The sequence below is a fragment of the Erinaceus europaeus genome, chromosome 3 (assembly GCF_950295315.1).
Source record: "Erinaceus europaeus chromosome 3, mEriEur2.1, whole genome shotgun sequence".
Classification (NCBI taxonomy): Eukaryota; Metazoa; Chordata; class Mammalia; order Eulipotyphla; family Erinaceidae; genus Erinaceus; species Erinaceus europaeus.
In genome coordinates this window covers 144350505-144421926 of record NC_080164.1, presented here as the reverse complement: position 1 = coordinate 144421926, position 71422 = coordinate 144350505, and the positions used below count along the sequence as shown (strand labels likewise).

The window sequence follows — 71422 nt, the reverse complement described above, 5'->3', positions numbered from 1 at the left end:
CGATTGTGATAGAATGATGAATCATTTGTGACACAGCTTTAGAATGAGAACTCCAACAGTCACATGAGGATAGTGCCTTTTAGTCAGCCATCTTGGAAAGTCACAGTGTTCAAGAGACTATCAGATTAACTCTGTCATCCAGGTTGGGGGGTGGGGCACAAGACTCTTGAGAGGTCAGTCCCACTTTCTCAGGTTTATTGATGGCTTGAGAGAAAACAAACATCACTCAGACGGATAAGATAGAGGTATCTGAAGTGTGACCCTATGGGTTTTGTCTTTCGTTTGGAAATACATTCTCATCTGAATGCTCGAACCCAACTAAAATATTCAAGCACATAGTTACAGATTATTTATTTATAAAACAGGCAAAAGGAAAACATGATGTGATTTTCTTTTTCTTCTTCTTACCAGAGTACTGTTCGACTTTGGTTTATAGTGGGTGCCAAGGATTAAATCTGGGACCTCAAGCTTCAGAAATGTCTCCATAGCTATGATGTGAATTCCTATCTACAATAACAGATTAGTGTAATAAGCTGGGTTTTAGACTAAACTAAGAATTGATGGTATTCAACTGTCTATGACCTACAGAAATAGTAGTTACGTGGTCTGGGAGGTGGCACAATGGATAAAGCATTGGATTCTCAAGCATGAAGTCCTTAGTTCAATCCCTGGCATGTCTGGTTCTTTCTCTCTACTCCTCTCTTTCTCATTAACAAATAAATAAATTCTTTACAAAGGAAAAAAAAGAAAGAGCAGTTACATCTTCCAGAGCTGTCAGATCTAATTCATATTCTGTCACTGGAAAATTCAGGTGACCAGCAGAATTTATAGTAGTGGTAATTCCTTGCTTTTTGCTTGTGTGGTATAGACAGTTTGATGTACTTTTAAAAAAAATATTTATTCCCTTTTGTTGCCCTTGTTGTTGTAGTTATTATTATTGTTGTTGTTGGATAGAATAGAGAGAAGGGGAAGACAGAGAGGGAGAGAGAAAGATAGATACCTGCAGACCTGCTTCACGGCCTGTGAAGTGACTCCCTTGCAGGTGGGGAGCCGGGGGCTTGAACCGGGATCCTTACGCCGGCCTATCCTTGTGCTCTGCACCACCTGCGCTTAACTGGCTGTGCTACCGTTCGGCTCCCAGTTTGATGTACTTTTAATTACCCTCAAATAGCATTGAAACATATCTTACATTTACTCTTTTTTAAATATTTATTTATTCCCTTTTGTTGCCATGTTGTTTTATTGTTGTAACTATTATTGTTATTGTTATTATTGATGTTGTTGTTGGATAGAACAGAGAGAAATAGAGAGAGGAGGGGAAGACAGAGAGGGGGATAGAAAGATACATACCTGCAGACCTGCTTCACCGCCTGTGAAGTGACTCCTCTGCAGGTGGAGAGCTTGGGGACTCAAACCGGGATCCTTACACCAGTCCTTATGCTTTGCACCAATGTGCTTAACCTGCTGCGCTACCGCCCGACTCCCTCTTAAATTTACTTTTAAGAATTTTATTTTACTTCATTTTTTTTTTACAAGTAAAAGCATGCCACTACACCTTATTTAGTAGAAGATGGGTTAGTGGTAAAGAACTAAATGTAAAGATTCAAAGTCATCACAGTCACACCTGTTAGATCAGAATGGAAAAAGACTTTAGGTAGGCATCATCAAGCTCCTTTTTAAAGACTTATGGTGTGTCTGTAGTAAGGTGACTTAATCACACTCTTGAGTCCTTTTAGTTGGCTAACTCTTGAATTGAACTGGCCTCAATGCTTCCAAGTGTACACAACGGTGTTAACCCCACAGTAAAGTTTTCCACTTGGCTAGTACGGATAGTTATTTGGTAAGAAATCTCTCTCACAATGTCTGCTAACTTTAGAGTGTTCTTGCCATGGGAGAACCACAGAAAATGGAATGATATAACCTCACAATGCAGGGCAGTAAACAAACAAACCATTTTTGCAGTAATAATACAGACCTCCTATGACATTCCTTAGCAGCAGCTGGGGCTTTAATTTTCCCTTTGGAGAATTCTAGCAATTGTTGCAAACAACACGATGAAGCACTGATATTTGTAACAGCCACTTTTGGACACTTTAATTGGATTGGAACATAAGTTCAGGTCCTGAGTTATCTTCCTCAAGTCCCTGAGGGTCTATTGGACTTCAAGTCTCCTCTGGAGTTGCCTCTGAAGGAGTGTGACCACTCCTCTCCCCACTCCTGCTCCCAGGACTTTGTCCAATCCCTTCTCTCTACAAGAAACAGGGTTCATTACTCTTTTTCCACAGATTATTTCTACTGATCTTTAAGTGTCTACAGAGCACCCCAAGAAAGTCCACCCTAACTTCTGAGTTGAGTAAAGCACCTCCCCCATACTGTGCTTTCATGACTTTTTATTTGCACCTTTCCGTTTTAAATGACTAATATTTAAATCAACCGATTTAACTAGCACAAACAAGATGCTCAGTGGTGGTTGTAGTAGGAAATGCCTCCCAGGCTCTTTTCCCAGGCCCCACCTCCTAACACACAGACGGGCTGACGGTAATTCCCATCATGATCAACTCTTCAGACGCAATCTCGGGCTTTTTGAGAGTTGGTTTGGAATTGACCCAGTTTGTAGGAGTGACTGCGGAGTCTGAGGGAGGGGAGAGAGCCTGACCTGGGAACACTGGGCTCAGCTTTCAGGCACTAGTCATGAACTCCGCCACAGCAGATTTCGACTCTGAGCTGGCCTCTCCCGCCCTCTAGTGGTTCAACATCACAGCTCTGCAGAGCCTGCACTCGACTGTCTCCAAGGAGGCATTCCAGGCATTAACCCTTTGTCTACTGAGTAAAGTCACTGCATAAAAAACAGAGCAAACAGATCATAAAGTGCACACACAATAAGACGCATTCAACACCTTAGGGAATCCTTGAAGGATCCCAGATTCTTTATTGTGTACTGCAGATTCACAAGCTGTATGTACCTGGGGGACACTTGAAAATGCCTTAATCAAGGTCTATCACTCTGCCATTGTCAGCCTGTGAAACATTAGCTCCTGGCGCTGCAGAGCCGCACGCGCTTTTCTGACCTCGCCACCCCCAAAGACAGAGGAGCCTGATTTGGAGGTGAGTCGCATGCAAATTCCAGGAGAGATGGGGGGGCGGGGAATCCAGTTGTCTCTTCAGCACTAGGAAAGGTCTGGAGTTGAGTGTGTGTGATCCTTTCTGTGATTGATATTGGAAAATTACAGGGTGTTTTTTTAGGGGGGGCACTAAAAACTATGACTTTGCGCTCGCTCTCTGCCATCTTTGTCACTGCCCACGTGGAACCTAATTTTTTTAAATAACTTAAAGGTAATAGCTGAATATCCTGGGTAGAACTACAGAGGTTAGAAGAATGAAATTGCAAGTATGAGGTCCTAAATTTAGTTCCTGGGACTGTGTGTGCCAGAGTGATATTCTTTCTCGCTTTCTAACTCTATCTTTCTTCCTCCCATCTGTTAATAAATAATAAGAAAATAATCAATGACTGTATCAACTTTTCTCAGAGTTGTTTTCCGCCTGTATCTCTCACCAGAAGTTGAGGGCAGACACCTTGCTTATTTCACACAGTGGAGCACATGTGAGAGTCTAAGCTTGATCTCTGGCACCTTATTAAAGAAAATGTGATATTAGGGAAGGTGTCTCAGTGTGTAAAGTGAGTAGGTCTGCAAATGGGAGGCCCAAGGTCTGATCCCCAGTACTTCATATTCCAGAGTAGTGCACTGACCTCTATCTCTTGCTCATAAATATAAACAGACATTTAAAAAAAATGGACTTATCTTCCTGAAGGCTTTTTTATATATATATAAAGTAGTTACAGTCAAGTAAGGTTGGTGGTGAGATAGGGTCAGTAATAACACCAGATTTAAAAAAATTAAAAATATTTTTATTTATATTTCCCTTTTGTTGCCCTTGTTTTTTATTGTTGTTGTTGTTATTGATGTCATCATTGTTAGGACAGAGAGAAATGGAGAGAGGAGGGGAAGACAGATAGGGGGAGAGAAAGATAGACACTTGCAGACCTGCTTCACCACTTGTGAAGTGACTCCCCTGCAGGTGGGGAGCCGGGGGCTCGAATCAGGATCCTTACACGGTCCTTGGGCTTTGTGCCCCCTGTGCTTAACTGGCTGCACTATCACCCAGCTCCCAGCACCAGATTCTTAAGCCTGAAACTCCAGAGGTTCCAGATCCAATCTCCGACACTCCACAAGCCAGAGCTAAGCAGGGCTCTGGTCTCTATCTTTCTCTCTTTCTCTCATGAAAACAAATAAATAAACTTTAAATCTAATGAAAACATACCTACATTGAAGCCCTGGAAGCAACAAAAAGACAAGTATGTAGACTGTCAGAATATAATAACAAAGGGTAAGTATAAGAAAATAACACAGAATGGTGGGAGGGGGAAGAAAAGAAAAAAGCAAAACAAAGAATGAAAATGAAATCAGGAGTATAGATGCAAAGGAGAACTCTGGATTCTCTCTCTCTAAAATGAATAAAAATGATTTTATTTATACAATTATAAGTTAATGGGAGTGAATATTAACACAGTTCCCAGCTCCAAAGGTCTGTGTCCCCACCCCAACCCCCCTATACTGAAGCTAAAAATCTACCCTCTCCCGCCACCCAAAGTTTTTTACTTTGGTGAGATAATCCAAACTAAGTCAAATTCTACTTTGTTTTTCCCTGTCTGATCTTCTTTCTCAATTTCTGTTTATGAGTGGTTTTTTTTTTTTCCATCTGAGCCCTATTCAACTCTGGCATGTGTTGGTGCTTGGGACTGAACCTGGGAGCTTGGAGCCTCAGACATGACAGTTATTTGCATGACTATTTTGCTGTCTCCATAGCCCTAAAAATGAAATCTTAAAAAGCACTCCCATAGGAATATTATTGATGTCAACATACCCAGGATTAAGGGTGATGCCAAGTGTGTGTGTATGTGAGAGTTTTTAAGCCCAGATGGGTTTTATCTATGAACAAGGGCACAAGGGTAGTTTTGTTTGTAATAGAATGGCCAACCCCATTCTGATAAATTGACTGCACATAAAGAAAAGTTAAAAATAGGTGGCTGTGGCCCAGGAGGTGGCACAGTAGATCAAGCGTTGGATTCTCAAGCATGAGGCCCTGAGTTCTATCCCCAGCAGCACATGAACCAGAGTGATGTCTAGTTCTTTCTCTCTCTCCTCCTGTCTTTCTTATTAATAAGTAAATAAAACTTTTAGAAAAAAAATAGGTGGCTTATCAGTAAGAGAATTTGAGTTCTCTTACACTTTCTAGAAGACAGGAAACAGTTTATCAGGGTGTTTGGAGCCACACAGGTCAGTGACCTTTCACCTTTTAGGGCCTTTTAGGGCATGGCCCCTCTGCCCCCAAGGTTGCCTCTTAGTCTCAAATAGCTGCTGAAGCTCCAGTTATCTATCTGCTTGCCAGCTTTCCAGCCAACAGAAAGACAGCATTGAAGAGACTGTGCCCTTTACTGTTATGGGTCTTTCTTGGTAGTTACACTTATGACTTCTGCTTAGATCCCATTTGTTGGACTTTTCTTCTTGACCACATTTTAATGGGAGTATGACAGCATAATGGGGGTAGACAGCATAATGGCTATAGAAAGAGACTGTCATGTCTGAGGCTTCAAAGTCTCAGGTTCAATCCCCTGCACCACCATAAGCTGGAGCTGAGTCATGCGCTGGTTTAAAAAAGAAATACCATCATAGGCCTCCAGTGTCTAAAGAGGTTATACTATGACATTGCAAAAGGGACCATATAGGGAAGATTTCGTAGCAGAAAGCCAAAAATCAGAGGTTCATTACTGAGAAGGTAGGAGACTGATCGCTGGAGGATAGTGCATGGATCTTTGTCACAGGAACCATATGTGTATTTTTTTTGTCTCTGAAAATGAACTCCAGGGTAGGACTGAATGGGTGGGGGCAGAAAGTGGAGCAGCTCCTTAGGACAAGGGGTGCTTGGGTGATCAGAAATTGAATTATGAATTAAAATATATATTTATCACCACAAAATGGAAACTTAATGCTATCTTTTTAAATTAAACTTTAATTAAGAAAATTAAGACTTATTAACAAGACAGAGGAAAGAGAGAACCAGAGCATCACTTTGTCACATGAGATGCTGGGGACTAAACTCAGAACCTCATGCTTCAGAGCCCACTTCTTTATCCATCGTGCCACAGCCCTCTTTTGTGTCTTGTGTTATTAGTGATCTTATAGTTTTAATAATTGATGGACTTGTCTTCTGAAAAGCATATAGTTGCAAAAATATTTTTATTCTGTGCTTATTAACCTTTACCTGATTAAAACATTTTAAAAAATTTCTTTATTGGGGAATTAATGTATGATTAAAACATTTTTATAGTCAAGAATGTATATTTAAGAGTCTGAACATGGGAGAAGAGTCAGGGAGGTGACCAAGCCAAGCACTGTCACACCAGCTTTTGGAAAAAAAAAGTTCATTTTATTTTCATTTTTTATTTTTAATATTTTTATTGGGGGAATTAATGGTTTACAGTAAATATAGTTGTTGACACATTTATCAGTTCTCTGCAAAACACTCTCACCCCCAGCCTAGGTCCTTCTCCACCATCATGCACCAGGACCTGAAAGCCCCCAGCCCCACCCCCAACCCCCAGAGTCCTTTCCTTTGATGCAATACACAAAAATGTTCATTTATTGTCATGCAGACCCACAGTAGAGGCTGGAAGAACACTGACACAACTGTGTCTTGAAAATATTTATACAGGAACATGCAGGGGTTGGAAACTTCTATCTTGTCTATTTCTTGAAAGATAGGACTTGAGCTTGGAGGATGAATAGATCTGTGCCTTGAGGCCATTGAGTAAACTGGCCTCCCATGGTCATGACAGTTTTTCCTGCCTTTGTAGCAGGTCTTAAGTTCTTCTGTTTGCTTGAAGGCAATGGGCAAGGCTTGTTTTGAGGCTTTCATATTCTCTGGCTTCCTGGGTCATCTTGTGTTTTTTTTTTTTTTTTTCCTACCTTCTGAAAAACAATTTCAGAAAATAAATAACCACCAGGAATGGTGAAGTCTTGCAGGCATTGAGCCCCACTGATAACCCTGGTGACAACAAAACAAAACAACTAAGATTTCTACCAAATATTGAAGTCAAGTCTAAACTTGATGACTTGAAAAAGCAATGTTTTTGTTTTGTAGATTTAAGAAGTTTTTCCTTTTTTTAAGACTAATTTTTCAAAAAATCTGTAGCAATCTGATAAAAAAGCCATGTGAGATGATTCAGATCTTTTTGTGAATAAAACTGAAGTGTTTATTTTCTCTCTCTCTCTAACCACAGAATATGAAAAGTAAGCATTCCTATACCAATGTGTGCTTGTATCAGTCCAGTAAGAAATATTTTCTCTTGATAGTAAGCATAGTTTTAAAAAAAATTTATTTATTTATTTCCCCTTTTGTTGCGCTTGCTGTTTTATTGTTGTAGTTATTATTATTGTTGTTATTCATGCCATCCCATCGTTGTTGGATAGGACAGAGAGAAATGGAGAGAGGAGGGGAAGACAGAGAGGGGGAAAGAAAGACAGAGACTTGCAGACCTGTTTCACCACCTGTGAAGTGACTCCCCTGCAGGTGAGGAGCCAGGGCCTCAAACCAGGATTCTTAACCTGCTGTGCTACTACCCAACTGCCAATAGTAAGCAGGAGGGCTGGGGGAAGGAAGCATCAGAGATTCTTTTTTTTTTTTTTTTTTTTAAAGGAAATCCTGACAAAACCATAGGATAAGAGGGGTACAACTCCACACAGTTCCCACCACCAGAACTCTGTATCCCACCCCCTCCCTTGATAGCTTTCCTAGTCTTTAACCCTCTGGGAGTATGAACCCAAGATCATTGTGGGATGCAGAAAGTGGAAGGTCTGGCTTCTGTAATTGCTTCCCCGCTGAACATGGGTATTGACAGATTGATCCATACTCCCAGCCTTCCTTTCTCTTTCCCGCATCAGAGATTCTACTGCTTCTATTATTAAGCCTGGTTTCATAAAGCCAGCAGAGAAAACAGTAGTCTGAGAGCTTGTTTGTAGGGTTCCCATCTACTGAGAGGGCAACGAAGACGGTTCCTTGGCAGAACTTGGCGCTCAGGACACTGGGGGTCAGGTAAGAGAAGTCAACCCCCAAATAAGGTGTTAAGGCAGTGTCTGTTGGGAACACCTGAGAAAGAATGACAAGGTCCTGATGGTTGAGTGCCTGAGTCTGAGAGTACTTTCCAAGGTTCTGGCAAAGAAAATGGAACAATCTATATGGTCCTCTCTGTTCTTACAGTGCTTGATCAAAATAACCGGCCATATTTATTAGAACTACCCTTTGTCTTCATGGAAACCTATTTTATTGTGGCCTGGAAGGTGGTGCAGTGGAATAAACGTTAGACTCTCGAGCATGAGGTTCAGAGTTTGATTCCTTTGATGCCAAAGATTCTTTTCTCCTTTTCCCTCCTCTTTCTCATAAATAAATAAATAAATCTTAAAAAGAAAGAAAGAACAAGGGGAAGACAGAAAGGGAGAGAGAGAAAGAAAAAAAAATGTTTATCTTATTAACCATAAAATGACTTACTAACTTTGGACTTGCTTATGCAACTACATCAATGATGCACATACAGTTGTTTGACTGGGCTGGTGTCTTCTCAAAACGAAGGTACCATACCCTAAAAACAACTTCTCTCATGCACTACTCATTTCTTGAACCATGGACTCTGTACCTCTTCAGCAGTCAAGGATCATAGATGTTAATTAAGTTCTTAAATAGGGGTCTGCTTGGAGAATTATTGCAGTTTCCAATGGAGAGAATGGGGTCACAAAACTCTGGTGATGGGAATGATGTGAAATTATACCCTTGCTATCTCATCATTTTGTAAATCAATACTAAATCACTAATAAGAAAAAGAAGGAGAAGGAGAAGGAGGAAGAGGAGGTCTGGTAAAAAGAAGACAGGGTGAGGACTGAAATGGTGGTGCCAAAGGCTACCTTATGTAACTTTAAAGAGGTAAGGTAACCCTGGAACCCCACCTCCCCAGAGATCTACCCCAGGAGGGAAAGGTAGAGACAGGCTGGGGGTATGGATCAACCTGTCAGCACTCATGTCCATCGGAGAAGCAATTACAGAAGCCAGGCCTCCCACCTTCTGCACCCCATAAAGATCTTTGGTTCATACTCCCAGAGGTATAAAGAATAGGGGAGATCTGTGGTCCAGGAGGTGGCGCAGTGGATAAAGCATTGGACTCTCAAGCATGAGGTCCTGAGTTCAATCCCTGGCAGCACATGTATCAGAGTGATGTCTGGTTCTTTCTCTCTCTGTCCTCCTTTCTCATTAATAAATAAAATATTAAAAAAAAAAAAGAATAGGGAAGCTTCCAATGGTTGGGGATGGGATATGAAACTCTGGTAGTAGGAATTGTGTAGAATTGTATCCCTCTTATCCCACAATCTTGTTGATCATTATTAAATCACTAATAATAATAAGTTGAAAAATAAGAAAACACAAAGCAGAATTTGGACTGGAGTTGGTATATTGCACCAAAGTAAATAAAGGGGGGAGGTTCTGGAACATGATGGCCAAGGAGGACCTAGAGGGAATTGAATTGTTATGTGGAAAACTGAGAAATGCTACACATGTAAAAACTACTGTATTTTACTGTTTACTATAAACCATTAATCCCCCAATAAAGAAAAAAAATAATGATAAAAGTAAATAAATAAAGAAAAAGTGAGGTGACATGATATTACTGAACTGAGGTAGTAATAACTCTCTTGAACTCTGCTTATAGGGATTGTTTTTTAGGGTGAGCAGAAGAGATAGCTTACTGGGTAGAGCACACATAAGGCACAGATTTGAGAACCAACATTATGGCAATGCCAAGGCACTGGAGGAACCCCTGGTGCCATGCTCCCCCAGTGTGTGTATGTGTGTGTGTGTGTGTGTGTGTGTGTGTGTGTGTGTACATGTGTGCATGCTTATCTATGTCAAAATGAAAAAAATTGAGATGGGGTGATGAAATCCTGTATGCACAAGACTGTGACTGAAGGGTGGGAGAGGGGAAGGAAGGAAGGGAGGGAGGGAGGAAGGGAGGAAGAAAGAAAAAAGAAAACATTATAAAAAATGTTGTTCAGAAATTAAACCAAAAAAAAAAAAAAATCAAGCAAACAGACAAAAAACCCTATGGCTCAGAAGGTCTGATTCCCGGAAGACTCAAGACTCACCCTGCCTTGCATCCACTTGTCTTTTGCCTTCAGGGCAAACAACAGATCTTAAAGCCTATAACAATGGACACTGACAAGCCATCTTGACCCAGAAGGCTAGATAAATTGATGGATTCAAGGACTGGTCCTTTTTAATCACAAATCCATGAAAGAGACAAGATAGGAGTTTCTAACCCCTCCTTCACCCTGTATAACTACCCCCTCAAACAAACTTGAGAGGGTGATTTCAGCATTGTTCCAGCCTTCATTATGGGTCTGGATGGCAATGAAGGAGCAATTTTCCCTTTTCATAAAAGTTGGCGTGATGATGTTTCACTTTCTATTCTTTTTAGTCCTTTTGTTGGGGATAATGAATGATTTGAAGTACAGTAGCTGGTACGTGAGCATAATTTCTCCTTTTCCCTTAATAGGTGTTTGGCTTTCTGTGGCAGTGAGCCCTCACAGGACTTCACTGTGGTCCCAACTCAGGAAGACTTTGCTTGACCTGCCACACCCTAGCTATCTTCTTCATCATAGTCTCAGAAGGAAGTGAGATTTCTCCTCCCTGGCTCTGTCAGCACCCAAGGGTGACAATGACTTGGAGGAAATCTTGGAAGTAGAGTAAAGTTTAGATCCCAGCAAGTTCCCTGAAGGCAAGAAGCATATCCACTCTGCTCTCAACTTTATCCCAATGACCTAGTAGAGAGCCAGACACATGGTGATACTCACGGACTACTTGAATCAATGAATCCATACCCTAAAGGAGAGAAGAAACTCTGGCCCACATCAGTGCTTATGAAGAATTAAGATATAGAAATGGCAGGGTCAGGCAGTGGCACACCTGGTTAAGCGCACACATTACAGTGCACAAGGACCCAGGTTTAAGCCCCTGGTCCCCACCTTCAGGAGGAAAGAAAGTTTCACGAGTGGTGAAGAAGGGCTGCAGGCATCTCTCTTTCCCTCTCTACCTTCCCCCTCCCCTATTAATCTCTCTCTGTCTCTATCCAATAATAAATAAACAAATCTATTTCTCTTATATAATGATTTCTCTTATATAATGACTAGGATTGTTGCTCATTGGGTAGATCATAGGAGGTTGGTAGATCATAGTGAGGTTGGTGTTTGATTCCTGGTGCCACATATGCCAGAATAGTTCTCCAGTTTCACTCCCATAAAAATAAATAAATCTGTGGTCTAAGAGGTGGCGCAGTGGATAAGGCATCAACTCTCAAGCCTGAGATCATGAGTTCAATTCCTGGCAGCACATGTACCAGCGTAGTGATGTTTGGCTCTTTCTCTCTCCTATTTTTCTCATTAATAAATAAATAAAATTTTTGTAAAAACATAAATAAATCTAAAAAACAAAACAAAAACAAAAAAGAAAACAAAAAACAAAACAAAAAAAGACCTGGGAGTTGTCATCGTGGATAAGGTGATGAATTCTCAAGCATGAGGTCATGAGTTTGACCCCTGGCTTGTATGTGCCAGAACGCTGCTCTGGTGTTCTCTCTCTCTCTCCCTTGCCCTCTCCCTCTTCCTATCCTTTTTATTTTCCATCTCTCTCTCCCCCTTATTAATTAAAAACCATTTTTTTCTAAAGTAGATGAGTAGCCTGAGAGATGGTGCAGTAGGTGGTGTTGGACTCTCAAGTATGAGGTCCAGAGTTTAATGCCCAGTATTGCACAAGCCAGAGTGATGTTCTGGTTTCCTCCTTCTCTCTTACATTAATGAATTAAATAAATAAATAAATAAATATTTAAAAAAGATTGCCATCTGTGTTATCGCTGGGATTTGGTGCCTGCACTATGAATCTCCTGTTCCCAGAAGTCATACACACACACACTCTCTCTTCTGCTTTCTTTCATTTTTCACTTCATACGATAGTGAGAAATAGAGAGGGGAGACAGAGACATTTGCAGCCCTGTTTCACCACTTGTGAACCTTCCCTGATGCAGGCAGGAACTGGGGTTTTAAACTTGAGTCCTTACACATGTGTGTACTTAACTGGGTGTGCCACCTCCCTGCCTCAATAAATAAATATTGAGGGGAGAAGGAGGAGAAAAGAAAAAGAAGAAACTCCTCCTAAATCTAGGGGAAGGTTTGGTGGATGGAAGAGGGAGGTTGTATGAGATACAGGTAACATCCTTACTACCAAGTGCATCCTCTCAAAACTGGGGCATCCTTTCCAAAATGGAAACCCCAAATATTCATCTGCACTATTCCAACCTTTAGGCTCATGATTTATCAATAATTGGTATGGCTTTATATGTTAATTCTTTTTCAGCCACCAGGTTCCAGATGCTACCATGATGCTAACCAGACTTCCCTGGGCAGATGACCTCACCAATGTGTCTTGGAGCCCCGCTTCCCCAGATCCTTGCTCCACTAGGGAAAGAGAGAGACAGGCTGGGAGTATGGATCACTCATGTTCAGTAGGGAAGCAATTACAGAAGCCAGATCTTCCATCTTCTGCACCCCATAATGACCTTGGGTCCATACTCCCAGAGGGTTAAAGAATACGAAAGCTATCAGGGGAGGGGATGGGATACAGAGTTCTGGTGGTGGGAATTGTACTCCTCTTATCCTATAGTCTTGTTAGTGTTTCCATTTTATAAAAAGAAAAGAAAAGAAAAGAAAAGAAGAGAAGAGAAAGAACTGGGGCATCCTGAGCACTCCTGACTAGAGACTGAAGGCATTCCTATATCCTATACTGACTCTCACTCCAAGTTCTCTGGCTTTAGCTTTCTTTCTTTCTTACGGGTTGGTTATGTCAACCTGCCTTTTTTTCATTTGCAGTTGTTCCTCTGTTCCTTTTTTGCTCTTTCTCTTCCCACCTTGCTTCCTTTGACCCCTATCATGACATACTGGGGAGGAAGAAATGGCTGAGATCCAATATACCTAGCTAGACCTCCTGTCCCCACACACATCTATACTGGAGATTATAAAATATCAAGTCAACTTTAATGTCTGAGGCAGCACAAGTCTCAGGTTCAATCCCCAGCACCACCACAAACCAGAGCCGTAGTTAAAGATAAATTGATGCATACAAGCAGTGCTCTGGTAAAATAAATATCCAGACAAGCCTTCACAAGCTCTTGAGGACAAGGGAAGCAGGGTGTTGAAGAGGAGTGTGGCAGTGAGCATCTTCCTCCAGGCCTTCTATAACCTTTGCTATAATCTAAGGACATACTCCAGGCATCATGTCCATTCCCAGTGATGAGCTGAGGCTCAGGGACTTGAGATCACAGAATACAGCTGGGCACATCCTGGCATTTCTACATGCAAATTTCTGACTTGAACATCTATTAAGTACGGGTAGTCTTGCACAATCTCTGCAGGCTTAAATAAAATACTATCCCAATGACCTCATTTAAACCTATGCACTATCATTAATGTAATTGCTAGGTATTGGAACTGGAATCCAGGTTCTACTGGCATCACAAGACCTCTCTGCTGGAAGCTCCTTCCCTTCTTCTTCTCCCCCCCCCCCCCCCTTAAGCATCACAGGGGCCTGCTGTAGTCCTGAAAGTTCCCAAGGACAAGGCCCTTTTTTCAGGGAGGCTGCTGCATCCAGGTCCTTCCCCCTTCTAGGCCACAGCTGTGCTGGAAAGCTGGCCGGCCTGGGCCCCCTAATAAAGAGCAGACCTCCCAACCTCCCTCCTCCCCCTCCCCTTAGCAGGGTTTTCAAATTAAAAGTAACTCAAAACACAGGCTGAATGAGGAACGGGAGTAGAGGCATAAGAACAGTCCTAGATTGAGGAAACACGAATCTCCTCCCAAAAAGGGGGGAACGACCAGTCCAGACCCAGAAGATTCAGCAGCTCTGAGAAGTGCTCCCCCACCCCCTACCCCAGGCCTGGCAGTCTCATCCTGGGGTCCGTAAGCAGACTGAGATGTTAAGGACCCCAGACCGAGGTGCAGCTGATCTTCAGCCCAGGGAACATTTTTCTCTTTCTTCTAGGAATACCCATCTCTGGAAAACACCCCCCAGCCCCCTTCCAAGGAACCCACAAAAGATGCTCGACTCAGATCCCCCAAACAACCTCAGAAGAGGCTCCTGAGAGGAGTCCTGCAGAGAAGAATCACCTCAAGTCACACACGCCAGTGTGGGCCCTTTGGGACAACTTTTTCCAAGCCTTGGTCATCTCTGAATTCTGAGTTTTCTGGGCCAAGGTCCAAGTCTCAGTTGGGAGCAATGAGTCCGGCTTCCCGCAGGGACCCCAAGTCTGCGTGCATGCCACTTCCACAGGCGCCCCTCAGTAGCCTTCCAGAAGAAGGACCCAGGGCCGGGGTGGGGGGGGTCCAGGGGGGCGGCTGTTACAGATACCGTTGGGAATAGGGGGAAGGGTTGCAGGGCGGTGAGCACACTGCAAATCTCCGAAAGACTTTCCTTTTCACACCAAGGAGCCAGAAATTTGTTCTTCTTCACTTTATGGGGGGGGGGGTGGCGAGGGGGCAAACAAACTCACAGGTCTGATTGTACGTGATCCCCACAACTTGCGGCATTCAGAATTACTACACTAATGCAAAAGGACTGAGTTCTCCGAGGAAAGTTTAAAAAGGGGTGGGGTGGGGGATGGGCTGGGGGATGGGGGTAGAGGGAGGTGTGAAGTGGAGGAGAGGCAGAAGGAGGAACCAGAAGCCAACGCGGCAGGGCACGCCCACAAGAGCTGAAGGTGCGACGCCCCAGTGGCTTGGCGGTGACCCAGAATTTGAGGCAGAAAGAGCAAGCCTGGGAAGAGGGGGGGCTGGAGGCAGTGGTGATGGTGTTGGCGAGAGGAGGGTTGGGGGCGGTGCTGGACGGGTTTGATTAGGTCGTCAGCAGTGTGCTGGACCCTTTTTTGAACAGTGAATTCTAAGGTACTTCTTTAGACGTCTGCACCCACTTTCGAGTCATCTGCGGCCCCAGAACCGCCGCGCCCCCACAGCTCTCCTCAAACCTCCCGGCGGGGCAGCCTCATTCTCAAGCTGGGCCTCCTTCCCAGACTCCAGGCTTAGGGTTAACCCCAGGGGGGGCCCTTAAGGGGGAAACCGCGAGAGGTTTAGGGTTCCAGAATTTAGCAAAACTGCCCGGGCCGGCGGAGGGCACTTCCGGGGGCACACAGGGCTGCCTAGTCCCCCTACCCCCAGAGGTGTCCGGCCATCCAGCTCGCCCACTGCCTTTCGCTCCAGGACCACCCAGGACCCCGCTCGTCCTGGGAACAATCTGGATGCATCTTAGCACAACCCGGCCAGAGCGAGGCTGGGCTTGCTCCACCTCCCCGCAGCCGCGACCTCTCCTCCAGCCCCGGACTGCAGCCCGGGATTTAAACCCACCTATGAGCCGCGGGAGGAGCGGGCGGGCAGGGGCTGCGGGGCTGGACTCGCTTTAAGAAAAGAAACGCCTCTTTCCAGAGCCTGCAGCCCAGAGGTTGCTCTGGGTTTATTTTCCTTTTTTTTTTTTTTCTTTGCAAGGGAGGCAGATGTTAAGCCCTCTTCCATCTTCTCTGTGGGGCCCAGACCCGGGTAAACCTTCCTTACCCCAACCATTTGCTTTCCTACTCCACCCCCCACCGACGTGCTATCCCAGGAGTCAACTCCGCAGCCTTTAAACCTTCTGGAATGTCACACATGGAAACCTTTAGCATATGTTTGTTAGTGATCATAACAAAGGCATCATTCAAATTAGGCAGGTAATTACTACCAGAAGGACAACTGGGTGCTCACCGGCTCATCCATTCCCTCTACTTTTACACTCCCGAGAAGCCACTGTCTGAAGACACCCCCGCCCAGCCGGCTTCTCAGCCCCCTTTAAGCCTCACTGAAATGAGCTGTGAAGTTACCATTTGTCGGCCGGGAGCCCTGAGGCCCTGTATTCGGGAGACTCAGGAGCGACTGGACTGGAGGATTTTCCACTCAAAAGCAAGCTCCCTGCCTCACTTTGTACCCTCCTCTCCCTTGGGTGCTTAGTATAAAAATCATGGTATATATATAAATATAATCAGCTCTTCTTTATTAATACCCTGAAAGCCAGCACCCACTTTCCCCTATTATTCTGCACTCTTGCTTGATTTGGGGGCAGGGGATGTCGCTAGACGCGGTTCATTCTTTCCAAACATTACGGTATCCTGTTAGCATTCCGAACAAGGGGCTGTTCATATATTTGCCTCCAATGATTTCCTGAAGGAACATGTGTTAGTAATAGTGAGCAGCGCAGTCAGCCGAAGTCAGGGTGTGTGTGGGGGGGGGGGGTGGGGGGGCGTGCGCCCAGAGGGCCACAGGATGGAGCCCCTGGCCCAGCCTCCTCTCCGAGCTTGGCATCCCAGAGCACGGCCCGGTGGAGCACAGCACCTTGGCACCCCTGTGATCACGTCTTCGTTACTCTCCCTTGCCCACTGTCCCTTGTCCTCCTTTCTCATGAAGCAGAAGGTGGTGGCCGATACACGTTCCTGTCGCACCCTGGCTGTCCTGGCCATTGTGAGTGCGCCTGTGTGTGCGTGGCCTGGGTAGGGGGTGGGGGCTGTCGCGAGGAGACACAGGAGGACCCCCTCCACCCCGCAGGATTTTAAAACCAGAGGAGGCCGGGAACCCGGACCCGCTCCCCTCCCCCGCCCTCGCTGCGAAGCCCACTCGATCAGCGTTTGGTTCCTGGAGCGTCAGCGCCCCCTATCTTCCACTGGCAAGACAGCCTCGCTCTGCAGGGTCTCCAGCCTGGAGCTCAGGGTCCGGGGTTGGGGGCTCCGCTTTGCACCTCTGGGCAATCTTAGGGTTTGGCTCAGGCTCCCGGAGGGAGAGTGATCTGGGTCCAGATGCACCCTGTCCCGGAAAGCGGAGGTGGCGGGCTCGATGCAACAGCTTCTCCAATCACCCCAGCCCGAGCCGTTTTGTGTGCGTGACGGAAACCCGGGCAACCTCGCCCCAGATTACCCCGAAAAACAAAGGCACGACCAAGATAAGGGCTCCAGGGGAGTAAAGGTCGCGGTTTCGGACGGCGTTCCAAGCCCACACAGACTCTTGATGCTTTGTCGTCCCCCACCCCATCAACAACAACAAAAAGGAACAAAGCCCCATCATCTTCACACTGGACTCAACAGTTTGCCTGCTCTTGTTAGAGGCTCAGCCAATTCTATGGTACTTCCACTCTATGGGGCTATCCCCCAAGCCACCGGTTCTAGGCGGGCTGGGAACTTCTAGTAGAGGGACAGTCCTTCAGTGGAGATGCCCATTCTCGCGGGCCGTGTGCTGCAGTTTTGCAAGTTCTTTGCTCCTCGCTTCGAAGAGCGCACGGAACGCTGGAGCCTCGTAGGCAAACATCCCCAAAGTCAGGAGACGTTCATTCTGCAAGCGGTGGGCGGTTAGGAGTTTCATCAACCCCTTTCCCGGCAAAGCATCAACAACCACCCCTCCCACTACCCCCACCCCATCTGGTCGGCTTCACCCCGCCTCCCCCCATCCCAGTTGTTGTAGCTGTCTAGGGGTTGGGGCTGGACCCCCTGATTGTATAAGAGCACTAAGCCAAGGCGCAACCGGTAGGCTAGGAGCTTCAGGGCTCACAGAGTTGAAGGCAACTTTTATTTTGAAGAGGCCAAGGTGGGGGGGGGGGAGGGTGTGTGGGGGAGACTTCATTTCCTGACAGCTATTTACTTAGAGCAAATGATTAGTTTTAGAAGGATGGACTCTAACATTGAATCAATTACAAAACGCGGTTTTTGAGCCCATTACAGCTGGAGCTCGAGAGAGAGAAACAGTGGCGGGGACTGCAGGAGGGGACAAGGCCGCGGACACGCTTCTCCATATGTAGGAGCCCCACCGCGAGCTGACACCCGAGGGCGAGGTAAGGGAGCAGAGAAATGCTATTTCTTCCTAGTCCTTGGTCGGGGCCAGAAGGAGGGAAATACATTCACCCAAACTTTGGTCGATGACAGGGAAAAAAAAAAAAAGGAGTTGAATTCCAGCTGAGCATCCAGAGGTGAATTTATTTATTTATGTATTTTTCAGTGACTTAAAAAAATAAATTTCACTATGGAGGATAGTCACAGAGTTCGAAAATCTAGGGGTTGAAAAATGAAACACACATCTTCGACCTTTTTTTTTTTTTTAACGAGTGGTGTTTGTCTACCAACTCCAAGGCCTCCTCAAGAAATGGTTTAGGCTAGCACTTTTGAGATTGTTTGGGGGCTGGGGTGGGGTGCGTGCATACTGGGTAGGGCACTAAGCAATGCTGGGAATGGGGGCAGAGGTGTCTGTCCTAGCTTGGCAGCGGGTCTCGAAGGGCGACAGGTTTTTAATGAGTATTTTCATGATCCTTACTAGTGGTTTGGCGGGACAGCGCGGCTGGAGGGCGGCGGGGGAGAGGAGCGCCGAGCCGGACGTGGGGGTGCGCAGGGCTCGGCTGGAGGCGCGGAGCTGGGTGTCCGCGGGTGCGCAACCCGCGGACACAGGGTGTGCGGTTACTGGACGGCGCTGCCCCGGGTGCGAGCCCCGGCCTGACTCAGCACAACCTCGGCGTCGACGCAATGGGCGGAGGGGACTCCTACGTGGGCGAGGGTTTGGGGGAGATCCCCTGCGTGTGCGGGGGTCAGTGGGGTGTGACGCGGCGGGCGCCTGCTCTGCAGTGCGCTCGGGTGGTGGCCCCAGCGCGGGCGGGAGGGCAGGCAGCCTGAAGTAATGACAAACACATTGGGTGAGGACGCCGCCGCAGCCTGGCATTCCTGTAACTGGGATTTGAGGAATTTGGAACCGCGCTCCGAGGGGCGCCCATTGTGCGTGCGCCCACCCCCCTCCCCCGCGGCAACTCAGTCTCTCTGTGCCTTCTTTGCTTGCTGGAGTTGCTTCTGCAAAAATCCCGGGCTTACCGGCTGCCCAGCCCCGGCCACGGGAAGGAAGAGGCAAAAACAGTTTCCAGAAAAGTACCGAGCTCCCGGCGCAGAAAAAAGTACCGAGCTCCCGGCGCAGAGCTAACTTAACGACTCTGTGCCCAGAGACTTGGTTTCAGGTAAGAAAGAGATGGGGGCCCAGGTATCCTCACAACCTCTCCGGGGGCCGGCGTCCCAGCCTCAGCGCCCTGGCCGTGTGGGGACGCGTGGCAGTGGCCCTGAGCAGTGTCGCCTTCTCCCTAACCCTTGGTCCCTCCTCCCGCTCCGGAGCCTCCCGCCGTTTGTCCCCATGGAGATCGGCGTTTAGTCGTGAGCTCAGCCTCTCCCGGGCGGCGTCCACTTGGCTCTGAAGCAGCTGGGACCGGTGACTGTTGAGTTTCGAACTGGGGAGAGAGTGTGGCCCGCACCCGCGTGGCCGCCCGGCCCGCCTGGAGTCTTGTCTGTCCGCCTCGTAGCCAGAAGAGAGCAGGCACCACACCGAAGAACCCAGATGTTCAGAGCGAGATCCTAGAAGAAGTTTCAGCCCGTGCCATCGTGGAGGGCTAGGCCGAGCCGGATGGGGTAGGGGCAGGGGGCTGCGTCCGTGGCCCTCGTGGGGTCCTGGGGTCCCCGCGCTGGGCCGAGCCGCAGGGAGAATCACCGACCTGGTCCGTGTGGGAAATGGCTTTTTGGCTTCGCGGTGGAATTGCTCAACGTTTTGGACTCGCCTTGTGGCGTTCCCTCCTTGCTGCGGTCCAGAACCAGGCAGCTTCTCGGGGGAGGGGGAGCCATCAGGGATAGAAAGGGGGCAGAAGCAGCCACACCTCAGACGGGACTAACATCCTAGAGACCTCGAACCCGGGTCCGTGGAGGGGGCAAGCATACCCCATCTGCTGCCTTGCGGGCTCTGGCTTTTACAGCCCTCATCTGGTTCTCGCGGCCGCTGCTCGTGCTGCACCGCGCCCCCCGCCCCCAACACACACACTTTGCAGGACTCTCACTACAGAGGGACACCGTCCAGCGCTCCCCGACAGGCGAGAGCAGGCTAGCCTCGCCCAGACACCCTGTCACTCCCTGCAGGGGTCTCTTCGAACAGTCTCTCTTTGGGTTTGTTCCAAGTGTCGCTGGTCTCCAGGACTTGAGTCCGGGGCAGGGGAGAGGTGGGGGATCTGGGCGCGCGGGGGGTGGGGGGGTGGGGGAGGGCATGTGCAGATGAAAGCGGTGGGGGAGAACTCGGTAGTCGTCCCTGGGACCAGCCCTGTAGTAGAATGAGAGGGGCCCTCTGCAAAGCCCCAGGCCAGGGCTTCTAGTCCCTCTACAGAGCCGGGCGCGGGCTGAGGGGGAGGGGGAGGGGCGTCGGGCCTTCCAGCTGCAGAGGCGTCTGGCGCCGGGGCGGCCGGCTGGATGCCTCCTGGGGGCCAGCCGTGGGCGGTGCGCTAGGCCGGGGCGCATCCTCGGGAGTGGGGGACCTTCCTGCGGGTCCAGCGGGCGGAGCACCCGCCTCTGGACTCGGGGGGCGGTGTCCAGGCTCTATGTTGCGGATAGAAAGTGGCGGCTCTGGGGAGAGGGGCGAGATGCCTCGGGAACCCAGAGGTGCGGTGCCAGCCTCTCTCCTGGAGCCCGCATACTGCCGTCGGGGGGTGCGGGGAGCGGTCTCGAGGGGCCGCCATCCGCGCGGGAGGTAGAGTGGGGATGCGTTGTTCCCCTTTCCCCATCGGGCTCTGCCGATGCTGGTCTTTTGCAGAGGTGGGTCGGCAATTTCTCCTTTGTTTTATTCGGAGTCAGCTAGAGAAGCGGACGGCAGGGGCGTAGGAGAACCTCGAACTTTGGGGGCACTGACTTCCCTGCGGGCTGCAGGTATCCCTAGCTTTCTCTTATGGAAGAAGCCAGAGGCGCTGGGGGGCGCGTTTGTGCCGGACCGGGGCATCCCGGAGGGCGACCGTGGGGCGCGGGGTGGGGGATGCAGGGTCCTGCAAAGCCGAGAGGACACAGTCTCGCCTCGCCCCGTCTTTGCGAGCAGCTGCCGGCCGCCGTGTCGTCTTTGGGCCCACAGGAGGCGCTGGCGCCCTGCTGTAACCCTAAACCCCCTCTTGCTCTCCACTCCACCCCTCCAACCGGCCCGGCCCCCTCTCAGGTCTCAGCCGAAAACAATGCTGACGCCCAGCGCAGAGTTTGGGGCGCAGCGGCGGCCGAGGCTCTGAGACGGGGTGCAGCCACCGGGGGCGCAGCTTCGGGACGGGCGGGCGCCGCCACCGCCACAACCCGGGGAGACCGAGCCCCGAGCGCGCAGAGGCGCCACGCCGGGCGGCTGCAGCGGGGTAGAGGGCAGCGGGTCGGGCGCGGAGCCCCGGGGACTGAGTCGCAGTCCCGGCTGCGCTGTCGGGTCTCTGGAGGTTGAACGACCGCGGGCGAGCGGGAGCCGGGTAAGATTCGCGGGGCCGCAGCGCCCTCTAGCGGGCGACCGGAGCGCTACCCCTTCTCTCCTGCCTCAGGGCGGTCTGTGCTGCCTCCGCGTCGGGGCTCAAGCCTTTGGGGCTCCCGAAATGCCAGCCCGGGTCCCTCGTTGCCAGTTCGGGGGGCGGGGGGCGGACAGGGGCTCCGGGACAGATGCCTGACAGGCCGCGTGTAAGCACAGGGCGAGGGCGCTGGGTGGGAGAAAGGAGGGTCTCTATGTTTGGGGAAAAGGGAGGTCGCGTTTTCGTGATTAAATGTGGGAGAAACTGAGGAAGGCGAAGGACGGAGCCCTCTTAACCCCCTCCCCCAGGACTTGGGGATGCAATCGCCGATGGTTGTTTTCTAGCCTCTTGAAAGCGCCCCCGCCCGGCAGGCGTCCTGTGGTTGTTTGTTTGTTTTACAACCCCGTGTTATTGTGCAAGGAGGACAGTCGTTTCCAGTCAACCCGCAGTCGCCGCCGGGCGAGTTTGCTCGCGATGGGGGTTGAGTGCGGGAGGCGGGTTTCGAACTCAGCATATAGTCGCCTCCGCCCTGCGCGGCCGGCTGCTCCCTCCCCAAGGGAGTGTTGACTGCAGTCAGTCCTGAAAGTCGCACCCTCCTCCCGGGCAGCTTCTACTGCTGGATTGCAAAGGCCGCGTTTTTTTTTCTGGGGTGGGGTGGGGTGGGGTGGGGTGGGTGGGTGTGGGGGGATAGGGAGTTTCCCCGGGGCTCGCAGGGACGAAGTGAATGGACCTTTGCCGAATTCTGCAGGGGCCCCGTACAGCGTTAGGCAATTTGGGAAGCAGTTTTCTGTTAAACTGAAGACATCGCGAACCCTAACAGTCCAGTTCAAGCAAAAGAGAGATTGGAAGTTAAGATTAAAATAAGAGAATTTAGGTGGGGGTAGATAGCATAATAGTTATGCAAAGAGACTCTCATGCCTGAAGCTCCAAAGTCTCAGGTTCAGTCCTCGGCACCACTATAAACCAGAGCTGATCAGTGCTCTGGTTAAAAAAAAAAAAAAAAAAAAAAAAGTAAATAAATAAATAAATAAACCCTTCGGGAGCCCGGGGATGCAAGTCCTTAGACCAACACTGTCATCTTCTGGCAACACTGCAGAACTGCAATAACCCTCTACTGATCTCTGCGGAGATTCTGAACTAGCAGGACAATCTACCTAACAGGCCATTTTCGCTCAGTTGATCAAGTTGAAGATCCTTTTCTTTCCCTGCTTTTTATTTCCTGCTTTTCTTTCCCTGCTTTCTTTCCCTGCACGACTGCGAGACTCATTGTGTAGACAGTTTTATTTTGTTTATTTTGTGGACTTTTCTCAGTTTCCCCGCTTAATTTACTTCGTTGCCTCTGTGTAATAAGCAAAGTGCGTCATTACTGAATCCGATTACAGGGATGGATTTAACTTGGAAGGTGTGGAGATATTTGCATTTCCCTTTGCGAGTGAAACTCTAGCATATGTGTGATGGCCCGGGGTGATCTCAAGTTCAAATGCATTAAAAGTTTCCATGCCTAAGATGGCCCCCTTAGGCAATCAAAAACAAGTGTCATTTTAGTATCCGTGGCTGAATCTCTGATGCAGCTGGAATAGAAAGGTTAATGAATTCTGGGTCCCCCAGTTCAATCTCCTGCACCACCTTAAGCCAGAACTCAGCAGTGAGCTCAACACAAAACAGAACAACAAAATGGACAGGACAAGCAGATGTCTTGTGAGCTCAGACTGTCCCATAAAGTACACTCCTGTAAAAAATGCTCCAGCCCTCACCCCTCACTGGAATGTTTAATGGAGCTCAGGGAAACCAAAACAACAACATGGGCTGGGGTGGGTGTTCGGAGCCTGGAAACACACCCTGAGTGACGTTGCCAACCGTATAGACCTGCTTGGGCTGAAGTTAAGAGACCAAGTAGGGGAGAAGCAGGACATGTCATTTTCACAGTTAGAATTAACTTTGGAGGGCCAAGATTAACTGAACCTCAGTGATCTAAGCCCTGAAGTCCTCAGTGGCTTGGAGGACTGTAAGAGAGTCTCCAGTGGCCTTTAATCAGGCCAGGGTGGGGTGAAACCCTATACCCACAGCTCTGCCTGCCAGTCGGGGGTGAGGAAGCTGGCTCTCTGGCTCTGAAATGCAGAGCTCTGACTTGTGGAGTCAGGCCCTGGCCTGGCTTGCTGCTTTTCCTCTAGCTGAGTGGATCACCTCACACCCACTGGCTCTGCACTTTTGTTTGCAGAGATGAGGGGACGAGAAAGAAGAATTGCAGCACACAGATCTGTGGTTCTGTTTCTGTGACTGTATGAACTCTCTTCTCTTAATGGGAATCTTAGTAACTACAGTGGGTTCAGACTGAGTCGGAACTCAGATCCACTTCTGATTCCACTCTGTAGGTGATGTTGGGGCCAGTCACCTGGCCGATGAGGCTGGGAGAAGTGAAATGGCCACTCCAATGTTTTCCTCATATGAAACATTTATGGAGTCTACAGAAAGAGATTGGATATGAAAAATCAGAAGCTGCCCTTTTCAAAGCTCTGGATCTATAGGTTAGTCGGTGCAGGAATGTAGTCCGGCAATGAAAGTCAGGTGTTGTTAGTCTTTTGGTCCCTGTTTTTAGAAGAGACTAAGGTTCAGAGAGGTGCCTCCGGTCTTAGATATGGAATCTGAGTAGAGCCCAGTGCGATTTCTTTCCAACCCATCTTCTGGAGGAGAGGATGAGGGTGGGCAGGGAGGCCTGGAGTCCCTTGCCTGAGAATGGCTGATTCTGACTTGTGGCTGTTGAGAATTTAAAACCCAAGTCCAGCATTACAGTAGTTGGTGTGGGGGAAATGCTTCCATATAGAAAGGACTGGAGTGAAATCTGCTGTTCCTCCTTTCAAGGTCACTTATTCTCATTTACCTGTAATGCGCTGTTTCTGAGTTTGTGGCTTAAATGTGTAATCTGACTGCAGTACCAGGGTTGCTGAGACAGGATGAGTGCTTCTTCCTGCGTACAAAGTACCAGAAACAGGAAGATGAACTCCTGGAGAGTCTCGCTCCAGGGCTAATCACTGGGGGAGTCCATTCTCTCCTAAGGTTTTCTATCATTTCCCTGGAGGGCAGACATGCTACCATCACTCACCAGAGAATTGTCTGCGTTACAGATGAGATGGGGGCATGGCACTTTCACGAATCCGCCTGGGTTTCCAGCCAGGGAACGCCTCTTATCAGAGCAGGGAGGTGGAACTCTTGAACAAACACATGTTGAGCTTTAGCATTCGCATCATTATCGCTCACTTAGCGGGGTGGTGGGGAGGACCCTGCTTTCACTACCCACTTTGTAAGTCAGTAAATAATGTCCCTCTGGCAGCAGGCCTGGGTCCACCCTATCTGGCTGGGCAGAAGGAAATCTGTTGGGGCCTGGCTGGGTCAGAGTGTCCGCTGCCCTGTGAAGCCCCAGAGCAAGGCTTAAGATGGCGTGGCTGGCAAACTCCGCTGAAGAAATACAGGGTATAATGTGATACAACCCCAGGCTTCAAGCTGGCTGCAGAGGGTTCCTTTGAAGTGCGCTAAGTGGATTAGCAGTGGGAGGCTGATATTTATATGTACAAGCACACAGGCCTTTGCTGCTAATTGTGGCAAATGGGCTGGCGAGCCTGGCTCTGGGGCCTGCTGTGCCCTTGCCCCGCAGTGGTGGAAGTCCAGACTCCCAGTGTTCCAGCCAGCACTGTGCAAATTGCATTTGGGTTCGCAGCTCTGCAACTGTGCTTCTGTCCCTGGGGTGAGCCTAGCAGGCGAACTGGGGACAATTTGCATGAGGAAATCAATGGGGGCAGGGAAGAGGGGCTTACACAGAGCTGAAACTCTGACCTTCCCTTGAGAGAGACCATCTGGTGAATGCAGAGAGTGTGAAGTGTGATTTTTGCATTACACAGACACTGCGTTAGAACTGTTACACTGCCACCAGCTGTGTAGCTTCTGATCCTTTGCTAAACTTCTCTGAGTCTCCACTGCCACATCTAAAATCACAGGTACACACGACAAACTCTGACTGGGTAGACATGACTTCCTCTCACATCTTCCTTGGAAACAATTTGCAGTCGTCTGTCTGTCTGACTGTCTCTCTCTCACAGAGCTTCACACGTGTGCTTTCACCACTCTGAATGGCTCTTTCTTCCCGATAGAGTCATCTGACAGTAGAGAGAGGAAGAGACACTGCAGCACTGGAGATTCTTGCAGTGCTGTAGCACCTTCCATGTGGTGCCAGGGTTGTGTCTTTGCTTCTTGTCAACAGGTTCTTGAGTGTTTAGTGACCCTGGCCCCTGGAAACTCATTGACAGTTCCTTCTTATAGAAGTTAGTGAGACTCCTTTATCCATGACTTAAGGTGGGACGTGGAGGGGGAGGGAGAAATGCAGTGCATGGGGCACTTCGTGGAGCAGGAGCAAGGCTAGCAAAAGGGGCCTTTTCAGAGAGCTGAGCACCAGAACTGTTCCGTGATTTCATCCCAGGACCACAGGGCCCCTCTTTTGTTTTTCCTCCCTTAATTTTCTTTCCCATTTCCTTGCTTCTCACCCACAGACACCCCTAACAGGAAGTCAGAGAGCTGAGAGCTTGGTTCCTACAGGTACTGTCACCTTAATGGGAAAATAAGCTCTAACCCTGCAAACACAGGGCTGTGATTGCTCTTTGCTCTGCCATTTTCTCTCTTTGCTGTCTCTGCTGCTGCTCCTCCTGGTCTGCAGGTTCTCCACACCTCCATGGGCTCAACTGTGACTGCAGCAGTAGGTCCTTGAGGAAAGCAGGCAGGGGGCCCGGCCTCACCCTCTGTGTCACAGGGAGACAATACTTCTGAGAGGTCGTGGCTAGAGGGACTTTCCAAAACTCTATAGAGCAGGGCCCGGAGAGAGAACTCACCAGGAAGGTCCATGCACCATATGCACTCAGTTTGGAGCCAGGCACCACCGGAGATCAGGTGCTGTGATGAGAGCTTTTTCCTGTCTCTTCACCTGAAGGAAAAGTGACCTGCATTATGCATGTACGAGGTCTTGGCTCCACAGAAATGAACAGACCACACCCCTCAATCAGAACAGTTAATCAAGAGATACAGGCCACTTCCCAAAGAGTCTTTTCCAAGAGTTTTCAGAAATGTGACCTTCATATATTTTTCTGTTGTGAACCACAGAGTACTTGTGACACACAAAGTGACAGCTCACTTGGAGTGAAAACAGCTGGTCTTTGGGAGTAGAGCAAATCCATATGTTTGTTGGTGTTTCACATTCTCAATTGCAATGGCTCAAAAGGAACAGTTCTCCTGGATTTATGCCAAGAGCATACCGTGAGACTTGTCAGACTGGGAGAGCGGAGTGCCAGCAAGGACGGCTTCCTCTGCCTCAGGTGGCCCTGTCTCTCAGCCAGTTCTTCCCTCTCTGCCCTGAAGTGATGCCATAGACATTTCCCTTCCTGCGGCATATGTGGGTTATTTGTGGTTTATGGGTCATTGGTGCTGACTCACATGACTTCTGTTTGACTTTTCAGTTTTCTGCAATGATGGGGACATCCCACTGGGCACTCCTGGTCCTCAGCTGCCTCCTCACAGGTATGGACCCCAAGTCTGAGCTCTTTGGAGGGAGGCCTTGCCTTTCTGTTCTGTGCTCCTATGGCTAACACCTGTGCTCTGCACAAGTTTAAAAGAGTGACGAGAAGTAGAAAATTTTGGGTCTGGGGTCTGGGTGGTGGTGCACCTGGCTGAGCACACACCTTAGCATACACAAGGACCCAGGGTTCAAGCCTCTGGTCCCCACCAGCAGGGGGGAGCTCTTCACAAGTAGTGAAGCAGTGCTGCAGGTATCTCTCTTTTTCTCTCACTCTCTTTCCCTCCCCTCTCCATTTCCCTCTGTTCTATCAAATGAAAGAAAGGAAAAAATATTAAAAATTAAGAAGGAAATTATGGTGCTAGATGGTGGTGAACCCAGTAGAGTGAACATATTACCACTAGGGGGGACCCAGGCTCAGGCACCCAATCCCCATCTGTGTGGGAAAGCTTCACGAGTAGCAGAGCAGTGCTGGTGTCTCTACAGCCTCTTTCTCTCTCGCCTCTCTGTTTGCTTCTCACCATATATAAAAAATAGCCACTGAGAAGTGGAGTAATGTAGGTAGTGGGCCTCAGTGATAACCCTGAAAGAAAAGAAAGAAAAGAAAGAAAGAAGGAAAGAAAGGAAGGAAGGAAGGAAGGAAGAAAGAAAATTATAGGCTGCATTGCCTTGCTTCTAGTTGAGCAAGAGGGCTTCCCAGAGCGTTTGAGTCGATGCACAATCCTGACATTAAAGTGTTAAGAATAATAACCTAAGTTCCTCTACCATTTCTTTTTTTATTTTATTTTTTAAAATATTTATTTATTCTCTTTTGTTGCCCTTGTTGTTTTATTGTTGTAGTCGTCACTGTTGGATAGGACAGAGAGAAATGGAGAGAGGAGGGGAGACAGAGGGGGAGAAAAATACAGACACCCGCAGACCTGCTTCACTGCCTGTGAAGCGACTCCCCTGCAGGTGGGGAGCCGGGGGCTTGAACTGGGATCCTTATACCAGTTTGCGCCACCTGCGCTTAACCCTCTGTGCTACCTCCCAACGCCCCCTCTACCATTTCTTTTTCTGCACTATAGATTTCCAGGGAAGGCAGATTAAAACAATTCAAGAACTTTCAAAGGAAACAAATCAGAGAGAATTCTTGCCTGGAAAATCACACCTGTCCTTAAAAAAAATCACACCTGGTCTAAGTGGGTGGTGCTTAAGTGGCTGGAAAGTTTTGAGCCTCTTTTTCTCCTTGGAGTCTGATTGTTACACTCTTTGACTCTTGGGAAGTTTTACCAAGAGGTTGCCACTGGGCCATTTGTTGAAAAATAAATATATTGGACTTTGTCCGTTTCCTTACAGATATTTATGCATTGCAGATGTTCACCATGAAAACAATGTTTTTCTAGCATGAGGTATTAACTTAAGCCTGTTGGTGTCATAGGTCTTACCCTTGTGGAGATGATAGAATTGAGCAAGACTAGTGATTTCATAGTCATAAAGCCTTCACGGTGTATGCCATCCACAGGGTGAGAAGTGAGTCAGATATGTGTATAACTTCCACCCTTACAGACTACAGGAATGCCTTTGCAAAAGATTTTCATGTCTGAGTCCTCCCAGGTCCCATGCCCAATCCCCAGCATCACCAGAAGCCACTGTTGAGGAGTGCTCTGGCTTTTAAAACAACAAGCCACAGTAACTGTGGATGAGTATTAAAGTGGGGACAGGATTCCCCCACTGAATTCGGAGGGAGATTAAAGATCACTGGCTAATGGTTCATTAAGTCATAATATCTTCTCTGTCAGTTTTATAGACAGGGGAAGCTAGATTGAGAATTCAGGTGGTAAGAAGAGCTTTTCTTCTTTGAGTCTCTCTCTTGGGCTTCTGCTTCTTCTTCTTGAATGAAAACCCTCCCTGTCTGGCTGTGGCTTCTGGAAGCCATTAGAGGGAAGGCCTGCCAGCATGGTGTAAGAGATGGAAGCTGTGTAATTCTCAGGCACAGATGCGCTTTGTGCTTTGTTCAGCCCTAGCCCCTGTCCTCTTCCGATTCTGACAGAGGGAAACCTCTGCAGGGAAAGTGGACAATAGAGATCCCATATGTGCTGGAGCCTATGCCATCTTGGGATATTTTATGGTTCCACATAAGAGTCTAAAATATGGAATTGGCATCCGACATCCTCTGTCCAGTTGAGTGTTTGGAGGGGCGAGTCCAGGGGGGGTCTGTTGGAGCTATTGAGGGCTCTGGAGCATTTGCTTCTCTCAGCAGATGTGGTGGCTCTTATAATGGGGGGCCTGTCACAGGCATCCAGGCTAACGGCTTTCTGTGTAGAAATGACCATTGTTCATATAAGCTGCCACTGTTGCTGCTCTCAGTCCTCCGGGGTGGGGGGTGGAGTGAGGGGGAGCCCATCCTTTCTGGTTGCCTCCTATTCAGAGTGCGTTTCCTTTGACAGGGCTGAGCCTCATCCTCTGCCAGCATTCATTACCCACCATCTTTCCCAGAGAAGATGAAAAGGTGGTGCAGCTGAATTCATCCTTTTCGCTGAAATGCCAAGGGGAGAGTGAAGTGAGTTGGCAGTACCCCGAAGAAGAGGACCCCAAAGTGGAGATCAGAAATGAGGAGAACAACAGTGGCCTTTTTGTGACGGTGCTGGAAGTGGCCCACGCCTCGGCAGCCCACACAGGACTGTACACTTGCTATTACAACAACACTGTGACCGAAGACGGTGAGGTAGAAGGCAGCCATGTGTACATCTATGTGCCAGGTGAGCTGGACTCCTCCTCTGACCGTGCTCTCTGTCCACCTCTTGGTTCACTGTGTTAAAAGTTTGTGCAATATATAAAAATTATAACTATTGGGGAAAATGCAAGAGGATATATAGGATTCAATAGCAATCATTTGAATGTTATTATCAATAAAAAAGAATTATTAGGGAGGCCTGGCAGTGGTGCATCTGGTTAAGCACACATATCACCATGTGGAAGGACCCAGGTTCGAGCCCCGGCTCACTACCTGTGGGGAGGATGCTTCACTAGTCTTTCTCTCTCCCTCTCTATCTTCCCCTTCCCTCTCAATTTCTCTTTGCCCTGTCAAATAAAATAGAAAAAAATTATCAGAGCTGAGGGATAAGACATTTAAAATGTTCCCATAGTCACCTGCGATGGTGACTTTGCATAGTAAAAATCACATCCTGTTTACATTTATAGTTGTTGCTGGGGCTCAATGCCTACACAACCACTCCTGGCAGCCATTTTTTCCTGTCTTCCTTCATTCTTTCCTTCCTTCCTAATTCCTTTATTGATATTTGATAGGGCAGAGAGATATTGAGAGGGGAGGATAGGGAAGGAGAGAGGACAGAGGGGCAGTGAGAGGGAGGGAGGGAGGGAGGGAGGGAGAGAGAGAGAGAGAGAGAGACCTCTGCAGCACTGTTTCATTGCTAATGAAGCTTCCCCCCATAGGTGGGGACCGAGGCTTTGAACCTGGGTCCTTTGCACATGGTAATGTGTGATCTGCTGAATATAACAAAGCCCAGACCCTACATCTACTGCTCAGGATCAAGGAGCTGCAAAAGGTCATTTGGGCCTTGGTGGAAATACATATTACTAGTAGATTCTCTCATCTAAGATGATTATTTCAGTGTTGAAACAGTCACAAGTCCAGAGTGAATTGCAATGCAATTAAATTATATATATATATATATATATATATATATATATATATATATATATATATATGGCATTAATTATACTGTTGTATGTTAGATGAGTGGCCACCAAAATAAAGACCTCCATTTAAAAAATATGATTTTATGAGCTGGAGAGAGAGAGAGAGATAGAGTGAGCGAGCACAAGAGTGAGAGAACCAGAACACCACTCAGCTCTGCTATGTTCATTGCTGTGGCCCTAAGCATGCAAGTCCTGTGCTTTCCCTGTGCCTGTCTATGCTGGTTTCATCTGTACCTGTGTCTCCACTTACAGTGTGTGCCCACCTGCACCTGTCTGAGTCGACAGCCATAACTATATAGCTATACCTCCACACACCTCTTTTTGTTTGTATTTTTTTAAAAAAGATTTTATTTATTTATGAGAAAGATAGGAGGAGAGAGAAAGTACCAGACATCACTCTGGCACATGTGCTGCCGGGGATCAAACTCGGGACCTCATGCTTGAGAGTCCAAAGCTTTACCACTGCGCCACCTCCCGGGCCACTGTATGTATTTTTTTTTTCCTCCAAGAACTGTGGTTAAAAGGAGTACCATGCTATTGGTGTTGTTCATATACTGCACAGTTATAAGGAAGACTTTCACTTCATCACAGTTATAAGGAAGACTTTCACTTCATTTTGGTGAATTAGTATTGCTTGATAACGTGATTCAGGTGTGCACCACTGAAAACCAATTCGTGTGTAAATTATTTAACATTAAAAACCTAAGTCTGTTTTTACAATACAAAGAATTACATTGTAAAGGAATCCATGGCTGATGTGTTATGGATAGCAGAATTTTCTTTCCCTTTTTATTATTATTATTATTATTTTGCCTGCAGGGTTATTGCTGGGGCTCAGTGCCTGCGCCATGAATCCACTGCTCCTGGAGGCCATTTTTTCCCCCTTTTGTTGCCCTTGTTGTTGTAGCCTTGTTATGGTTATTACTGTTATTGTTGATGTCATTCATTGTTGGATAGGACAGAGAGAAATGGAGAGAGGAGGGGAAGACAGAGATGGGAAGATAAAGATAGACACCTGCAGCCCTGCTTCACCATCTGTGAAGTGACTCCCCTGCAGGTGGGGAGCTGGGGGCTTGAACTGGGATCCTTACACTGGTCCTTGTGCTTTGTGCGCTTAACCTGCTGCACTACCGCCCGACCCCCGTCCCTTTTATTTTTAATGATTTACTATTTATTTATTTATTTATTTATTTACATGATTCTGGGGGTGAAACTCAGCATCTCATGCACACAACTCCACCACTCTACACACTGTGTCATGTGGAGGACACTTTTTCTCTCTTTTTTCCTTTTATTTGATTAGACAGAAATTGAGAGGGTAGGGAGCGACAGAGAAATAGACATCTGCAATATTGCCTCACCACTCATGAAACTCCCCACCTAGAGGTGGGGGCTGGGGGCTTTATCCTAGGTCATTGCAGATGATAATGTGTGTATTCAACCTGAGACTCACTGCCCAGCCTCCAGATTTTTTTTCTTTTTTTTTTTTTTTACTAGAACACTGCTCACATCTGGCTTGTTTGTGGTGGTGCTGGGGATTGAATCTGGGACCTTTGGTGCCTCAGGCATGAAAAGCTTTTTGCATAACCATTACGCTATATCCCCAACCCTCATTATTTTTAACAGATAAATATCTGTATTGATTTTTAATTTTACTGTCTTGAAGTGATAGAAATTTCTAAAGGCATCTGATTTTAAACTGATGAATTTACTTTACTGCTTTGAGCACTTATTTTTCTCTTCTTATTTTCACTTACTTTTTTTTAGTAGGTGTTAAAGTCTTTTAAAAATATATTTATTTATTTATTTATTTATTTATTTTCCCTTTTGTTGCCCTTGTTGTTTTTTTATTGTTGTTGTAGTTATTATTGTTGTGGTTACTGATGTCCTTGTTGTTAGATAGGACAGAGAGAAATGGAGAGAGGAGGGGAAGACAGAGAAGAGGAGAGAAAGATAGACACCTGCAAACTTGCTTCACCACCTGTGAAGCGACTCCCCTGCAGGTAGGGAGCTGGGGGCTCGAACTGGGATCCTTTAGCCTGTCCTTGCACTTAACCCACTGCGCTACCGCCCAACTCCCCTCCCAGGTGTTAAAGCCTTTATCTCACCCCCTGACTAGTGTTCATCAGTAATTTTTATTAGGGGATAGGCAGTTTGGCTTCATTCATATTCTAAAATTATTGGTGACTGTTCAGATGGCTAGTGTTAGGAGGACACATTTAGAATAATGTGGCCTCCTTGTAGATCTGAGCTCACATTCTGTGGTTATGAATAGGAACGACCTTGGGTCCATACTCCCAGAGGGTCAAAGAATAGGAATGCTATCAAGGGAGGGGAGGGGATACGGAGTTCTGGTGGTGGGAATTGTGTGGAGTTGTACCCCTCTTATCCTATGGTTTCGTCAGTGTTTCCTTTTTTTGTAAAAAAAAAAAAATGGTGATATTATATCCTTTGAGACAAAATAGATGGAACTTGAAATGATTATGCTTAGCTTGGTAAGTAAGGAGAGGAAAAGCAACCACTGAATTGTTTTGTTCATATGTGGATTATATAGAATTGACACACATGAACTTGCCAGAAAAGACAAAAGGTAGCCAAACTATCCCTAAGAAGAGTTTAGGACAATGGTGGTTATTGTTGAAGTAGGGGGAAAGCAGAATTTTGCTGGTGGGTGTGGCCTTGAAATGTTCTCTTGTAATCTTATAATTCTGCTAATCATAATTAAATCACTAATAATGCCTGCAAAAAAAAAAAAAAAAAGGAATAATGTGGGAGGTAAAACCATACCTAGTAAGGTGAATGCCAGAGGTGGGATGGGGAACCATCATAGTGGTTTTTCAAAAAACTTTTATGCCTGACACTCTTAGGTCCCATGTTCAATCCCCAGCACCACCATAACCAAAGCTGGGCAGTGTTCTGGTCTTTTTCTTTTTCTATAGCTCTCTCATTAAAAAAAATAAGTAAAATATTTGAGTCATTTCTTAAAAAACAAAACAAAACAAACAAACAAACAAAAATCAAGAAGAATGCCAGTGGGTTAATTGTCGTGCATAGCCACATAAAGATGAAATCAATGATTTCAATGGTTTGTTTCTTTCTTCCTGCAACCACAGACCCAGATGTAGCCTTCGCACCTCTAGGAATGACGGACTATATTGTTATTGTGGAGAATGACGACTCTTCTGTCATACCTTGTCGCACCACGGACCCCAAAACTGAAGTCACCTTATTTGATGATGGTATAGTGGTCCACGCCTCCTATGACAGCAAACAGGGCTTTCACGGGACCTTCACCCTCGGGCCTTATTACTGTGAGGCCGTTGTCAGAGGAAGGACGTTCCGCACTGACCCGTTTAACATCTACTCAGTCAAAGGTAGGCACCCCCTTCCCCATCTTCCTCCTCACAGGCAAATGAATCAGAAGAAGATAGGGTTATTAAAAATACCACAAGTAGTCCCTGGTGATGGAAATCCTGAATTCTGATGTGGGGGTGTAGCACCCCATGCTTCCCATCCAAAGCTGGGCTGATCTCCATGGCTGTAATCTGACTAAGTTTAAGTGTTCCTAAAGGCCAACACTTGCTTACTTCCCCCATCAGATTTTGTGTTTCATCAGTTGACTTCAAAATACGGTAAGGAATTCTTTTCTTGCATAAGCCTCTTAGCTGTTTTGCTCACATTCCTGAGTCCAGAGGCCTCAAAAACAAACCCCCACACTAGTTGGGCTTGGAGGCCTGGATTAATTTTAGTCACTTCAGAAAAGTGATTTCAGTTCTGAGCAAAGCTTGCCATTGTAGACTTTACCCCTTTGGTGTGAGTGGCCCATGTGAACGGGAATGTATAAATGCTTGCTGTGGCAACAGGTTTATCAGCTGCCTGCATGTAGGTGTGACAGCCATGGAATAGGCTCTTGGCTTTTCTGAAGGTTTACTGTATGTCAGACACTGAACTAGGTTCCAGAAGGGTGCTGGGGAGCAGAGTGGGAGAGAGAAGGAGAGGAGGAGAGAACTGATGGCATAGGAGAAAAGTGCCTGAAGCAGCTCAGGACTGGAAAGGCTGATTGATTAAATGAAAAAACACAATGTATAGGTGGTGCAAATGGGCACAGCTATAATTAACCAGAACACTCAGGACTGTGGTATTCTTTTTCATTGAAATTTATTTTTACGGGGCCAGAAAGTGGCGCACCAGGTTAAGTGCACATAGTACAAAGCACAAGGACCCGCTCAGGGATCCCGGTTCAAGCTCTTGGTCCCCACCGGTGGGCAGGGGAGTTGCTTTACAAGTGGTGAAGCAGGGCTGCAAGTGGCAGGTGTCTCAATGTCTCTCTCCTTCTCCTCACTCAATTTCTCTCTGTCCTATTCAGTAAAAATGAAAGAAAAAAAAAAAAAGAAAAGAAATGGCTGCCAGGAGCAGTGGCTTTGTAGTGCCAGCACCAAGCCCCAGCAACAACCCTGGAGCAAAAAAAAAAAAATTGCTATTTATCTTCCTGCTGTTATCATTTTGTTTGTATATACAGAGATGTGTATTTAAGATTTATTTATTTATTGACAGAAAGAGAAAGAAGGAGGGAGGTAGTGGGACTAGAGCCCTGTGCCCACATAGGGAGTGCCAAGGATTGAACCTGAGTCTTCAGGATTGCAAGTTCTTTGCTTTATCTTCTTCTTTTTTTAATTTTTTTTTGCTATTTTATTGTCGTCGTTGCTGGATAGGACAGAGAGAAATGGAGAGAGGAGGGGAAGACAGAGAGGAGGAGAGAAAGATAGACACCTGCAGACCTGCTTCACCACCTGTGAAGCGACTTCCCTGCAGGTGGGGAGCCGGGGGCTTAAACTGGGATCCTTATGCCAGCCCTTGCGCTTTGCGTCACCTGCGCTTAATCCGATGCGCTATCGCCCAACTCTCCTGTTTCCCCTGTTTTATCTTCTTAGCCACCTCCCTAGCCTCTCTGTATTATAACTATCTACCTGCCAGTTTATGTACGCCAAGGTGAAATCAAGATTTCTAGCTTAGCGGGATTTTGTTTGGATCAAAGTACAAATCGCTTTTTATGGTTTCCTTAAAAAAAAGGCCCAAACCATGACCCAGGAGGTCACACAGTGTTTAAAACATTGGATGCACAAGCATGAAGTCCCAAGTCCAACCCCTGGTATCGCGCATGCCAAGTGCTGCTCTGCTTCTCTGTCTTTCTCATATTAATAGATAAATAAATCTTTAAGAAATATCCAAACCATATGAAGATTCGGATCACACTATGTATATTGAGGTTCTTGTGTTTGTTCTTTCTTCTTTTTTTATAGCAACACCAGAACTGGAGATAGAAATGGAAACTCCTAAGACTGTGTATAAGGCAGGGGAAACGATTGTGGTCACTTGTGCTGTCTATGACAATGAGGTTGTTAACTTTCACTGGACGTACCCTGGAGAAGTGGTAGGTATACGGAGTGGAGCACAGCAGAGCTCAAAGACCAGTTCCTGATGGGCAAGTCACTGAGCTGCCCATCCTTACAAAGGGAGGGAGCATTCAGATGGCTTTATGACTTTTTGAGCAGAGGATGTGCTTGTGATGACAAAAACTGTACCAGGGCCTTCAGAATGCTCCAAGATTGGACAGTTAACCTTCCTTCCCCAACATCAGAAAGAAAGAAGAAGAGTCTATGACTAGAACATAATAACCCAAACATTAGAAAAAAATAATAACAAAGAAATGAATTTTAAAACTTGTTAATTGTTGACTCGGACATCACCTCTTTGTTTTCTTGGTTTGCCTACCTTTGGGTTTTGAGGCATTTGATAAACATCAGGTACCTTCCCCTCCCCTCCCCAAGACTTTTTTCTTGGCTTTTCCTTGCATAGCTCACCTTCGCTGAAAAGGCAGAGATGTAATTGTTCAGGAAGACCTGGTGATATTTGCTAAATCACAGGAGTTCTGCTCCAAGTGGATACATACACAGAATGGTGGAGAAGAGGGGCATGGAGCTGGAGCTGGGGAACGAAGCCATCACACTATTTCTTGTCACTGGAGATTTATACACAGGGTCTCATTGATTCTAATGTACTGATCCTGTTTATTTGTTTTGTTTTTATTTCTACCAGGCTATCCCTAGAGCTTGGTGACTCCACTGCTGTTAGTAGCCTTTTTTTCTTTTCTTTTTCTTTTTCTTTCATTTATTTGATAGGACAGAGAGAAATTGAGAAGGGAGAGAGGTAGAGAGGGAGAGAGAAAGTAAGACACCTACAGCACTGCTTTACTGTTCATGAAGCTTCCCCCGAACATAGGGACCAAGGGCTTGAACCCAGGTCTTTGTGCATGGTAGTGTGTGCACATAACCAGGTGAGCTACTGCCCAGCCCTCAAAGTACTGTTTAAGTGTGTAAGAGAAGTAAATGTCAACATCTGTGCAAACATGATCAGTTTCTAATACTGCAACCTCATGGAGAATGAAACACACAAACATATTTTTGCTTTTATTCCTGATGTGCAAATTTGTGCTCTCTTTTTTGTTGTTGTTGTTTGTTTGTTTTGCTTTCGGTAGTTTTCTTTCCTATTCATTTTCCTCTTCCATGCTTTTGCTACCACTCTTTGTCTCCAAAGCATCAGACTAGAACTTGACCATTTTTACAGATTGCTTTGTAAGCCTTATTCATAATTCAGATGGGTATATCTTCCACTAAATATGAAGCTATTTGATTTTTATGTTCATACTTGTTTACCTTTACTCTTTAAAAATGAAATATATATAATCAAAGATTTGTTTGATACAACACTTGTTTTTGGTCTGAAAATAAAAGTAATGTTGATACTTCATAAAATATAGAGGAGCAGAGAAACAAGTCACATTCTAGGATATCATCTTGACAGTATAGGAAGACAAACTTTTAAAAATTATTTTAATACGTATGTAAATATTTAATAGTTAATAGGTTTTATGCTTTGATAATATTTTGACATAGTTTTTTTTTCTTTCTCTATTTTTATTTTACCAGATTACTGCTCAGCTCTAGCTTCTGGTGGTGCAAGGGATTGAACCTGGGACTTTGGAGCCTCAGGCAAAAGCATTTTTGCAAAATGTGTTTTTTTTTGCAAAAGCGTTATGCTGTCTCCCCCCACCCTGTCATAGCCTTGTTTCTTTGGTGGTATAGCACACACATCTCAGTGTTCTAAAAACAGTTTTGTATGGAGCTTGTGTAAACATAATTATTTGAGTGCTTTAGAAGATTCTTAGGCTGAGGGCAAAACTGAGTGGGAGGTACAGAGGTTTCCCATATCCACCTGCCTCCTCCTGCCCCCATGCGGAGCCACTTCCGCCATCAGCACACACCCTGGTGGCACACTTGCTGTAGTCAGTGAACCCACACTGAGACATCCGTGTCACTCACTGCCCACCATTTACATGAGGGTTCACTCTCAGGAGCTAGTTTTTTTTAAGTCGGTTTTCCTTTCCTTCTGCTGTAGAAAGGCAAAGGCATCACAGAGCTGGACGAAATCAAAGTCCCGACCATGAAATTGGTGTACACTCTGACGGTCCACAAGGCCACGGTGAAAGATAGCGGTGATTATGAATGTACTGCCCAACAGGCCACCAAGGAGGTCAAAGAAGCGAAGAATGTCACCATTTCTGTCTATGGTACATTCTGCTTTCTAACGTGTTTGTCACCTATGTGCTCGGGAGCCGCTTAGCCCGGTAATCTTTATTTAATGGAAATTCTTCCCTGTACAGAGAAGGGGTTCGTTGAAATCAGGCCAAACTTCAGCCACCTGGAGACAGTCAGATTGCACGAAGTCAAACATTTTGTGGTGGACGTGCAGGCCTACCCCCCTCCCAGGATATCCTGGCTGAAGGACAACCTGACTCTGATCGAAAACCTCACTGAGATCACTACTGACATGGAGCAAATTCAGGAAATCAGGTAACTCCACCTGAGCACACCTTTCGTTTCTACTGTCTGTAGATAATCTGAGAAGTGTGTGTATATGTGTGTGTGTGTGTCTTTCTTACAACCCAAGCCAAGACTCATTCTAGAAAATTTAACAATCTGAAACTACCTTAAACTTTGAAAAATAGGTTTCATTTTCATTTATTTCATGAGAGAAGGGGAGGGGGTAGGGGAGAGGGAGAGAACTAGAGCTATTCCAGAACATGTGATGATGCCATGCTGGGGCTTCAACCTCAGTCATTCGAAGGTGATTTTTTAATATAACAGATGATATTGCAAAATAGCAGCAGTAAGTGCATCAAGGTAAATTGAGAGGAAAGAGGAACTGAACATTTCTGGCCTCATATTCCCAATGAGAGACAGGTTCCTGCATTTGGGGTGTGTGTGTGTGTGTGTGTGTGTGTGTGTGTGTGTAAAATTGAACCCACTTGGACTGAATCTATCCCTTCATGTCCATCATCCATATGCAAGTGCTTTTGGTTGCAGCACAATCATGACAAAATTACATGAAAAAAGACATCATGGACTTAATTTGGAACACATCTTCCCTAGTTAAGGCCTTCACAGGAAGTCATAGTAAGATCAGGTTGAATTTGGTTAGGAGAAAATTTGCGTGGATTGCCTTGGATCTTTGCCCTCTCGTGAGATTGGCAAACTGCTGCCATCTGGTGGCTAATGGTAGACGTTTGGGTAGATCAGCCTCAGTTGCAGTTTCCTCATGCAAATGCAGTGTTGATAATGCTCTTCAAGGCAAGGAATGGAATTTGATGTTATTTAATGTGTCATAATTTTCAGCTCTAATTGAAATCCAAGTACAAATTGTGCATCCTGAAGGATCCATGTAGTCCAGCCCTGTTTTTTTTGTTGTTGTTTGTTTGTTTATTTTTTTGTTAGTAAAAGGGAGACAAGCTAGTCTTCTGCTTTAAGCCTTGAGGGCAGAAGACAACAGAACCTCTCTCATCAGTTCTCTCAATCTTAGTATTTGTTTTCTTCTTGCTAAAGTCTATGTGTAATTGAGAAGCTGTGTTTGAGAAAGCGCTGGCCAGAGAGGTTGAAGAGGGGTGGGATGATTCTGGCATAGCTGACACCTCAAACACTTCTAAGAGCTATGTCTGCTAAGGCACAGGAAGCATCAAAGGCATAGTCAATAGATAGGACAAGACAAAGCTTTCCAGCTGAGTGGTTTAGCAAAACTGCCTGATTAAAGGGCTCCTCTAGCAGGTATCTTTCCCATTCCCATTAAAGGCCATGATCATGATGAATGGGGTATTTGGCTTCCTGGAGCTCAGAACTAATGGCTTCTTTGACTTCCTTGGTTGAACATGCTTAAAGGGAAGATCATGTGCTAGTCAGTAGTCTGAAGTGCCCAAGGAGGCTTTCTAAAGAGACATAGTCCTGGAGTATATACCCAGTCGTGGGCAGCAGGGGGAGTAGCAGTTCAATATGCTCCTATCATGGGTCCCAGTGGCTAGAATCTTGGGTAAGAAGACACTTTAATTGCAGGGTTCTTTTGAGCCTGCCAAATGCTTTCACTCATACAATTTCATGGTTGACTTTTGAAAATGACTCTGTTATACAGTTACCTCATGTTCTGCATAAGGTCACTCAGGCACAGAGAATTTCAGTAATGCTCAAGGCTTTCTTGCTCCATGACCAATGTTCTTCCTGTCTAGTTGCTCTTCTATCCACAATGTGATGTTTAATCAATGCTTTCAGATGCAACACACACACACACACACACACACACACACACACACACACACACACACACACACGAGTGTGACCATACAGATTTTTTTTTTGACAGGAGAAAAAGTCTTTCCAATTTTTAATAACATGTATATCTCCTACATATAGGAGATACCTAGGAAATATGGAATGACTCCAGGTCAAATGTTATTTACAGCATGTCAGGGATCTTTGAGAAGGAAAATTTCCATTTAATGAAGTATGAAAACATTTTTTTTTCTGGCTGGTATTTTTGAACAACTTATGGAAACCTGCACTTTAAAAACATTCAAACATAAAGACCTAGCATCATAAGAAACCTCACCTCACTCCTGTCTCCATCTGCCCAGTCTTTTCTTCATTCATCAGAAATACTTGCATTAATTTGATTAAGTTCTTATAGAGCCTTCCAGAATTCTTTCAGTACTATGAACAAGTTAGATCTTAGCAATATCTTCCTAATAAATAGATTGTGCTGTGCCCATTTTTTCTTTCAATATTTTGTCATTGTTTGGCTGAAATACCTAAATAGTGGCTACTTAAGGGAGACAGATATGCTTTGAAAGGCAAAAGTCAAGGGCTTAAAAAAAAGAAAGGTGGTGAAATGTGTTCATTTCCATTTAGAAGACAGACCTTACTAAGGGCTGATTACTCTGGGAAACCATACAAACCATTACTCATCTCAAAAATTAAAGTCTACAACTCAGAACTTCCACATGTAGAAAGAATATCTAGAATCCTAGAAATGAGACCATATAAATAAGAAAAGACAATGTTAATACATGAATATAAAAATAAAGCTTAGAGGATGGTAATTGTTTAAGTGCTTGAAACTTGACTACTACTTGCTGAAGCACCTCCTTCCCTCTTTTTTTTTTTTTTTTTTTTTTTTTTTTTAAAGGTATCAAAGCAAATTAAAGCTGATCCGGGCTAAAGAAGAAGACAGTGGCCACTATACTATAGTTGTTCAAAATGAAGATGATGTGAAGAGCTACACTTTTGAACTCTTGACTCAAGGTGTGTAGATAATGCTGGATTAATAAATGAGTGACTCACAAGGAAAGCCTGGAATTTTACTCCCAGTTTTGGGAAGGAAAATCAGTACTTTTATGGGGAAAACCAGACAATGAGATTATGAAGGACACCTTTGCTGCATTTAGGAATTCATGTAATGCTAGAAAGTTCTTGGCTCTTCTGGAACTCTTGCTAGGAACCCCAAGGCCCCCTTAGCCTTGTTAATAACTGCTCCCCACTCAGATACCTCTGCTCTTTGAGGAAGGAAATGGTGGAGTGTTCCAGAGAGTTTGGACCTTTCCCCCTTATAGACATTGCACAGTGGCTCTTCCCAGAATGGAGTACCCATTCTATTTATAGTCAGTGGTGCACATATTCACTGAATATCTACCATGTGCCAGGCACTGTTCTAGGTGAGCTCATTTTACACTAATGGTAAATCTGTGACACAAATATGAACCTATCTCTGACTTATTTGACTATAGATTAAAACAAAAATCTTAATTAAAAATGTATTTTATAGGACAGAGAGAAATTTAGAGGGGAAAAGGTAGAGAGGGAGAGAGAGAGAGAGAGAAAGAGAGACAACTGTAGACTTGCTTCACCACTCGTGAAGCTTCCGCTCTCTAGGTAGGGGCTGGGGGCTTGAACCCCATGTCCTTGTGCATTGTAATGTGTACAGTCAGGTGCACCACCGCCCAGCCTCCTAAAATGAAATCTTAAAACCTAATAACATTCCACAAATGCACTTTTGTACTGCTGTTTTATTTTATTTTTTTCCCAAATAACTTTATTGAAGTGTTAATGGCTTATATGGGCACGATTTCTCATCTCCCAGTGAATGTGTCTGCAAAACACTCTCACCCCCAACTGGGGTCCTTTCCCATCATCATACACGAAGGCTCTATGGCCCCCCCCACCCTCTTACTTTCCCTCCTTCCCCAGAATCCTTTGCTTTGGTGCAGTACTGTAGTAGACCCAGCCCATTGTCATTCAGTTCAAGTATTTCTTTCTTTCTTTCTTTCTTTTTTTGCCTCCAGGGTTATTGCTGGGGCTCGGGCCTGCACTACAAATCCACTGCTCCTGGTGGCCATTTTTTCCTGTTTGTTGCACTAGTTGTTTTATCATAGTTGTGGTTATTATTGTTGTTGTTATTGATGTCATTGTTGTTGGATAGGTCAGAAAGAAGTCGAGAGAGGGGGAAGACAGAGAGGGGCAGAGAAAGATAGACACCTACAGACCTGCTTCACTGCTTGTGAAGCGACCCCCCTGCAGGTGTGGAGCCAGGGCTTCGAATCGGGATCCTTACGTCGGTTCTTGAGCTTTATGCCATGTGCGCTTAACCCACTGCGCTGCCCCCTTCAAATATTCCTTTAGATTATACTTCACTTGAAATCCCTAGTTCAACCTGAAGCCATCATATAATCTATATTATTTTATTTCAAGCTTTGGCTTTGGGTGGTGCTGGGGGGTTGAATTTGGGACTTTGGAGCCTCTGGCATGAACTTTTTTTTGCTTAACCATTATGCTGTCACCTCTGTCCTACCAAACTATTATTAATCTTAAGAATGTCTTTACCTTCCATATCAAGTAACCACAGGATCTTTCCTAGGTCCACACTCCAGATTTATCTCACCATAAGGCACAAATTTCAATAAACACTGAAGCTGTGAAAATTCTCTTAACTGAGTGGGTCTGTCCAAATGGGAGTGTTAATTACGCTTACCACCAGTTTCAGACTCAGGTGCTAATGTGGACAAGATCTGAACTCATTTACAAGCACTTTGTAGTTTCCCAGGGGTTTGGCAACATGAGCCATTCACTTCTGGTTTCCACCTGCCCCCTGCAGTTCCTTCTTCAGTTCTGGACTTGGTTGACGACCACCATGGCTCCACCGGAGAACAGACGGTCAGGTGCACAGCTGAAGGGACACCTCTTCCCAAGATCGAGTGGAAGATTTGCAAGGACATTAAGAAGTATGGCGAACACATGTTCCCTTTTTTTATCTGTGTGCAGAATGTTTCTCCTTTGACACAAAGGACCTCAAGTGCATTTTAGTTCTCTATGCTGACTCTTGTATTTGTGATTCTTAATTAGCCTACATTTTGTAGCCTTCAAGATAGCTATCTAAATGTGAAATGTGTGTGTATGCACACATATATATTTGTGAATAATCTTAAGGAGAATATTAATAGCTTTTTTTCAGATCCTCAAAGGGTCCCTAGTATGAAAAACAAGGGGGCTGGGTGATTGCATACTTGGTTGAATGCTCTCGCTACAATGCACAAGAACTCGGGTTTAAGCTGCCGGTCCCTACCTACAGGGGGAAAGCTTTGCAAGTGGTGAAGCAGTGCTGCAGGTGTTTCTCTGTTTCTCTTCCTCACTATCTCCTCCTCCCTCTAGGTTTCTGACTGTCTCTATCCAACAAATAAATAAAGATAGTTTAAAGAATTAAAAAATTCCAAGTGCTGAATAAGAATTCGAATTACCCGGGCCCACATTTTTACCTCTCTTTTTAAAATTTTAATTTAATTTTTACCACCATTGTTATTGCTGCAGCTTAGTGCCTGCACAATGAATTCAGTATTTTTGGGAGGATTCCAGACTTGTCTGAAGTGTGGGATAAACATTCTTGAAATTGATCATAGGCTTGTGTTTGATAATTTCTTTTGTACATGCTTAGCTCTACTGTTCCCTCCTACAAAGCTAACTTCCAGTTCTGTGGGTGGTTCTCTGTTGGGTGTCTGTTTTAGTGCTAATCTGCACATAAAACAAGGAAATCAACCTGTAGCGAACATCTGTTTAATGAAGACCTGGTCAGATATTCTTGTATGTTAGATAATTCTTACTGCTTCTACCTCCTCCATTATTCCCAGTAATTGGCTCCATATTTATGTCTGTCTTCTCTCCAGATGTAACAATGACACTTCATGGACCGTTTTGGCCAACAACATCTCAAACATTGTCATGGAGACCCACCCCCTAGGCAGAAGTACCGTGGAGGGTCGGGTGACATTCCACAAAGTGGAGGAGACTATGGCAGTGAGATGTTTGGCTAAGAATGATCTTGGAATTCACTACCGAGAGCTGAAGCTGGTGGCTCCCAGTGAGTGACTTGTCAGTTTTCACCTTGCCCTTTCTCCCTTGACTTTTAGAAGGGTTCACATAGCCATAGAAGTTTCCAGGCAGAATTTAAAAAAAAATTTTATTCATAAAAAGGAAACACTGACTAAACCATAGAATAAGAGGGGTACAACTCTGCCGCCAGAATTCCGTATCCCATCCCCTCCCTTGATAGCTTTCCTATTCTTTAACCCTCTGGGAGTATGGACCCAAGGTCATTGTGGGATGCAGAAGGTGGAAGGTCTGGCTTCTGTAATTGCTTCCCCGCTGAACATGGGTGTTGACAGGTCAATCCATACTCCCAGCCTGCCTTTCTCTTTCCCTAGTGGGGCGGGGTTCTGGGGAATCAGAGCTCCAGGACACATTGGTGGGGTTGTCTGTCCAGGGAAGTCTGGTTGGCATCATGGTAGCATCTGGAACCTGGTGGCTGAAAAGAGAGTTAACATATAAAGCCAAACAAATTGTTGACTAATCATGAACCTAAAGGCTGGAATAGTGCAGATGAAGAGTTGGGGGGTACTCCATTTTGTAGATAGCTAGTAGGCATATTTTAGTTAAGTTCCAAAGGGCCTGTACCTATACTTTTTTTTTCCCCTTGAACCTGAAATCTGATATGCAGGTGGATCCAAGTTATTGTTTAGGGAGATGATGTCATGGATGGAAAAAGGATCAGAAAGCTGCATCAGGGAAGAGAGTAGCTCCCAAATATGGGAAAGGTGTATAAATATTGTCGACTGTAAACACCATTGATTTGATGTGATCTGGGGCCCATATTCAGTTTAGAAGCCTATGTGACCTCTGTATACCTGTAGATCTGAGCTCACATTCTGTGGTCATGAGTAGGAATGTTCCAAGCTGCCACATTATTAAGACCCATCTTCCTCAGGTGTAGCATAGAGTATGTTGTCCAACCTCCCTTCAGAGGATGGAATATTCTCTACTGTTGTTGATCCAAGCTGAGGGCAAGGTCCTATGGGGGCCCACAAAGGAGTCTATTTTGTTGTTCTTGATAGAGATGACTGTAACAATGGAGAGAGGGATTTATTCGAGGTCTAGGCCCATCATGTCTGTTTGAGAATCTCAGGACTCCCCAAATAGGGCCCCAGCTGATGGGGTGGCCTGATACTGACTAAAGAGTCGTCATTAAAGTATGTCAGTCTTTTGCCCTTATTCAGCTTTTGCAGTCCTTGCTTTGATAAGGTTACCTTTGGAGTGAGGGAAGTGTAATAGGAAGAAGGTGAGGAGGGTATCTAAGTCTAAGTAGACAGTATTTCATTATGAACTTTATACTGACTCACTGCAGACTATTATGTACTTTTGCTTTCAGGTATATATTTTGCCCTAATTTATGGATACATGTGAACATGTGCTCTATCTCATGGGACATTCAGGCAGAAATTTATCTCTGACTCTCCTGGGGCTTCTCTGACCATCTTTGTGGGAACAGATCTCAAACTGCACCATACAGTTGCCATTTTGGCTTTTAATAGTTTTGCTACCTAGTCTTTTTAGTTTGGGTGTAGAGAGGGAGGAACTTCTGTTTTGTTGATCCTTCCAACAGTTGAGATCATTGTTGAATTCTTTAAAAAAAAAAAAAAGTGTTTCTAAGTCTTTGTGAAAACTACGGTGGTTATCTTTGGGAGGTGGGAGGGTGGGGACACAGTTCTGTGGTAGGTGTGGTGTTAAGCTATGCCCTGTAGTCTCACAATCTTATAACCCACTATTAACCACAAATGAAAAATGGGAAAAAAAGCTATAAAGTATAAAAGAATATGAACTTAAGAGTCTTCACTTATAGTAGCTCCTTTATTAGTCTTCGTCTCTCTCTCTCTCATCAGAATACTGCTCAGCTTTGGCATATGGTGCTGTGGGGGATTGAACCTGTGACTTTGGAGCCTCAAGCATGAAAATCTTTTTGCATAATCATTGTGCTATCTTCCCCATTCTCCTTTATTAGTTAGTCTTTATTTGTTTTCCTCCTGTCCTGAAGACTAATGTTGGAACACCCTTGGAGAAAGTATTGCATTTCCCTGATTGAATCATGTCATTCTCTCTTTTCTAAGTTGGAATAATTTCATATATATAGATATTTGACATGCAGTATGGTCCATCCCAAACATGAAGCAAGCAGCCCTTATACTCCCCCATCCCCAACAATGAGAGATTTCTGGCCCAGCTACAACTGCACCACCTCCTTACCCTCCTCCCTGTCCCTGAAAATTTTCTACCATGTCTTTTTCTCTCTCATCTTCTAGCTCTTCGTTCTGAACTCACGGTGGCAGCTGCAGTCCTGGTGCTATTGGTGATTGTGATCATCTCACTTATTGTCCTGGTTGTCATTTGGAAACAGGTAGATATTTTCTCTAGGCACTAAGACTCTTCAAAGCCAACAAAAGCAAGCATAGTAGCCTAGTCCCATGCTTGGCACAGAGAAGAAGCTCAGAAGTTAGGTGTGAAATGAATTCCATTGGGTCTTTGTGGACCCTATCATATTGCTATTTCTCTTGGGTGCCTGTAGCCTTTGTACTTCACAATTTTCCTGTTCTGATCACTTATAGAAACCGAGGTATGAAATTCGTTGGAGGGTCATTGAATCAATCAGCCCTGATGGACATGAATATATCTATGTGGACCCCATGCAGCTGCCTTATGACTCAAGATGGGAATTTCCAAGAGATGGACTAGTGCTTGGTAAGCTCCTACAAGGGTGACCTCCCCAGACTATTTGTTGATTTGTATACATCTTTACTCTGTACAGGCCTCTTGAGGAAGACTAAGAACTAGGTCATCAAAATTACATACTTTTATGCCTAGAAGAATGAGTTAATTGGATTATTCCAATGATCTTTGAGAGAAAGATTGATTTATTGATAAGAGAGTGAGAGAGAGAACCAGAACATCACGCTGGCATATGCAGTGCCAGGGATCAAACTCAGGACCTCATTCTTGCATGCCTAGTACTCTGTCCACCGTATAACCTCCTTGTCTGCATGCCAGTGGTTTTTAAAGTCCCTTTTCATAACAAATTATGGTTAAAGACAATTTTACAAAGGGAAAGGAGAATATGAGGAAGCCTGCCAAAGATTTTCATCAAAACGGCTTTACTTTGGAAATGACACATATTGAAAATGAGATGAATTCTTATGACTAAAGAGGAAATGATGAGAAATGAATAAGGGCAACCACAAAATATGTTCCTGTATTTTAAAAAATATTTATTTATTTATTCCCTTTTGTTACCCTTGTCTTATTGTTGTTGCTGATGTCATCATTGTTGGATAGGACAGAGAGAAATGGAGAGAGGAGGGGAAGACATAGAGGGGGAGAGAAAGATAGACACCTGCAGACCTGCTTCACTGCTTGTGAAGCAACTCCCCTGCAGGTAAGGAGGCGTGGGCTCGAACCAGGATCCTTACCCTGGTCCTTGTACTTTCAACCACCTGTGCTTAACCCGCTGTGCTACCGCCCAACTCCCAATATATTCCTGTATTAACTACTTCTTTAGGGTCAATGTATTTAGAATATAAAACACAAATGCATTTTAAAGCCAAATATATAATAATAAGCACAAACTTCTCAATATTAATATATCATAAACTTCTCAGATATTTCAATTTTGGGTTGAAACCAAGCATGAAGCTTCAGCCCAAGAGAATTAAAAAAAATCATATTATGAATGAATGGAAACAGGACAAAGACAAATGAAAGTTAGAGCTAGTGGTTCCATTACCATGAATATTTGAACAACATGTACTTTGGAGGATGCCAAAGGCAATTTTAAATTTTCTATTGTCTCATTCCAAAGTACTGCAAGTTTAGCTTTTATTTTTTTAAAAGAGGGCTATTTAAACTGAAATTCAAGAAAAACATCCTAGTGCTTCCTATTTCCAATACTTCCACCTTACAATAAGCTTTATTATATCCCACTCCTCAACCCTTGCTTTACAAAAAGAGGTAATGAATTTAGGGATGCTAAAAATAATAAAATATGGAGTAAAGAGTAATATCCCTAATATGCCCAGAGGCATGCCTGCAGCTCTCTGCTTCTGTCTATTCTCAGATTGCTGGGGAAGTAATACCTTTTCTGGTACAACTTCCAACAACACATGCAGACAAACTGGATGTATTCAGGGTAATATGGTCGTAGTCAGAGAAAATGCTGACTGTGTGTCCTTTCTATTTTTATTTTATTTGTTACCAGGATTATTGCTGGTGCTTGCTTGGTGCCTGTGCAATGACTCTACCACTTTCAGCAGACATTTTAATTTGTTTTTTATAGAGAGTGAGACAGAGAGCAACAGCGAGGGGGAGAGAGAGCATGAAGGAGAGACTCTTGCAGCACTGGTCCATGGCTTATGAAGCTTCCCTCCTGCATGTGGGGACCAGGGACTTGAACACACATGATAATTTATATGATTTACTGAGTGTCCCACCACCCACCCCCTGGCCCTGTGTTTTTTTAAGCTAAGTCTGTTGGTGTTAAATTTACAAGATGAGAGCAACCATTTTATGAAACAGCCCTGTTTTTAGCTCCTGATCTTGTTCAGACTGGAGCAGCAACGTGCTGAACTCCTAGTGTTTGTTTCCTGCTCTTGTAGTCCTGACAGACAGCACTGAAATCTTAATGATTTTAGTGAAAGAGATACAGAGAGAAAGATGCAGAGAGAGGCCTGAGTGCTGTTCTCTGGCTTATGGTGGGTGGTCAGGGGGATTGATCCTGGGACTTTGGAGCCTCAGGAATGGGAGTCCTTTTGCATAATAACCACTATGCTGTCACCCCCACTCGACTCAGGAGTTAGTGATACCTTGAGTATTGAAGCACTTATGGATAGGAATGCATTGATGCAAAAGATGGCCCTGTTTGTAAGTGGGAAGCATTGGGCTGGAGAACCCAGTGTCTGGGCAGGAGAACCTAGGATCTGGGTAAGAATTGCAGAAAGCAAGAGCAATGGAGCCCTGGTCTGGCTCAGCACAACAGTTGGCAGACTGCTTGCTCACACTGGGGAGGTCTGCACCCTCCCTTCTCCCGGCTGTGCTTTCCTTCCCCCTGCAAATGTTATTTGACACAAAGCAATTATACTAATTTCCTTCCCTGTGGGCTCAAGTCTGGTCTTGACATGATGTCGTGGAGGAAACTTTATGCTTATTCCCTGCAGGAAAAACACCACCCAGCGGTGTGCCCAGGAGTGTTGGTAAAGAAAGCTGAGAGCTCGCCAGACATCTGTGTGCTTAATAGTTCTGGTTGCCCACAGGTCGTATCCTGGGATCTGGTGCATTTGGGAAAGTGGTTGAAGGAACTGCCTATGGACTAAGCCGCTCCCAGCCTGTCATGAAAGTAGCAGTGAAGATGCTAAAACGTGAGTGTCCCCTGCCTGGGGTCTGTGTATGGGAGACAGTGGAAGGGAATAGTTAACAATCAAATGATAAATCACAAATGTCAAATTTAGGGTTGAATCTTGCATCTTTGAGTTCTAGATTTTATGTATAAATTTAGACCCTTGTTAATTAGATTTTTCAAAAGGGTTTATTTATTTCCTGTCTATATAGAAATTGAGTGAGTTTCACATGAGAGAGAGAGAGAGAGAGAGAGAGAGAGAGAGAAAGAAAGAAGCCAGAGCACCTCTCCAGTACTTATAGTGCCAGAGAAACAACCAGGGACCTCAGGCATCTAAGCCCTACACTCCATCAGCTGAGCTCCCCCTGTTGTTAATTAGATTTATGTAGGTTGCTTTTTGTTGCCTGCATGTTGAGAGTCAAGAGTTATTTTTAATGACTTCTTTTTTAAAATACATATTTTACTGGTTTATTATTGGCTGCAGACAGCCAGAAATTGAGAGGGGAATTGGAGATAGAGAGACACAGAGACACCTGCAACCCTGCTTCACCACTCGTGAAGCCTCCCCACCTGCAGGTGGGGACCAGGGGCTTGAACCCGGGTCCTTGCACACTGTAGTGTGTGCGCTTAACCAGGTGCGCCACCGCCTGGCCCCCATGACTTCTTTTTTTTTTTAAACCAGAGTATGGCTCAGCTCTGGTTTATGCTGAAATGGGGGACTGAATTTGAGACTTTAGAGCCTCAAGTGTGAAAGTCTTTTGTATAACCATTGTGCGATCTCTCATGCCTCCTTTTTACCTTAAAGGTTAGTGATTATTTTTGTGGCAGAGGAGATTTTGAAGTGGGCAGAGCACAGGACCTGCATGCTTGAATTCAGTCCCCAGCACAGCAAATTGGAGAGCTATCCTCTGGTTGGTCAATGTCTCTCTCTTTCAAAAAAAAAAAAATCAATAAGTAGATTTTTGAAAAAAGGCTAGGGATTAGTTAGTAGATCCTAGGCTGAAACACTCCTTTTTTCGACTCTTGGTAAGTCACTAGACTAACCATATTACTGCCTTTTCTGGGAAGGAGGTAGCTCACCTAAACTGACATGGGGTTTATGTCTTCAACAGCCACAGCCAGATCCAGTGAAAAGCAAGCTCTCATGTCGGAACTGAAGATAATGACTCACCTGGGGCCACATTTAAACATTGTGAACTTGCTGGGAGCCTGCACCAAGTCAGGTAGGTGTACTGCCCTGATGAATGTTCTCACAGAGCGCCTGTAGAGTGAAGGCTGTGTGAGCCTTTGAAATTCTGATTCTCTACTTCCAAACATCTAGCAAATCCCTTGAGTGGGGTTGGCTTGTTTGAATTGAGTCAGTTTAGACACTGCAATCCATAATTTTTCTGCTCTTGCCATTCCCATCTTCTAACTGGTTTCCACTCCACAGGCCCCATTTACATCATCACTGAGTACTGCTTCTATGGTGATTTGGTTAACTATCTGCATAAGAACAGAGACAACTTCCTGAGCCGACATCCAGAGAAGCCCAAGAAAGAGCTGGACATCTTTGGATTAAATCCTGCTGATGAAAGCACAAGGAGGTGGGTTCAGAGAGGCAGTGCTCTAAGTCAGTGTCTTGTGAGAGCCTCACCAGTAGAGAGGCTTCTCTCCTTACAGCACCTGCACCTGCAGACTTAGTCCCAGCAGGTGACATGACTATCCTGCCCACCATCCTATATAGTCACATGGTGTCTACAGGTGGGGAGGCCTTGCTGAGAGATTTCAATGATGGGCAGAGTTGGGACCCTTCTGGAAGCCATTCTGTTACGTATATGTGGTTCACCTAGGGCTTATAGAATACACATCAAGGTTCCTTGTCCAAGAATGCTTTACGGCAAACAATTTGTTTTCATATTTTCACAGAGAGCAAGTAAAGGAGTCAAGTGTTGCTTTAAAAGCAATGAAAATAAGTGTTGTTTTTTTTTAAATCATGCAAACACACAGATCATCTCACTTGTTGTAGTATATATGTATAATGGAATACCACTGAGCTATTAAAAATGGTGAACTCACCTTCTTTACCCCATCTTGGATGGAGCTTGAAAATATCATGTTAAATGAGATAAGTCAGAAGCAAAAGGATGAATATGGGATGATTTCACTCACAGACAGAAGTTGAAAAACAAGGTCCGAAGGGAAAACACTAAGCAGAACTTGGACTGGAGTTAGGGTATTGCACCAAAGTAAAAGACTGTGGGGTGGGAGGGTGGGTGGATGGGGTGGGGTGGGATTTAGGTCTTGGAACATGATGGCAGAGGAGGAGCTAGTGGGGGTTGTATTGTTATGTGGAAATGTTACACATGTACAAACTACTGTATTTGACTGTTGACTGTAAACCATTAATCCCCAATAAATAAATAGCAATAATAAAAACCACTCATTCGTTATATCCAATAAACCGTTTCATATGAGGAAGAGCACTTCTCTGGTACATGCAGCACCAAGGATTGATCTGGTAGCCTTATACATGAAAGTCCTGTACTTTGTCAGCTGAGCTATTTCCTCAGCTGTCTAGCTGCGTGATTGTTAATGCTTCCATCTCTATCACAGGTGTGGGGTGGCTTTGCTTTCACTGACTGCTGTCCCCTCCCTGCCCACACCACCTGGTGCACTGTAGGCCACTGGTCATCGTCTGTGCAGTATTGACTGATTACTGCAGAGGGGCCACCTGGGCAAGGCTTCTTTTTTCTGTTTTGCAGTTATGTTATCTTGTCTTTTGAAAACAATGGTGACTACATGGACATGAAGCAGGCTGACACCACGCAGTATGTGCCCATGCAGGAGAGGAAAGAGGTTTCAAAGTATTCTGACATCCAGAGGTCACTGTATGATCGTCCAGCCTCCTACAAGAAGAAGTCTATGTTAGGTAAAAGTGCATGTGCTTGCTTTCTGGGTGTTTCACTTCCACACTGATTTAATATGACATAAAAATGCTCAGAAGACGGGGGGGGGGGGTAAAAAAATGCTCAGAAGAAGGTAGGCGATAGTGGTGGGGTGGGTGGGTCTGCCAGGCCATGTCTCGCCTAACTGCCTAAATACAGTTGGATTTGTGACATGCTTTCACAGGCTCTGGGCCCTTGTATTGAAAAGAAAGTGCGAGGAGGTTAGGGGAGGCAACTTAATGTAATGAAAACTACAGACTTCAAATATAATTATTGAAATATTTCTTTATTCTGACATAATCTTCATTTGAAAAAAAGTGTTATGTCCTTTTTTTAAAAAATACATAATGGAGATATGCTGACATATTTTTTCTTAATGCCCCTACTTCCAAAGATGAAAACTTGGCCATATCTCAGGTTCCAGCCCAGCCCTTACCACACTGAGGGAAGCTTCGGGGCTGTGGTTTTTCTACTTTCTCTCTCTCTCTGCCTCTCTGTCTTAATCTAAAAAACAAATGCACCCCCCAAAACAAAACAAAACAACTGGGCCATATAAGTGGTTTCTAGTATTTTTAAATTTAATTATATAAGCCTCAGATATTAGTGTGTTTAAAGCGCTTGCTTTTAGTTCTACTAATAGGCAGTTCCTGCCAGAGATGGGAAAATATACAACTTGAGGTTCTATTTTCTGATGAGAGTGCTGGGGGTTTCTACAGAATGTTGTTTGGAGGTGGAGCCACCTGCTCTTAAAGCAGATGAGTATGTGGCAGGGCTGAATGTTTAAACTCCAGGGATGCCCACCGTGTATCTTCTGGGGGCTTGGCCCTTCTGGGGCCCTACAGGCTGCAGGGAGGGTGGGAGGGAGGTGCTAGGTGGGCTAATGTTAACTTGTCCGGGGAGCTTGTATTTTGAGCCCCTATTGGTCTATGTAAAAGAAGTGTTGAGCTACCATGGACCTCATTAAAAATAAACCACTGATGTTCCCTGAATGTTTTCACGGTCCTCCAATGAGAGGACCGTGAAAAAAAAGAAAAAAGAAAAGAAAGAAAGAAGGAAAGAAAGAAAGAAAAAAGAATGTGCCTGTTTTGCAAAAGCTCAGTACATAATAATATTTTCCATTGCCCTGGTTCCAAGTTCCAATCAGTTCTCATTGCCAAGTGGGTAAACTTCCAAGCCCCTTTTAAAGCTTTGCCAAAGGGAGTTGTCGGAACCAACGCTTCCTCTCCCCTCCCAAATTGTTAAAAATAGTTTACATCGCTTCCCAGGATGGACCTGGCTCCAGATGTCAGGGAACCTGATTCATCTTCAGCCCAAGCCCTGTTGGCAGGCAGACCCCTGCTTTCTGGCCCTCCCCTAGCTGCCTGGAAAAATGTGAATGACTGCAGCTCCTCTTGACATGCCTGAAAATCCTAAAAACAGAACTGAGGACTGTTGGCCTGGGTTACCTTCTTCCTCGAAAACCCTGGGTCCCTTCCAGATGGCTCTGAGGAAAGTCGGTGTGTACACACAAAAGGAACTAAGTACAAAGTCATTGGCACAGATCAAAACAAAGAGAGTGAAATGCTAAGCCACTGGCAGAGATCTTCATGATTACTGCCTCTAGTCTGACTGGTGGTTGGTTTCATTCATAAAGTAATCTCAGCACTAAGAAAATGGCTTTAGAAAGAGAAACAGTCTTGGAGAGATAGCTCACTGTGTAAGATGTGTGCCTTGCTCTGTCAGTGGCCCCTAACACCGCATGGGAAGGGCCATAACATGAAGCGGATTTTTTTTTAATAATTAAATTTTTTATTGCCATCAGGGTTATTATGCTTGGTGCCTGCACCATGAATCCAAATGCTTCCAGTGACCATTTTCTTCATTTCCTTCCTTTCTCTCTTATTCTCTTTTTGATGGAGACAGAGAGGAATGGAGAGGGATAAGGGAGATAGAAAAGTAGAGAGAAAGAGAGGCACCTGCTGCACTGCCTCGCCCTTCCAGGTGGGAATGGGGGCATGAACTTGGGTCCTTGGAAATCCACTGCTCAGCCCCTGGGGAAAGTTTTGGTGCCCATTAATTATATTTTCTTTTTAGAAAAATATTTATTTATTTATTGGATAGAGACAGAGGTAGAGAGTGAAGGGGAAGATAAAGAGGCAGAGAGAGAAACAGAGACACCTGCAACACTGCTTCACTCCTCGTCAAGCTTCCCATCTACAGGTGGGGGCTTGAACCCAAGTCCTTGCACTCTGTAATGTGTGTGCTTTACTGGGTGTGCCACCACCCAGCCCCCAAACTATATTTTCAAGGGACCTTTATGAATACTCATCACAGAAACTTCATCACAGAAGCTTTGTGCATATGTGTGTCTGTGTCTATTAGTGGCAATATATATATATATATATATATATATATATATATATAATATATTTACCTTTAGACCAGACCTGTGTTTCTGTGCAGACCTTTTTTCTTCCTTCCTTCCTTCCTTTACCTTCCTTCCTTCTTTCTTTCCCTCCTTTCTCCCTCTTTCTCTCAATATTTTATTTTATTTTAATAAGAGTGATGAGAGAGAGACAGAGACAGACCCCAGAGCACTACTCAGCTTTGGCTTATGGTGGTGCTGGTGATTGAACTTGGGACCTTGGAGTCTCAAGCATGCTGTCCCCCAACCCTAGACCTGTTTCTTTCCTGCTGCAGAGATTAGAGACTGTCTGTGAGATCTGGAAATGCTCTGAGGTTTCTCTGAGAAAGTACTTTAGGGGATGCTTTAGGACCAGCCCTGGCAGCCTAATGCATGGTTCCTATTCTCAGGCTCTGACTGGCACCCACCCATTCCATTGCCCATCCTCTTTCGCAGACACAGACGTCAACAACCTCCTGTCTGATGATAGCACTGATGGCCTCACTCTGCTGGACCTGTTGAGTTTTACCTATCAAGTTGCACGAGGGATGGAATTTTTGGCTTCGAAAAATGTAAGTGTGTCCAGGGACCCTGGCTGTGGGTCTTGGAGAGGTGCATGGCAGAAGGATCTTGGAGGGGCAGGCATCACTCACCACAAAACAGATTGGGTTGTACCACAGTGTCCGGTGTCTCTTCTTTCAGGCACTTTATCCATTTCGGACAGGGTTGGGATGGGAGCCTGGGGGAGGTGAGCTCCTGCCAGACCAGCCTCAGGGGAGCTACCTGGAGCAGCCTGTCTTGCAGGGGTGATGCCTGCTCACAGCAGACAGATGAGTCTTGATGTCTTCTCTTGCCTTGCCTCACAGTGTGTCCACCGGGACCTGGCCGCACGCAACGTCCTCCTGGCACAAGGGAAGATCGTGAAGATCTGTGACTTTGGTCTGGCCAGAGACATCATGCACGATTCGAACTACGTGTCAAAAGGCAGTGTATGTGCTCCCTCTCCCTCCCTTGAACCTCTGGAATCAGGTCTAGCTTCCAGCCACTGGGTACCCTTACTTGTAACATGGGCTCCAGGAGGCTTGTGTTGGGACTTTGGGGCTTGGTCCGGAGAACAGACTCTGCTAGGGTATGAGTTCTAACTCATTTCTTGCTAGCAGGGTGGCTGGGCAAGTTACTGTGACATTTTATATCTCAGTTTAATTATTGGTAGAGAGAAGTGATAGCCGTCTCTATCTCCTGTGCATGGAGGCTTCAGTTAGTGAATTCATATAAATGCTTTGGGACAGTACAAACACCCAATACACATTAGCTTCTGCTATGTCAACTGTGTTTGTAGTGGCCTGGGAGATACAGCAGTGGTTAGAGCATTGCACTTAAAAGCATAAAGCCCTGAGTTTGTCCCCGGCACTGTGTGTGCCAGAATGATGTTCTGGTTCACTCTGCCCTTTACTCTCTCCTATTAATAAAGAAAACTTTCAAGTTGTGTGCATGCAAGCAGACTTTGCCACACAGATTTGAGCCCGGCCCCCACGGCATTGAAGGAAGCATTTATGCTATAGTCTCTTCCACACTCTCTTCTGCTCTGCTTTCTATGTTTTTTTTTTTAAGTGTGCATTCATGTATGTATGTAGTGCATGCATTTTCAAGGCTAGCATTTCTTTTATTAAAATTTAAAATGTTAAATTTTAAAATATTAAAATCCCATGAGTTACATATTTACTTCTTTTCCTCCTTTCTTTCTTCATTGCCTCCAGGGTTATTTCAGGGGTTTGATGCTGGCACCATGAATCCACTGCTCCTGGAGGCCATCTTTTTCATTTTTGTAGTTTTTGGATAGGACAGAGAGAAATGGAGAGAGGAGGGGAAGACAGAGCCGGGGGAGAGAACGATAGACACTTGCAGACCTGCTTCAACGCTTGTGAAGTGACCCCCCTGCAGCTGGGGAGCCAGGGGCTCGAACCGGGATCCTTATGTTGGTCTCTGTGCTTTGTACTGTGTGCGCTTAACCCAGTGTGCTACCGCCCGGCCCCCTATGAGTTACATCTTAAAGACATAGTTTTCTTAAGAGAGCTATTCTGTCTTACACTTGAACATTTCTTTACATCCCCTTTACTTCTAAGTTAAAGGAGCTTGGGACACCTCTACAAATCAGCCCACTGCATTGCCTTCCACAGCGCTGGGGATGGTTGTGTTCACTGAGGGAGGGACTCTGGCCCATCCCATGTCCACACTTTGTGTGCTTCATCTGCTATGTGGCCATGACTGTTAGCATTAAGCCCCTGAAACTAGTCAGTGGGCTTTGGTAGAGCCATTTTCTCAGCTGTCTGAAAAAAGTTACAGACTCATCTGCCCAAGGTTAGAGTTCTGAAGAAACTGAAGAAGGCCAGGGTGCCTACCGTACACAGATTCTCAGCTTAGTATTTTTTTTTTTTTTTTTGCCTCCGGGGTTATCACTGGGCCTCGGTGTCTGCAATACGAATTCACTGCTCCTGGAGGCCATCTTTCCCATTTTGTTGCCCTTGTTGTTGTCATAGCTGTTGTTGTTGGATAGGACAGAGAGAAATTGAGAGAGATGGGGAAGACAGAGGGGAGGAGAGAAAGATAGAGCCCTGCAGACCTGCTTCATTGCTTGTGAAGCAACCCTCCTGCCGGTGGGGAGCTGGGGTCTTGAACTGGGAACCGGGATCCTTACACCGGTCGTCAAGTTTTGCGCAATATGCGCTTAACCTGCTGCCCTGTTGCCCTACCACCCAGCCCCCTCAGCTTAATATCTTCAGTGAAGGTGGGACTAACCTCACAAAAGAAGCTGCAAAAGCAGCAGAATGTCAGCCTTTTTGTAATAATAGAAAGTGAATTTATTGTTTTCAAAAGTTAACTGTGACTGACCCTCTGATTACTGGATTGAGTCATAATTCTGTTCTCAAGAGCACCCGAAAAATGTATGGGGGGGAATCCATTCACAGCTCATACCTTTGGGGATGTTTCAAAATTCAAGATGAAATACTTTCATTATTCTCTAGGTAGATAGAAGAGGCAACCCTAGTCATCAAGCACCCAGTAGGGGTTGAGCACTCTTCTGAGTGCCAAGAACTCAACAGCGAGCACAGTGACACTACAGTATACTCTCTTGGGGCAAGCTATCTCTAGCCTCCAGAGGCCCCTCTTCACTTCTGCTGCTGTAGATCGTGGGTATGTGCTCTGGGTTTCAGTCCTCTTTCCTCCCCGCAGACCTTTCTCCCTGTGAAGTGGATGGCTCCTGAGAGCATCTTCGACAACCTGTACACCACACTGAGCGACGTCTGGTCTTACGGCATCCTGCTCTGGGAGATCTTTTCGCTCGGTATGGGCCTGGTATCCCTTTGGATTGTTCCTTTGGGTTGTTTTGGGACAATGTGGGAAGGGGAACTCCATGTTCATCCAAGCTTCAGGTTGTAAATGGTGTTCAGATACAGGGAGGGTTCAAGACCCATGTCTGCCCTGAGGACGCCTGCTGTGTGTGTGTGTGTGTGTGTGTGTGTGTGTGTGTGTGTGTGTCACTCGTGCCTTATGTGTGCACACTTTCACTCCTCCTTGGCTACTTTTTCAGTCAGATAGACAGACTGACAGACCAACTGTGGGACTGGAGTCACTAGAGCACTCTCATGTGGTACCAGGGAGATCTTGAGTCACATACCTTCAAAGCAAGCATCCTACCTGGTGAGCAGTTTCTTTGGCCCTATGTGGTGCTGATTGAAAATTCTATCTGGCCATAGAGAAAGAAGTGTAGGATGGTTTTGTATGGGATTAAAGAGAAAAATTAAGCTTGATTTGGTCTTGGTTGTAAAAGCACAAAGTGTTTCAGGGCTGGAGAACTGACTTGGCAGTAGAGTGAATGCCTCACCCAGGGCTCACTTCGAGCCCCACATAGAAACAGGTGAAATAGCTCATGAATTTGTTACTGCTGGCTCTGATGTGATAGTAAAAGGTGTCTTTCCTCCCTGGTCTCATTTTTCTGGTCTAGTTCTCCCTCCCTGAAAGTCACTGTGAATCACTCCCGTGTGTGACTTAACCAAGACTCATATGCCACTAAAAGTAGAGGAATAGCTGGAAGTTCCCAGTCCCAGCCTTGATTGTTTTACTTTTCGCTTTAAGTTTTTTTGACATTTCTTTTCAACAGAAAGAAGATGATTGCTTTGTCCTCAACAATTCAGAATTTTTGTTTATAGCTACAGTTTTGTGCTTTTACTGAAGGTATATAGTTTTCCCAGTGTGTTGGGACTTGACTAAGCCAGAAATCCTGTCTATATTAATTTTTGTTAAGGAGATGCCAACATTTAGTTTCTCAGAAAGAGACAGTATTCTAAGGCAGGGATCTCCAACTGTTTCCAGTGTGACCCCAAGCTTTCTGCCATGAATGGCACAGCTGCTCATCCTTGGCTTTCTTTGGCTCTCAGGTGGCACGCCCTACCCTGGAATGATGGTGGATTCTACATTTTACAACAAGATCAAGAGTGGATACCGAATGGCCAAGCCTGACCATGCCACCAGTGAAGTGTGAGTCTCCTCCCTGTCCTGCGAGGGTAGCGGGTACCCCAATACTCCTGTGTGTGCCCACTGAATCCTCTGCTTCACCAGGTACGAAATCATGGTGAAGTGCTGGAACAGTGAGCCGGAGAAAAGGCCCTCTTTTAACCACCTGAGTGAGATTGTGGAGAATCTGCTACCTGGACAATATAAGAAGGTGGGTCTGGGTCTCTTCAGTTGGTGGGGAAGGAATAGACAAAGTAAGAAGACAATAACAGCTGGTAGTTTTTACTGCAGGGAGTGGCATTGTCTTTAAGGAATATTTGAAAAAGGAGGAAAGAAATTGTGTGAGCCAGTGACCTGGTGGCAGTGCTTCCTGGGCCTAGTAGTGACCCTAAATGAAACCCTCTCTTCCCTCATGGCTGGCTACCTTTTGCATCTTAAGTGTGTAACACCTGTAAGCACTTTCCTCACCAGATGTTTGCGTATCCGAAGCTACTATATACTTAGAAGTTGCAGGGCATCCACAGTCATTAAATAGCTCATTTGAGTGCACTTTAATCCACGCAAAGTTGGCCTTTACCAGATGACTGGAAGGAACAACCTCAGCTGTTATCTGTGGCTCCAGCTGGCTTTTTGTGGAATAGGAAGCATTGTTCAAAGGAACAAATGTAATTTCATGGAACCAAGTAGGATATGCTAATGAATGAAATGACTTTCTGCTGAGATGCAGAGAAGGAAACCCAGACACATATAAGTTGAATATATATATATACAACTTCCTAGATTCAGGTCACCATGTAAACTTTTCATACCTTCTCATCCTACTTCTCAAGGAGGACCAGCCTCAGGAGGTTACACACTGAACTGGAATTTAAATACTGTCGTCTGTTGGTGATCTTGCTGCCCATTACAGATTTTATATGTGAGGCACTGAGAAAGCAGCAGATTAACCAGAGGCCTATCACAGACTCTCTGGGTGGTGAAGATGTGTTGTTGAGAAGAGATTGGAACTATTGTTGAAAATGGGGTGGTCTTACACCAAAGGTCCCTACATTCTGAGTTAGGTTTCTCCAACCTTCAGGGATCTGGGAGTCATTAGGTATGGTGTTCTCTGTGGAAATTCTTCTTACCTCTTATTGGGACCCACTCTAATCTTGCAGAGATATGCTATGGAGGATAGAAAAGTCCTGAAAAGGGACAGCATGTGTATGAGGGCACAGGTGAAGTTTCTAAATCAAGATGGGGTGTTTGGTATCCATCCTAAGACCTACCTGTAGGAGATGGCCACTGGGGACCCATCTTCCATCTCTCTTTTCCAGGTCACCCTCCCTCCCTTGTTTCCCCTAGATTTATTTATTCATTTATGAGAGAGAGATAGACAGAGAAAGAGACAGAGAGAGAGAGACAGAGAGAGAGAGGAGAAAGAGGAGGAGTAGAGAGAACCAGAGTATCACTCAGGCATGTGATGCCATGGATTGAACTCTGGACCTCATGGTTGAGAGTACAATGCTTTATCCACTGCATGTCCTCTTAAACTACTGGGACCCTTTCTTCACATCCCATATCTCTGGGGGAAGTTGACATCTGATGCTCCTCCACTTGTCTGAACCCCACATCTATGAGGTAGCTGGGAAGCACAGCTAAATAACAGTAATTTCTGAGATCTGTATGTCCTTGTGAAGTTTATCTTAACACCTGAAATGAATGTTTATAGAGTTATGAAAAGATCCACCTGGACTTCCTAAAGAGCGACCATCCGGCTGTGGCACGCATGCGTGTGGACACTGACAACGCCTACATTGGTGTCACCTACAAAAATGAGGAAGACAAACTGAAGAACTGGGAGGGTGGCCTGGATGAGCAGAGGCTGAGCGCAGACAGTGGCTACATCATCCCTCTGCCTGACATCGATCCAATTCCTGAGGAGGAAGACCTGGGCAAGAGGAACAGACACAGGTAGCTATGCGTGTGACCTTGTTTCTTACTTCTCTGCCCCAGCACACCAGGAGGAGAGGAACCATGGTGATAATTATGAGGCCTTCTCTCAGGGTGGTGAATCTGTTCTAGTGGATTGGATTGTAGAAACCCCAAGAGAACAGTGTTGAAAAGTTTCCAGATCATCTGGGGCAAGTCTGGATAGGGAGCGGTGTGTCTTCCTGGTGGGCAGTCTTTGCCCTTAGTTCTCAGATAACTTGATCAAGTGGACACAGCTCCTAGGATTACTGACCTATTATCTTCTCTTGCTTTTTTCATAGTTAGTCATTTAACTGAGCAGAAAAATTGAGAGAGACTGAGTTGAGCTCTTTGAAGTGGTGTCAGCTGCAAGTTGGAATCACCTGAGGGTGATTTTGAAACTTGCTTTGCAAGTTTAACCCAGACCCACAGGGGTGGACCTCAGCTGCTTCCTGCCTGATTTGTTCTTTCTTTCTTTTTTAACTTTGTATTATGGAAAACTTCTAAAACACACCATGACATATAAACTGAACTGTCAGGTGTCCATCTCCCACACTGTGATGTTAATGAACTCATGGTCAGTCTACACACACAGTCTTATCTACTCCCCTCCCTTGGAGTTATTTTGAGTCAGAGTCTATATAATCTATCCCTGTGCATTCTAGGATTCAGCTCTCAATGACTAGGGCTCTGTTTAAAAAAACAAAAGACAAAACAAACAAAAAATCTTGTTATTAAAGAAAAAAATCTACAATGCATTCATTAGCTTACCCCAAATTTTCTAAGAAATCACTATCAGGTTTCAGAAACCCTCTCAAATCTCCTATAGATATTATTTATTTTTAAATATTTTTATTTATTTACTATTAAATAGAGACAGAGAGAATTTGAGAGGGGAAGGAGTGAGAGGGAAGGACATAGAGAGACACTTGCAGCACTGCTTCACCACTTGTGAGGCTTTCTCTCCTGCAGGTGGGGACCAGGGTTTTGAACCTGGGTTCGTGCACACTGTAATGTGAGCACTTAACCAGGTGTGCCACCACCTGGCCCCTGATAATATTTTACATTTGGTTTGCTCTATGTGAAACCTGGCTACTCCCTGCATGGGGTTGATAAGTTTCTGTGTCCTGTCTTGTGGTCCTTTTGCAGATTGTGAGAGGAGGAACCAGCACCTTTGGCTGTGGTGCACTTCACCTTCAGAATTCTGCTGGTTCAGCATCTTGTGGTGTGTTTTGTTGTGTGCCTCAGCCTCTTATATTTATTGTGACTTGGTACCCTAGCAGCTTGCTCTAACTCAGGGTATATATTTTGGCAAGCATGCTTCAAGGATGGTATTGTACATTTCCATGGGTGCAATGTACTGTACACTCATCTCTGTTTTTGTGACATTGGCAGCAGTTGAATATTATTACTTAAGCCCATTAAGCTCCTATGAAGGTAGTGGTAGCCTGAGTTTGAATGATGAGGGGTCTTTCAGGAAGAGCCACTTGCTTTTGAGGTCCTTCTTAGAGACACCACCATGGTCTGTGAGCTGTAATGTTTCCCATTCCCTCCCTCCTACAGCTCTCAGACCTCTGAAGAGAGTGCCATAGAGACAGGCTCCAGCAGTTCTACCTTTGTCAAGAGAGAGGATGAAACCATTGAGGACATCGACATGATGGATGACATTGGTATAGACTCCTCGGACCTGGTAGAGGACAGCTTCCTGTGACTGTAGATTTAGGAGGCACCTTCCATGGATGCCTTCAAGAAAACCACTTTATTGCAATGCAAAGTTTGAGAGGAAGATTTGGATGATGTGGAAGAGGAATTTCCCAGCCAAGGGCCTCCGGGAGCTTTCTCAATATGGATGAGTGGACTGTTCTGAAGTGAACTTTTCCAGCATTGCTTCTTGCAGTGCGTCAGTAGCATCTCAGTGGTGTGTGAAGTTTGGAGTAGTTGGCCAAGGAAATAATAGGCCATGGAAGATGAACTTTGTGTTTCAAGGGCATTGATGAGATTCCAACACATACAATTTTTACAGCAATAAAACTGCAGCATTGTAATTATGTAAATAACTCTAACCACAGATGTGTTTAGATTTGTATTAACTATCTTCTCTGGACTTCTGAAGAGACCACTCAACCCATCCATGTACTTCCCGCTTGAAAATTGGTATCAGCTGCTGTTGAACTTTCTTATGAAGTACATTCAAAACCACTTTTGAACCTTAAAAGGTACTATAGCATTTTACCTTTTTATTTTCTAGTGTTAAAAAAAAGATAAAAGAATAATTCACTAATCTTGTTTGGTAGATTTGGGTCATTTAGAAACCCAGCAACTCATTTTCATATTATAATTTACATTTCTAATAATACTACTGTTATCAGTAATGCTAAATGTGTAATATCTAACACATTTTCCCCTGCAGAGAAAGCACAATTAAAAAAAGCCCTTACCAAGTAGGTGCCAAGTTTGACGTTTTTTGACACTTATATTAAATAACATATGTTTCTCTATAAAATATGGTAATAGTTTTAGTGGATTAACTTTAGTTGAACATAGAGAACAAAGTAAAAGTAGTGCTTCCAGGAAGTCAGACTTTTTCTGTGTACTGAATAGGGACCCTAACATGCTATGCTGAAAACAACTGCCCCCAGATGTCAAAGGATTTAAAATTAAATTCCTAAGTCCCAAGTGTTCTCAACAGAAACACATAAGCCCATGCCTGACGTGATTTCTCATGTATTATCCAATGAAAAAGCAACCATTAGCAAAAAGATTGGATTTTCAGAGGTTTATTCATGCCTGGTGATAATATTGGTGAGTGTATATTTAATTCTACAAACTCTGGAAGCATTGGAAGGATACCTTGAACATAGGCCCCCTACTTTTATATATTACTCCAAAGAGAAATAATTTGAAGCTCAGAGACTGTAAAGTCACCACTTAGTGAAGGATGTATGTACTTTAGTCTGGAACCTTGATTCCCAAATGTAACTGACAACCAGACTCTAAGCACCCATCATGGAGTCTGAGTTATTGAGTCTGTGGGAGGAGGAGCAGGAATCTACATTTTTATAAACTTCTTAGCTGTTCTGATAAAGTATGGGAAATATCTTAAGTTACAGGAAGTTGCCATGGGAAACAAAATAATTTGCAATTTGGAATTGAGCTAGAAGTTTATAAGAAGCCTACTATTTAAATCCTTGGCTTCAGGTCAGTGGCATTTGATGCCATATATGTAACAATTGCCACTCTTAGTTTAACTTTACAGTCAGAGCTGAGGCTGAGAAAATGAAACCTTGGCTTGGCAGTTTTTCCAAAAACAAAGATACTGCTTCTCATTGGATAGGGAAACTGAATTTGCCTCCTCTCCATCCTCCTTCCCCAAAAAGGGAATGAATAAAATGATGCAATCCAAGGTATTATTTGTATAACTGGTTTGATATTTTGGTGAAAACAAGTTTTGCTGGTATTTGGGGGTTTGTTAGAAGGACACACTGTGAAGGACACACATCTAAACTGTCAAATTAGTTGGTGTGGGTTCATTGACATTCATTGCAATGTTGTTTAATTGTTGACATCATATGAATGAAACATGGGCTGTGATTATGGCAATCACTCACTGTATGTGCTCCTAGCAGGTGATGTTTTGGAAGATGAGGAAGCAATAACAAAGTACTTGACTACCTACTGGTGTAATCTCAGTGCAAGCTCCAACTTTCTTACCCACTTTTTTTTTTTTTTTTTCCCATAGCAAGTGTGAAGACTGAGCCAGATTGGCCAATTAAACAAGAAAACCTGACTCGGTTCTGTAGAGCCAATTAGACTTGAGATACATTTGTGTTTCTAGAATCACAGCTCAAGCATTCTGTTTATTCATCCCTCTCTCCTGTACAGCCTCCTTTTTTTTTTTTTTTGTTGGTGCTTTGCAACTTGATGTTACTTTGTATCTTGTGTGACATCATGAGAATAGATGAAAATTCTCAGACCAGCAGGATCCAGTCCTAACAAATGTTCCCACCATGTGTATGTGATTGGATATTTTTAATAGTGTTTTCAGTGTATCACAGATGTGTTTGCTTTTTCCTCCTGCAAAATTCCCAGATGAAAATTGGCCAGTCCTTCCTTGCTTTCAGTTTTTATGAAGACAATCAAAGCTGGCCTGAGAAATAAAATTTATGACTTTCTAAATGATGAGTGTTGTCCTTAAAATGTACAATCTGTACAAAATGGTCCTGTTTTTGTGAAGAGGGACATAAGATGAAATGATGTTATACATCAATATGTATATATGTATTTCTATATAGACTTGGAGAATACTGCCAAAACATTATGACAAGCTGTATCACTGCCTTTGTTTATATTTTTAACTGTGATATTCCCCACAGGCACATTAACTGTTGCACTTTTGAATGTCCAAAATTTATATTTTAGAAATAATAAAGAGAAAAATGCATTAAGTGTTCCCAAAATGGTGGTGTGGTGAATGTGTGAGAAGAACTAAGTGGATAGGAAGGATCTACCAATACAAAATGTATTACATATGCCCCTGTTCATGTTTTTGTTTTTAAATGTGTAAATGAAGATATCTATATTTTAATAAATGATACATATATATATATATATAATTTAAAGTTAGGCTAAAGTTTCAGTCTTTTTTTTTAAATTTATTTTTTATTTAAGAAAGGATAAATTAACAAAACCATAGCGTAGGAGGGGTACAATTCCACACAATTCCCACCACCCAATCTCCATATCCCATCCCCTCCCCTGATAGCTTTTCCATTCTCTATCCCTCTGGGAGCATGGACCCAGGGTCGTTGTGGGTTGCAGAAGGTGGAAGGTCTGGCTTCTGTAATTGCTTCCCCGCTGAACATGGACGTTGACTGGTTGGTCCATACTCCGAGCCTGTCTCTCTGTTTCCTTAGTAGGGTGGGTCTCTGGGGAAGCAGGGATCCAGGAGACATTGGTGGGGTCTTCAATCCAGGGAAGCCTGGCCAGCATCCTGATGGCATCTGGAACCTGGTGACTGAAAAGAGAGTTAACATACAAAGCCAAACAAATTGTTGAGCAATCATGGACCCAAATGTTGGAATAGTGGAGAGGAAGTGTTAGGGGGGTACTCACTGCAAACTCTAGTGTACTTCTGCTTTCAGGTATATATTTTGCACTTGTTTATGTATACATGTGAACATATGCTCTCTCTCACAGAACCTGGTCCATATCTAGGTTTTGGGACTTTGTTAGAAAGTGATCCACCTGGGATGGAATTAGAAAATGCTATGAAAGGAAAGGTATCACCCGAGTAATGAAGCTGAAGGGTTGTCATTCCACACCTGAAGTCTCTGGACACAGTCTGAGCTGGAGCATGTTGAGGTGGCAATTGTTGTGTTGATTAAGTTGCGATTGGCTGATGCAATATTATTTTATATGGATTGGGAGAGGCATGTGGGAAAGTGGGCCCTATCCTAAGGTTCCAGGTCTGAGAGAAATATAGGCTCTATAGTGGAGATGTGAGGTTCCTGCTGTCTTAGGGTTCAAAAAGACAATGGATAGTTAATGTTATCATCACATTATTTGGTAATTGGGTTAACTTTGAAAAGTCCTTTTGTTAGGGTTTGTTGTATAGTACCCAGTATCTTGTAAATAGCTGTGCCACTGGTTGCCTCTGATCTACTTGGTCTAGGCTTTTGAGAGTCTGTATGTCAAATACACAGCCTAGATATTAAGAAGACTCAGTCTGTGTTTTAAAAACTTCGAGACATACAATTAATTTTCCCCCTCTCATATTAACTAGTGATTTATATGACTACACTTTACTAGGAGTGTACATAAACACTATTCCCACCACCAAAAGACTGTGTCCCATCCCACCCACCCACTCCCACCCCCCACCCCCCACCGGCCCAGGAAGCTGCATGTCTACCCCTCACCACAGGGTTTTTACTTTGGTGCCCTACTTTCAATTTAGTCAGGTCCTGCTTTTAGTTTCCCTTTCAGATCTTCTTTCTCAACTTTTGTTGATGAGTGGGATCATTCCATACTCATCTTTATCTTTCTGACTTAGCTCACTTAACATAATTCCTTCTAGCTCTGTCCAAGATGGGTCAGAGAAGGTGGGCTCATTGTTCTTGATAGCTGCATAGTATTCCATTGTGTATACATACCACAGCTTTCTCAGCCACTCATCTGTTGTTGGGCACAGTTTCAGTCTTTCTGTTTTTACTTCGATCCTATAAACTGAAAGCAATCTGGCTCAATTCACGTTCTTTCTTTCTTTTTTTTTTTTTTGCTTCCAGGGTTATCGCTGGGGCTCAGTGCCTGCACCATGAATCCACTGCTCCTGTTGGCCATTTTTTCCCCCCTTTTGTTGCCCTTGTTGTTGTAACCTTGTTGTGGTTATTATTGTTGATGTCGTTTGTTGTTGGATAGGACAGAGAAATGGAGGAGGGGAAGACAGAGAGGGGGAGAGAAATATAGACACCTGCAGACCTGCTTCACCGCCTGTGAAGTGACTCCCTTGCAGGTGGGGAGCCAGAGACTCAAATTGGGATCCTTCTGCCAGTCCTTGTGCTTTGCGCCATGTGCGCTTAACCTGCTGCGCTACCGCCCAACTCCCATATTTTGATTTTAATGGCTATGTGCTTCATAAAATACAGCTCATGAAAACGATCTAGAATGTCTGAATCTATTACAAATAGACAGTTTTCCCTGGAGTAACAGGACATTAGATTTACTTCATTATCTCTGACTTCAAGTACATATAAAGATTAAATCCAACAACATTGCCACAGCAAAATTAATACATGTTGTCTGTAATAGATATGTTTTCATCCACATGATTAAAATATATGTGAAACATATATATGTGACCTTAATAGCAAATCATACCATTTTGTTCTACCTGGCTACATAAACAGTATGCATGTCCTCCAAGATGTGTTCAGACTTGGGTGATGTTTCTTTTTATCACTCACAACTTAGTCTTCTTATAAAGCTATGGAGACATCAAGGACACATGGTTTCACGTGGCAGGGGGAGCAGCTTTGCTCCTTGTTTCTGGTTTATAGACTAATTGAAATTTTAAAAAGATTTGCCACATTATCCTGGCAGATGGTATTTTGCTTTATCATTATTCATGGGTATTAATGATTTCCCTCTGGAGCATGTGTATCCTGTCTATTTGGAATTTCAATATCTTTCATGCTGACTACTCCACATAGAATTGGAACTAGCATTTTTTCTATGTGATATTTGAGCAGTAGATTGTTTGATTGGTCAAGGTTTGAGACTTGATCAGGGATTAAGTGGCTCTTTTGAAATGGTGAAAACCTTTTTCTTCTTCATCCCAAGTATTCCATTATAATTCTTTTTCCTTCTTTCTTTTTCCAGCTTATTGTCTCACAGGATTGTATGCAATATCTGGCATGTACAAAGACGTTTCCAGAGTGGATGCATTTTTCATTAGACTGAAGTTATTAGACATCCCTTCTTTCTCCCTAGAAAGATTGGGGCTTGGTTTCCTAAATGGAGAATATTCATTAGACTGTGATGCAGTGATCTGATCACAGAAAGTTATTTGTTGAAATGAACTCCTCCAACAAATATTTACTAGAGAACAACTTCTTTGTTTAGTTGGTCACTGGAATGCTGAAGCCAAAATAAGGCAGCCGGCATAGTTAGTTCCAACCAGCTAATTAATTGCCTGAGGGGAACATTATGTGACAGAGCTGAGCAGCATAGAGCAGAGAGCTATGATAGGCAGAGGTCATTATCCTAACTTAGTAGTAGCAAAAAGCCAAAGGAATAGAATGGAGAGTATGGCCTACTGAAGCCTTTTGACAGCACTAAGGCTTTTCTCTAACTAGAAGACATAGTGTTGGAGCATTTGAGAATGGGGAGCTAGACTGGGAGAGCAAGGTCTGTGACCTTCCTTCCTAAAGTCCTTGGCTCTTTGATTCCAGATGCTAACACAGCCACCTTCACATCCATCTTCTATAAACTTTTTATCTCCACCTAATTTTTTTCAATTTAAAAATGATCATTTTAAAATGTGTTATTTATTATTTATTGGACAGAAACAGAAAAACTGAGAGGGAAGGGTGAGATAGAGAGGGGGAAAAAAGTGATACACCTGCAACATTACTTCACCACTCAAGAAACTTTCCCTCTATGAGTGAGGACAAGGGGCTTGAACCCAGATCCTTGAGCATTGTGACAAGTGCACTAAACCAGGTGTGCTACCTCTGGGCCCCCTAAAATTTATTTTAATGAGTCAGAGAAATTCAAGAGCATTGCTCAACTTTGGTTTATGGTGGTGCTGAGAACTGAGTCTGAGGCATGAAAGCCTGGCCTGCTTCCACTGCATGATCTCTCTAGCCCTCTCTAATTTCTTGATGGCATTGAAGTTGACAATGTTTATAGCCCAGGGATTCAGAAATTTATACACCAAGTTATTTTGCTACATCATGGAAAATAGCGACTACTTTTCTTGAGCAGAGAGCAAATTTGTTTGAAGGAAATATAGTAAAGACCATGGTTGGCCAGGTTTGTTTGCAGTTCATCAAAAAGACTAGCATTTCTGGCCTGGAAGAAAAAAAATCACCAGGTTGGGCACATGCTTGGCCATGTATATGGCTTAGGCTCAAGTCGCAGGTTTAAGACAGTTTTCCCTGGTGTAACAGGACATTAGATTTGCTTCATTATCTCTGATTCCAAGTGCTTATGAAGATTAAATTCAACCACGTTGTCACAGCAAAATTAATACATGCTGTTTGTAATAAATGTTTGTAACAACTTTTTCATCCGCACAATTAAAATATATGTGGAACATATATGTGTGACCTTAATAGCAAATCGTAGCATTTTGCCCCACTTGGTTACATAAATAGTACACATGTCCTGCAGGATAATGGTTGCCCACTACATGGGAATGCCTCAGTACTGCCAGAACTCTGCTGCTATAGTGTATCTCCCTTATTCTCTCTGCCTCTCTTTCTCTCTTCTCTCCCTCTCTCTCTGCCTTCCTTCCTTTGTCTCTGTAACTGAATGAGAAAGCACCCTCAGAGTTGTGAAATCACACCTGCACCAGGTTCTGACTTGTTAAAAGTAAATAAATACAAGATTGGAATTTCCCAAGTCTAGGGTTTTATAGTTGCAACATAAATGCAGCATCCACAGAGGTCACTTTACATAGGACTGGAAACACAAAATTAAAATGTTCGTCCTGTTTACTATAATATGAGCAGTAGGAAAGCCTTTGATTTTGACCTAAGAGTCCTGTGAAACTATGGAAGCTAATCTGTTACCATGAAAAACAGGAAACAAACAAAACAAACAAACAAAAAAACTACTTTTTGAGCTTTGTGAGAACTATGGTGGTTACAGGAGGGATACAGAACTGTGGTGAAAGGTGTGGTGTTTTAAACATACCATATATGGATGTAGAATAGTATCCTTGAAATCCTATCAGTTTAAAAACATTGTTAACTCACCAATTTAAAAAAGAAAGAAAGAAAAGAAAAACAAAATAAGATAGCCACCCCCCCACCCCCCACTCTTCACACACTTCTTGAAGCTCATTTAACATAGGAACATTCTAAGCCAAAGACAGTAAGGACCCAGGCACTGACTTTCCTTTATAAAATACCCAGTAGCTGTTAATTTACAAGTAGAACATTTCTTTGAGGGGCAGGGTTGGGTCAGTCATCCCCATGAATCAATGGTGATGATGGGACTAAAATTTCATTTGATTCGTGC

The 71422-nt window shown here is 44.7% G+C and overlaps 1 protein-coding gene across 3 annotated transcripts; it reads left to right on the top strand.

Moving 5' to 3' along the window:
• Nucleotides 1-17858: 17858 nt before the first annotated feature.
• PDGFRA (platelet derived growth factor receptor alpha) lies at nucleotides 17859-66301 on the top strand. 3 transcript variants are annotated; one of them, XM_007539721.3, is made up of 23 exons: nucleotides 17859-18039; nucleotides 27012-27072; nucleotides 29497-29808; nucleotides 33883-34143; nucleotides 36070-36200; nucleotides 38225-38396; nucleotides 38490-38679; nucleotides 41336-41451; nucleotides 43298-43424; nucleotides 44361-44554; nucleotides 46827-46921; nucleotides 47130-47262; nucleotides 49824-49928; nucleotides 51019-51129; nucleotides 51339-51492; nucleotides 52651-52817; nucleotides 55673-55788; nucleotides 56083-56205; nucleotides 58448-58559; nucleotides 59653-59752; nucleotides 59834-59939; nucleotides 61440-61681; nucleotides 63242-66301. In XM_007539721.3, exons 2-23 carry the CDS (start codon nucleotides 27021-27023, stop codon nucleotides 63387-63389), a joined length of 3267 nt encoding a protein of 1088 aa, XP_007539783.2. In that variant the 5' UTR covers nucleotides 17859-18039; nucleotides 27012-27020; the 3' UTR covers nucleotides 63390-66301. The 3 variants fall into 3 exon arrangements, with proteins under 3 accessions (XP_007539783.2, XP_060044031.1, XP_060044032.1); XM_060188048.1 differs by lacking the exon at nucleotides 17859-18039 and adding an exon at nucleotides 20645-20806; XM_060188049.1 differs by lacking the exon at nucleotides 17859-18039 and adding an exon at nucleotides 21332-21483.
• The last annotated feature ends 5121 nt before the right edge of the window (nucleotides 66302-71422 follow it).

Excerpts from the sequence above, each read along its gene's own strand:
- PDGFRA (XM_060188048.1), top strand. The coding sequence starts at position 20,753 with ATGCGTTGTTCCCCTTTCCCCATCGGGCTCTGCCGATGCTGGTCTTTT. Across the intron at positions 49,929-51,018 it reads AGCAGTGAAGATGCTAAAAC|CCACAGCCAGATCCAGTGAA; the intron begins GTGAGTGTCCCC and ends TGTCTTCAACAG. Across the intron at positions 59,940-61,439 it reads TACCTGGACAATATAAGAAG|AGTTATGAAAAGATCCACCT; the intron begins GTGGGTCTGGGT and ends GAATGTTTATAG.